The sequence below is a fragment of the Myiozetetes cayanensis genome, unplaced genomic scaffold (genome assembly GCF_022539395.1).
Source record: "Myiozetetes cayanensis isolate MyiCay16 unplaced genomic scaffold, myiCay2020 scf4, whole genome shotgun sequence".
Classification (NCBI taxonomy): domain Eukaryota; kingdom Metazoa; phylum Chordata; class Aves; order Passeriformes; family Tyrannidae; genus Myiozetetes; species Myiozetetes cayanensis.
This window is the reverse complement of record NW_026087631.1, coordinates 59,999,646-60,060,593: the sequence shown is the minus strand read 5'-3', so window position 1 is coordinate 60,060,593 and position 60,948 is coordinate 59,999,646. Positions and strand designations below refer to the sequence as shown.

The following is a 60,948-nucleotide window of genomic DNA, read 5'->3' as shown; positions in this document are numbered from 1 at the left end:
AGTCTTGTGTGCTGTTCTAGTAAATTATGTTGAGTGACCATGAATCTAAACTGACAGAATTAGAAGTGAAATCTTCTAATATGACTAGAAGGACTTCCTGGCTTCTGAAAGACATTGAAAGGACATTGAAAGAGTAACTTGGGTAACTTAAGAAAGTGGAGGTGAAAGGTTATGAGAAGATTTGCAAGTATGAGACAAGAATGATTATTTATTAAAAAAAAGGGATTGAAATAAAATGGGTATAAATAGATTAGAAGTACATTTAAAATGGGAATTTATATTCATTTATGGTCATTCACATTCAGGAATGATCTTTCAAAAAGAATAGAGGAGGAAGTAGATCAGTAAGGCTTCCATATGCTACATGAAAAATTTATAAAAGAGACTTAATCACAGTAGAGGGAGAATTCTGCTGCTAGAAAAAAAAAAAATCTGTTTATCAGATATAGAATACTAACTGTACTGGAAAGATACCTGGTACCATGTCTGTTCACACTGAGTGTTAAGTCTTTGATTGTGTGTGGTAGGTTTCCCTAGACCTATCCTCTGTATTTTATTTAAGCAGTAATGTTTTTGTGTCCAGCTCCTTAGGAATCACTCTCATAGGAATTTCCTGATACCTGATACCTCTGCTCTTGATGAAGATTTCTGCTATTCCCACTATGAGATAGTAACATTGGATCTTCCACCAAAAACAGCTTTATTACAGGTGCACAACGCCATAAAGAGCCTAAGTATTAGGTTTGAGGCTTTCTGAAATGTCCCAGGAAGACTGAAGGATTGCTAGGGGCATGTGTATTGCATCCATTGAAAAAATCCTGTTTGCACTTGGGAACATGAACAAGTGGAACCCTATTAGGGGAAAACTGTTGCCACACCCGTGGTCTGAAGGGAACTGTTAATGGTGGTAGGGAGCAGTGAAAGGCCTTTTTTGTTCTGCCTTTGTAGCACAGGGTATGTATGATTCACTTCCTTTGGCTGTCAGCACACTTCGACTTTTTGAATGCTCTCCTACCATAGGGACCTGGGAAACAGTTCTCTTTCCTGCTTTCTTTCATAATGTTTGATCTTGGATACTCAGACTCTTTAGAGCTACTTGTGGTGGGCAGGAAGCACATAAACAAGGTTCTAGGGGACTTTACCAGACCTGGACTGTCAATATGCAGGGGACCAATCTCATTGATCAGATGACTTTTACTATTCCTATATTTCCAAACCACACAATCCCTCATATACCTTTGTTATTGACTGTTTCCTTATATCTTGCTTCCATGTAGCTTTTCTGAAGTCTAGTACTATAGCTAAGTTAACATGGATATCTTTTGCTCAACAGAGACACTAATTTCCTTTTGTTTTCTCAACTTAGCTGCCCTTTTAAATGAAACCTCTTTGAGAACTATCCTTCCTCCCCACCTCAGACAAATTTTCCAGTAATTGTCTACTAGGTTCAAAAATAATTGAGGGAGACTGACAGGTGGGTGCAATGACAATACAATTGGATTAGCCTTGTTTCCTTTGGAAGTTCTGCTAAAAAAAAAGGATGGTAATATAACAATTCCTCTATCCCTTTCTAATGTGCCTCTGATTTAATATAATAACCTTTAACTCACTGACATACTCAAGATACAAAGTGGGACAATTCAGCATTGGGAGAAGTAATAAGTCTAGCAAAGCTGCATGTCTTCATAAACAGGCTGGTGATTCATGGTGTGAATTAGATGTAAAATGTAGGGCTGGAAATAAATCCACAAGGGTGTTTTGCTGAAGACAAGACTCTCACAGGTTCTTTACTAACATAATGGATATCATATACATTATTCTGATACTCATGTGGGATTTGAATTCTTGAAAATCAGTTTGAAAACATACCACAAAGAATTATGAAAAAACAGCTGTAAAGGGACACCGTTCTGCCATTGACTAACAAAGATGGGGAATAGATGCTCTAATGACAGCCACAGACAAATAAAAGATTGACCATAGCCAGTGGATCATCATATGACTGTTAATACGTTTATTGGTGTATTACTTTGTTTTGATTTATGATCATTTAAGCTGCAGGTACTTTTATCATGCCATTCCACTGCTCTCAGGTATCTGGCTGGACAGCAGAAACTGTGATTGGTGGAATTGGTTTGAAATCCATTATTTTTTTCTAAAAAAGAAGAAAAAATAATGAAGAAGTGATAGAAGGTAGTAGCCACAATATATTATTGGTTAAAATTTAAGAGAAATTGCAGTCTTATGGCTCACCAAGAGCATGACTTCACTGTGCCTCAAATATGACTAATGTAAAACGATTCTAATGAATGCTGGACACGATCTTGTGCCATGTGCTCTGGGATGGACCTGCTTGAGCAGGGAAGTTGGGCCAGAAGATCCAATGTGATCCCTTCCAACCTGACCCACTCTGTGGTTCTATAAAGTATGGATCAAAACACACAGTGTGATTTTCAGAAAATGGCACTATCAGACTTCTGCTTGGAGAGTGAGTACACCACATGGCTGAAGGCATATAAATATCAGAAGCCAAAGATAGGTTATTGCTTTTTCAGAGGTTTTACTATGACATAACACAGGAAACATACATAAATATGCATGTGTCATGAATAATTATAATTCCCTTTTTTTCAGTTCCCTTATGTAGGGCTAGATGGCCTATCAGTGGTGTTAAGCCTTGCTGGCCATGTTTTCTTCAGGTTGCAGTAAAATATTAGATGTAGCTGAACTGTACTGAAGCTGAGAGTGGGAAGACATAGAAGAAGTCTTCAGTTATATATTTTTGGTACAAGTTGAGGTGATATCGCAAGAATTATCATCAAGGACTTTCACTGGGGAAACATTCAACATCTTTTCCCTATCTTGCCACCCCCTTCCTTCTTGTGACTTCCCAGAAGATAAAGAACTTATGCCAATATGTTAAGCAGAAAACCCAAACACTTCCTCCAAGGCATAGGAACTATTACTGTCATATACAACTGTATATGACTGCAATCTTCTTGTTTTCAGCAGGTGAAGAAAATTCTCCAAGCTAAAAGTTCCAAAATTGTTAGAACACTAGCTTTGTTGGATTTAAGTATTCTATTTATCAAGGAAGAGAATTTGGTTTCCTGAACTGTCTTAATATTTTTTTTTCTGGGAAATATGTCTTTTCCCCTCTCTCTAAAATATAAACTGTTTGATGGGAAGTCTAACTGGACGTGAAATCTGGGTTTTTAGGAATTGTATTTTTAGTCTGTTCTTATCCAGAAATCCGTTGTAATCTTGAGTTCTGTAATACAAAATTACTTGGCATTCAAATACAAATCTAACCATTCTCAAATTTGACACAAGGTGGCTGATCAGCTATATCAGAACAGGTTTAAATTATTTAAATGAAAGGTGTAAGTGGACTTGCCCTGCACTTCGTCAACCATGTCTCTGAAATGCTCCAAGTATTTTCTGATCATTTACTATAAACTTCAATTACACATTTAAATAAGCTGCTTACCTGTTTTTGAGGAGCACAGCTATTTATTTTCTTCACAGGGCCGTTTTTCAATGCTTTCTCCCTGGCATGGTTTGCCACCAGGTCCTGGTTCAGGATTATTACACTGGCGAGTTCGAGTGCTTTCTCCATTGACGCAGGGGGACCAGGCACTCCAACAGTTCCAGCCTCCATCAATGATAACTGGTATTAAGACACCATAATACTAGGATTAGTTCACCTACCTCTCTCAAGGAATACATGATTCAACTCTTACATTCTGAGCTATGGTGACTCTGCAGATCATTGCAGCCTCCAGCACGCAACCCAAAGCACAGATTTAGCTTTTGAGAATGCTCTTGTCAGTGGTGTTGTTTAAGAGCAACAGGCTTTCAACAATTTTTTCATCTAGGAATCAAGTTCTAAGGATCATTTTGAGCACCTGTGCTTTAAAAACCTGGCCATAGAGAATGAATTTACTGCACAATAAATTTTTTGCATTGTCAGTTGCTGAACTGCATTCTTCTTCCTCTTCCCTTTTGCAGACCAACCAAATATTAAGCTAGCACAGTAATTCTGAAATGTGATTGTATGTTTGCAAATGTAACACTTTCGCAGAAGGCTGAAGACAAAATAGTTTAGGACATGCTGGGATTGCTTTTTCCCTGAAAGCAGTTTACCACTGCTGCATCATGCTTCAACAATGCTCCTGTGTACTGGAACTTCACATCATTCCAGACACAGTAATGTGTGTGGGACAATGAAGTCTATAATTAGAGTACCTTCTTTATGGAAAGAACCCCGCAACTTACACCTACTTCCACACCATTATATCCACGAGATTTGCCAGCAGTAGGTATAATGGAGTGCTATAAAATACTTTTGTCCTTATGAAGGCTCCTTTTGTCAGGATATTGTTAACAACAAATATTCTCATTTTAGTTTATTCTGAGTACTTACTCACCTTCAATTAATGTAGATTTGGGAATTTGACAAGCAATTCCCTTAAAATAGCTTGAGCACAGGCATGTACAGGCTCCATCTACCAGCACAACGGTGCCTCCATTTTTGCAGGGTTCACATTTGCACACACTGTATTCGGTAATGTAGTCTTCAATTGCTCTTTCCAAATTTTGTTTCTTTAAATATGCATCTCTCATCTTAACTGGAACAAGTGTATGTATTGGAGAAGGCTGCGGAAGAAAAAAGCCCATGCAAAACACATTTTTCCACAGTTCTTTTTATATAACCATCACTAGGGTAAACATCTGATGAAACTGTCAAGATGAAGAAAATACCTTAAAGTTCATGATAAACTTGGCATCTTAGCTCCATCTTAGAACAAAACTTTGAAACTGTAAAAGCTGCAGCTTTGAATAAGCTGTACTTACCCGTTGCTGTATCACTACTGGAGCATCAACCAAAGATTTCGCCCACTCTACGTAATCCTCTACATTAACCATTTTGGATCCTCGTAGTAACATTTCTTCTATTTTAACTGAAAAGTCAATCTTTCCCCCCTCAACTAAGGAAAAGACATCATCAATGACTGCATCATCAGTATATTCAGCTACAGAAAGAAAAAAGAGAGGATGAAGAAGAAGAGTGTTTAATGCCCATGCATCCAGAAGCACAGTTGTCCCTCTAGTTCTACCAGTCCCTCCTTGTAAAATGATTGTAGAGAGAACCCTTCACTAACTGGTCGTAGCAGAATTCAGTCTTTCTTTGCTCATACCTTTTATGTGGGAGGAAATCTATTTTGCAATTAAAGTAGAAAACCCTATATCTGGAAGGAAAAGAAGGCATATGACAAACTGAAAGATATTGTGGAGATCATAGTCATTTGACAACAAGCCGAAGATAATATGAGTAATGCTACTGTGTCACCTGAGCAGAACCAGAAAAGGGCAACAAATACAAGAGTAGCATCTTTTGCTTCATAACTCAAACATGAGAGCAGAGAACTGAAATAAATAGCCTCTTCTGCACTCAGTAGTAAATCTCCTTCCTTTCTGCAATTTTTATGTCATGTGAAACAAAGCCCATCTCCAGACACACAAGGGAGCAGAGAGAAACAGTGACAGGCAAGGGAACACAGCTAGGCTAATCAGAGAAAGGGAGCCCCTGCCTTGACTCCTCCGAGGCCTGTCCCAGCAGAGCCATTAGCACTGCAGGATGAGGCTGGGAATGAGTAAGACCCAGAGGACTCAATGGAATGGCTCTCTGGATGCATAGAATGGTATTTTGGGATTGCACAAACTTAAATAATTGGCATATATTTAGAGGAGTGTCAATGAAGAGGTAAGGGGTGATCATGGTGGCTTTGGGAGGAACAAATATGGGAAGATAGAGGCATAAAAGTAAAAAAATGGGGCTGATTCTGTATGGAAAGGTGACTGATCAGTAAGCTTGTTTGCCATGTACTGCCTTTTATCTTTGCAGTCTGTCCTGACTTACCATTAAACTCCATTTCTAACTATTTTCTACGGCAAGGGGACTCTATTCTGTGTGCTTGCATGTGTATGGAGATCTGTGTGCCAGCATCCAGGGTTGGACAACGATTGACAGGGACCTGGTGTTTGTAGTGCCAACAACTGGAGCAAGTGAGGATAGATACGCCATGGGTGATCACTAGAAGGTATTAAACCAGACTAGCAGGTAAGTGGCTTGGGAGTCAGGTATCAAAGAAAATGTTACTCTGGCCTAGATCTGATGGCTTTCTATCATGGAGTGACTGCAATGGAAAGAAGGGAAAACCAACTGATGTAATCTACCTAGGCTTCTGTAAGGCCTTTGATACAGTCCCACACAACATCCTTATCTCCCAGTTGAAGAGATTTGGATTTTGGAGGATAGACCATTTGGTGGGTGAGGAATTGTACAGATGGACACAGCCAGAGGGTTGTGGTCAATGGGCATATGTCCAAGTGGAAGTCAAGTGATGGGTGGTGTCCCTCAGGAATGTCTTGGGACCAGTGCTATTTAATATCTTTATCAATCTCATAGACAGTGGGATCAAGTGCACTCTCAGCAAGTTTGCAGATTACACAAAGCTGAGTGGTGCAGTTGACACAACAGAAGAATGGGATTTCATCCTGAGGGACCCAGACAAGCTTGACAAGTGGGCCCACCAAAACCTCATGAAATTCAACAAGCCCAAATGCAAGGTGCTGCACCTGAGCTGGAAAATGCTAGACATAAGTACAGACCATAAGAAGAACTCATTGAGAGAAACCCTGCAGAGAAGGACTTGGGGGTGCTGGTGGATAAAAGGCTGGACATGACCCGGCCATGTGCACTCACAGCCCAGAAAGCCAATAGTGTCCTGGGCTGCATCAAAAGCAGCGTGAAGAGGAAGGGGATTCTGCCACTCGGCTCTGCTCATGTGAGACATCACCTGTGTTTGGCTCAGGGTCCTCAGCACAAGGAAGATATGGACCTGTTGAAGCAAGCCCAGAGCAGGGCCACAGAAATGGACAGAGTGCTGCAGCATCTCTCCTCTGAGGACAGGCTGAGAGAGTTGGGGCTGTTCAGCATAGAGAAGAGAAGGCTCTGGGGAGACCTCATTGCAGTCTTCCAGTACTTAGAAGGGGCTTACAAAAAGAGAGGAGGGTGATTATTTTACATGGCTAAATAGTGACAGAACAATGGGAATGGTTTTGAACTAAAAGAGGAGAGATTTAGATTAAATGATAGGAAAAAGTTCTTTCCTCAGAGGGCAGTGAGGCACTGCAACAGGTTGTCCAGAGAAACTGTGGATGCCTAATCTGTGGAAGTGTTCAAGACCAAGTTGGATGGGAGCCTGAGCAACATGATCTAGTGTGTGGAATCCCGTCCCATGGTGGGGTGTTAGAACCAGATAATCTCATTCAAAAACCATTTTGTGATTCTATGATTCTATGTCTCCAGAGTGAGACAAGTGGAAGAGATGGCTACTGGAGTGACCAGGGTTTCTAGGCCAAATACTGGAGAGACCTCAAGGTCCCTGATTTGACTGAGAGACCTGTTTGCATGTGAGGGTATATCTGTCTAAGGCAACTGGAGGTAAGAGGATTCAAGCACCAATTGCTGGGTAGACTGGGTGACTAAGGCCACTTACTGGAGACATCCATAGCATGTATGTGGGTGTGTGTTGGGGTGCATCAGGTGGTCTGTGCCACCTGAGTGGTGGAAGCAAAGCTGTGGGCCTCGTGTTGTATATCTGTGAGTGAGTAATGGGAGACTCTAACAATCCAGTTGCTGGCTCAATTGAATATTTAACGTCAGCTGTTAGAGGGATCTGTCTTAGCTATCCATGTATATTGTGGAGGGCCTGAAGTCTCTGAGGCCTCTGCTGCCTGGGAAGAACATCTGCTCTAGATGAACCTGTGTGAGCTGGCAAGCTGGATAAGATGGCCTCCAAAGGACTGTTCCAACATCCACCATCCTGTGTTTCTGTGATATTACCCACTAAAAGACTTTCACCCCGATCAGATAACAGGATGAAGCTGTTGGTGCCTGAGTGCTATACTATTGTCTGTATTTATTTATGTGGCCAGTGATGTGTGTATGTCTGTATCCATCATGTAGGTGTGTTCGTGTGTGTGTGCTCGGAACACGTTCTCAGGCTGTCTCAAGAGCCTGTGAGTGTGTCAGCCTCACCTATATTGGTCTACTAAAAGCAGTAACTATATTGATTATAAAAGGGGAAACATCTGGTATCATCTTTTCTTAAGGAAAAAGACATAAATTAAATTACAGCCATACTTACATCCTTTGCTCACATTAATCTTTTGACAATTTTTACCATCAATATTAAAATCTCCATCAAAGTTATGATATGCAACACCAGCATCTAAGTGATAGCCAAGGCATTTTTTCACATCTTCTACAGTGACACCTGGAAGTGGAAAAAGGTGATTAGAGAGGTTGAACAACCATAAATAATGTGATATTATTCATAGAGAATAAATTTCGGGGTTATTGAAAATGCTTATGTCTTTCTTCCTCCCATTTATCTTCTGCTTTGTCGTCTTCCATGAAATGAATATGAGGATGATTGTATTTGAAGTGCCTGCGCAGATGCAGGTATGATCTATAGTGATTAGGAAAATATTAAAAATGGATTTCTATTTTTCTTGATCTAGTGGAAAGCAAATGGCCCTCTAGGAACCATTTTTTCCATTTATTAGATTGAGATTTTTTTCTTTCACATCTGCTTAACATTTACACTTTCTATGTGCCAAATTATTCAATTCTCCCAGTCTCTATCTCCTAACCTCAAGCAAGTTTCTCCACTCATTTTCCCCATAAAGTTAATCAAGGTAACTAATCTCTTACAAGTACACTATTCCCATAAATTCTAATCCTCCTCTATCCAGTACTGTCTCCAACATCTCCTTTCTGTTTAATAAACTCAAAACGTATAATCTGCAACTTCACTTTTGTGTTCAGAAAGAATTGTGATTAAAATTTGTACTTAAAAAAAAATAAAATCTATCACCACAGTCTCCAGGTTCTGAACAAACTAACAGTGGGATATGTGACACCTTCACCCAATGCCCCTTAGCATAGCCTGAATATCTGATAGTAATATTGTTGCTGGTGCTGCATGCAGCAGGTACTTATTTTCTGATCTCCAAAATCAGCATGAGAATTGCCTTTTTAAACTTTGTTCAAGAGTGATCACTTTAATCCAGCACAAACCCACATATTTCTGAACTGCACATGAAGGAGGATTAAATTTCTACTTTCCTATCTTAACTAGGACATGGAAAATTCTAGTGTGAGCATTAAAGGCTATGAAATCAGTTTCAACACACTCAAGTACACCATATGATTTCTAAGAAGTACTTTAATTTTATCCTTGTTTTTTGTCACCACCATACTTTTAGAGTGATTGCAACACAAAAAAATATCACCTAGCAAATTGGATTTAAGGTTTAGGCAGATTTTCTAGGCTTTGTGAATCTCTTCTAAATCATGTCACAGCAATTACTATTCCTACTATTTTCAAGAGGTGTTTTTAAGCTGGTTTGTTTTTTGTTTTTTTGGTTTTTTTTGTGGTTTTGTTTGTTTGTTTGTTTGTTTGGTTGGTTGGTTGGTTGTTTTTTTTTTTAGGTTTTTTTAAATCCCTCTAAGTTATAGACTCAAAAGAGAGACTTCAAATAATTCTGTCAGTTAGAAAGGCTGGCTGTAATATCTGTTGAACTCATGTAATTCTGTCGTGTCACCAGTGTGCCACAAGCAGCACACACTTATTCTCAGTATTGCTCCATATAAACGTATAGACAGATTGATTGTCATACATCTCTTTGGATGCCTGGAGACTTGGCCAGAGCATTTTTTACCACAGAAAGGCAAAAAAAATGCATACCTATTTGAGACATAGCGTAATTGTCCAGCACGTACACAAGTTCATACTTTCCTCCTACAGTTCCAGAGACCGCATAGTGAGTTCCATAAATTTCTAGCAACTTGAAATACTCCCCCTTATCATATTCAGCAGGCAGAGACTTTAAATCATTTAGGAAACTATCCGAGAGACGGACATCACGACTCCGAATTTGGAATCTTCCCAGCTGAATCTTTCCTTTTATATGCAGAAAGGTTTGGTTCTGAATGCAGGAAGAAGAAAAGAGATGAGAGTGCCATTCTGGTATGCAGCACAGCAGGAAAATCTGTTCTATTTTATTTGTAAAGAAACTGCAGCACTTTTAAATGTGGCATTCATTCTAGTGTTTTGGAAGAGTGTCAGACTTGTTTGATTAAACATTCTCTGATTTAAACTAAAGAAGTAGCAAGAGACTTACATAATTTCAGTTCTTCCAATTTTGCAGGACTGTTCCCTTACTAATTTCAGCAAGCCCTTTGTGATCTATTTGACAACAGGTTCTTCTCTTTAAGCACAATGTCTACTGAAAGTGGCTTTCTGACTTTCATAACATTGATAAGTAATTCTATATAGATAACAGAAGCTGCCCACTCTGGGTCAGATGGAGTTTTGTCTTTGTAGTCAGAGCAGAACTAAGTTCTCTCTTTTTATTTGGATGACTTCCCTGTTATTCTCAGACTGTCAAAAGGAAGGGCACAGCTCCAATTAAGAACAAAACCCCCTAAAATAACATCATAAAATGAAAATTAATGAGAGAAAATATCCATGAGTCATTTGACCTATACATGCATTTTAAGTCTAGCTACAGTGACTGACACTTTTGTAACATCCACTCCAGGTGGCTTCATTTCATATTCTAAACTAGAAACTAGCTACTGCCCTTAATGTGTGAAATAAAATCTTGTGAAAGAGTTACTTAAGAATCTAAACAAACATATGCCTTCCAAACACCACTGTTATCTGCAGTACCTATGTGACTCCATTAACAGTAGTGCCCAGTAGGAGGTTTGTAAAAGGGTCCAGCACCTGACCATCACACAGCTGGCACCATTTAAAGGATCTTAAACTACTGACTCAGATGCTGCTTGAGACTAGCAGAAGTCTGCAGGCATCTAAATGACTGTGAGGAAATTTTGCAGATGCAATAGTCCTACCAACCAGGATGTACCAAATCCAGGTGCCTCCAGGCTTCTCCTGGCTTCAACTTACAGGTTAGCGCTGGAGAGTTCCCATCCAGAGACTACCACTCCACTACCCTGCGGCCACGAGTTTACAGGGATGGAACTCAGCTGGTAACAGGTTGTGACTCATCCTCTGAACAGATCTCCAAGCAAAAATTTGAGGCCAAAACTCTTATCACAGGCCACTAGACTATAAGCAGTCCACAAAACACCTTGAGCTACAGAACTTGATCTTTTGCATCTGTGGAGATTTATGGTTTGAGTTTTTCCATCCCAAGAAAACTCATACCAATGCAAAGTCAGTGCTGTGTGTCAATTTATCTTTATAGTACAGACCTTTCTCTTTATTTTAATTAACAGGTTGTGAAAGTTATACTAGTTTTCCCTTATATTCATTTGACCTTCAGAGCTCTGAACTGATCCTAGATAACAAGGCTGACAAACCTGAAAAATTTGAATTAGTTGAGGCAGATCTGTTCTTACTTTCATGTGGTGCACATCAGCACTATGGAGTTGATGTGCCTTGTACATGATGGCATGTTGTGATCACAGACCTTATCATACAGGGTGAGAAACTGTATATGACTCAGCACACAGCTGCTAGATTAGATCATAATGTCATGTTGTGCTAGTTTGTGGATAAAGTTAATTTTCTTCACAGTGGCTAGTGTGGAACTCTGTTTTGGATTTGTGCTGAACACAGGGTTGATAATGCAGAGATTTTTTTTTATCTCTGAGCAGTGTTTATACACTGTGTAAATTGTACTGTTTGTAGAATATTTTCATTAAAACCTTTAGGTGAATTAAACTCACCCTTTCAGTGAAGCCATAGAGGATGGAACTTAAGGTTTTATTCTTTCCATAGTAAAACTTGCCATTTACTTTTATACCATCTTTGATTCCATCAGTAGGTGTGTATTTCAGAGACAGGTCAGCACTAAAGTGGTTCTGGCTTTCCACGTAGATCTCTTGAAACATTTTTGCACGGTCATGGTAGTATAGTGATGTGAAGGTTTTGTCTGCTTTTGTCTGAGAAAAGATAATGAAAAGGTTGCATGAGAAAACAAAACAAGGTTTTGTCTACTTTTGTCTGAGAAAAGATAATGGAAAGGTTGTATAAGAAAAAAACAAGGTTTTGTCTGCCTTTGTTTGAGAAAAGGTAATGAAAGGTTGTATAAGAAAACAAAACAGGCAGTAATAGAAAAATCTATGTAACACTTCAAATCTTTTGCATCACTTAGCAATATATTTTCTTACAGCTCTTTTTATCTTTTAAAACAAATCAAATGGAAACAGAAATACCATTCCCTCCACAAACCACCTCATCTCAATCAGTTCAGTTATTCAACGGTGAAGAGAAAACTGCAATGACAATATTTCAGCATGTATTAAATCTCAGGGTTAACACTGCCAAGGTAACTTATGTGAATTAACAGTTCCCTTACATGGTTTGCAGCTTCCTCACACGGGAAGCAGAGGGGCAGGCACTGATCTCTTCTCTCTGATGACCAGTGACAAGACCCGAAGGAATGGTCTGAAGTTTTGTCAGGGGAGGTTCAGGTCAAATAGTAGGAAAAGGTGCTTCATCCAGCATCTTGGGTGGTTGGGCCCTGGAACAGGCTCCCCAAAGAAGTGGCCACAGCACTAAGCCTGACAGAGTTCAAGAAGTATTTGGACAATGCTATCAGGCACATGGTGTGACTCTTGGGGATGGTCCTGTGCAGGGCTGTGAGTTGACTTTGATGATCCCTGTGAGTCCCTTCCAAACTCAGGAGATTTTGTGATTCTGTGTAAGGAATAATAGTCTCCATCTCTTTCCTAGAATGGAGATAAGATCTGCTAATAGGTCCTGACACCTGAAATGAGTCAGAATTATGATTTTTCCTTCCTTTCTTACAGCAGACAATAGCTAATTTTGTAATACCTATTTCAGCGTTGTTTGCTTTAGTATACTTCAGCAGAATATAGAATTTTAATAACTGAAAATGGTTCTACCTCAAAATCAAATATAAGCAATGTTCTTGGGTCAGATTTATTAATTTTGGGCAGGAGCTGGTTTAAATTGTATTTGTTTTATGAAATTCCTTCTAGCAGAAACAGGCAAAACTTTTGGTAAGCAAAATACTGCTTTGATTTCTGAAATGCATCTGACATTTATGTTGCAAAGATCATCAGCATTTTTGGTGTTCAGGCCTCACTGGAAGTCATAGTCTGAAACTCAAAAGCCTATTAATTTTTTTTTTTTCAGCAAGATAGAGGAAAACCAAGTAGGACCAGAGTATCATAATACTATTCCTGCCTTTTTTTTTCAGTCCCTTTGAAAAATTAGCTTAATTGCTTCTCTACCCAGTAAAAGTTAGGTACCATAATCCTTTCTGTACAACTTCTGCTCATCTCATCCACTCATACTGTAAACATTCCAGACAGTTTCATTTGTTGTGCAAAGGTGCAGCAATGAACATGTGGGAGTTTATCTGACACAACTGAGCTTAACTGCCAAAGTAAATGATAACATAACTTGTTTTCCTCTAGACTTCAGCGCAACCTTGATGCTAAAAAGCTGCAGCTGCCTGACTCAAGAGATATGCTGAGTCTTCCAAGAGGATGTCAGGATTCAGCATTCAGCTGAACACATCTTATTTTGCACAGGACTTAAACTTACATCGTAATTGAGAGCAGCCACGTTCCATGGCTTGCGGTAGTATGTCCGTGTGTTTCCATCACGCACTCTTTCACAAAGACCATTAAAAAACTCATTGTTAAATGGGTTGGCCATTGGCAGCATCCCTAAAACATTGCTTCTACAAGAAAAATACAAAAGAGAGGGTATCAGCACCTATAGACAACGGTATGAAGGCTGGAAATGTCATTTTCTGTAAGAGATGGAGACTGGAGATATGAAACTGAATCTTGCTTCATCCAGGCAGCTTGCCTCATTTCTTGTGGTCTTCTGATCTAAGAAATGCAGATAAGGATATATCTTTTTAAAACTCTTTAAGGATCATGTATAAGAAATAAACAAAAGATGTTAAACATCAAACACAGTGAGAACTTTAGGAATAAAAGGAGGTTAAAATCATTTCTGCTTGACCAACAAATTTGTGAGAAAGCATTCCTTATAGATTTAAAAGTACATCTCAAAAGCTGTATTTAACCTGGGTTTGGTTTGGTTTTTTTCTTAACTTTTGTTGGTTCGTTTGCTGGTAGGAGCTCCATTATCAACCGTGTACAACACTCATCAAATCTGTAGAAGGAATATAAAGCTACTCCTAGTATTGTCTCTTCTTGAAGGATGTGACCTGGTGAAATAACAGTATTTCCTGCAGCATAAGAAAGGAAATCTGAATCATTACAAAACAAGGGAGAAAAGCACGTCTGTAAAGCTCTTTGCATCTATATACTGGTGCAAAAGAAATACTTCCAAAAATAATTGCTCCTTGGAGGATTCAGTATGATTTTTTTTGCTCTTCTGTGTCTGGTTCATATATTTGAATCTTTTCAGTATTTGCAACACATACATCTGAGAAATGCCTGTACCTATCTGAATGTAAAAAGTGGTAATCAAATCATTAAAGTCTCCAGCATCAATACTGCATATCTATACAAGGTTTTCTCATGGAATTTCAGTAAAAGATTTTAGTAGAAATAAAAAGAAAAGAAAGAAAAAAAATAAAGAAGATACTTCTAAAATTGCCTAAGTTCTTGGTTTACAAAAATTACATCTAAAATTGCCTAAGTGCTTAAAACAGAAGGATTTTTGCTCTTACACAGTAAGAAATGAAATGAAAAGGATGATGCTTTTCATTTAACACAGGGTGGTGCTGTACTACACTTTTATTTTCATCTGTTCAGTTTGGATAGCTGTCTTCTAACTCTGTAGATAAACAATGTCGTGCTTTCTTTTTGTTTAAAACTAAAGAAATGCAGCAGGGTCTGAGAACAAAAAGATTAATTTTTAACTTAGATTAATGATAAAAACTCCTGAAAACAACAAAAATCCGGAAAATGCTGGAAAAAAGCTGCAGACAGAGTATTATTGCAGTAGGGCATCCCCTTGTATAAATAATGAAGAGAAATTTTCTCCCTTTTAGACATGCTTTTTGGTAAAGTAATTGGGAATTACTGATTTGTTATGAAATGTCACTTGAAACATATCTATATAAACTTTACATTTGAATAATATGCATTTTAAGTTAATTTATGTAATACCTATGTATGACTGTTTATTAATTTTGTAATTGATTTACACTGTCTGCATAAATATTTTATCCTCCACAAGTAAACAAAATGAAATGGTAGTTGAGAGTTCTTGCAAAAGCTACTTAGCATTTCTGAATACAAATGCAAACATGATTCAGATTCCACTTTTGGGAATATCAGTTTGCCCCAGCACTTTCAGCCGGCTGTCGAGACAATCCTAAACTCTTCACCAGGCCCAATACTACTTTTTACTTCACTACATACCCTTGCCCTGCAGTCCTACCAACTTCAGACACATCAATGTCGTCCTTACGGCACGGTGATCGTCGGTTAGAGTCACAGTGATCTTCATCAGAATTGTCTCCACAGTCATCGTCTACATTGCACACAAGTCGTTGCTTTATACACAGACCTAATCAAAGAATAAAACATTGCGTGAATGCGTTTTGTCAAGATGGACTTTAAATGACACCCTCATCTACTCTTTATTGAGATCTTCCTCTAAGTACATTTCTATTATTGTCAGGAGGGATAAAATTCTACACTTTGCCTCTTTCAAATGAAAAAAACCCTGCATACTACTGTATTTACATAGGAATTACTGTAAGTCACAGGAGAACTGCTGTTATCTGAAGAAAGTTGTTACAGACTGAGATTGTTTCTATATTAAACTTTGATTGTTATGTTGATTGTTTTGGGTTTGGGTGTTTTTTTTTTTTAATTAAGAGACTACGGGAAATACAAATTCAACATCAACAAAGAATTATTTCTAAATTATGCAATTTGGACAATATTATTTAAATACTATGGCCACTGTAGGGTCCAAAACTACAGTGACTTGTGTTCTAAAGCAACAGTGAAGTAGTAATTTTCCTGAGGTTGTATATCTCAAGTTTTACAAAGATTAATTTTTTTTCCCCTGTAGCATCTAAAGATTTAGATAAATTAGCCCCAGAATAATAAAGCAACACTTCTTGGTGTCATCTGCCTCAGCTGTAAAGCCTGTGAACTAGTAGCTAAAGGCCTACTTTCCAATTTTTAATTTCTCTCTTTGCACTACTCTGATTTTAAAACAATACCAAAAATGGCTTGGCACTCAAAATTCACTTACCATCTTTCAATTTCTTTTTTGACTAGATTTATTACTATTAACTCTTCCTATTTTGTTCTGATTTTTGATGAATCCTGAGCACTACATTCATTCGTATGCCATGCATGTATTGCTTTACAAATTTATATCTTGCTTTCAATCTAGAAGCATTCTGGTCTCCAGCTAGCATCCATCATAACACTTAGATCAGTAACCTTCCATATCCATTCTGTTAAAATTCTTTCATTCTCAGGGTTTTTTTTTTCCCCAGTGATTTTTCATAAAACATGGTGATTCAGTAGCAGGTGGAGCAGCTAAGCTAGAAGAAAGGATACTCACAGTATGGTCAGCCTCTAATCATGGAGAAGAAATTACAGAAGAATTCAAACTAGATGCAAATTATAATGGAAGATGAAAGGAATGTACCTTGTCTTAAGCATTGTTCATGCTGTGGTTTTGTCATTGTGGCTTTGAACCTACCTACCTACAGACTGTCTTTAAGTGCTGGCATAAGGTCTTGCTTCAGGAAATCGTCTCGATTTGAAAAAGCACTGAAGCATATCCCTCTTTTTGTGTACGTATTTTGTCTTCAGTGGAGATTGATTTAACTTACAGCACTAAGTAAAAGGTAGTTTCTGAGTAAAGGCATTATATGGCACAAAAACAAGACTTACCAGAATTACACTGAAAGTCAGTACCACAGTCTGTTTCTGGTTCTGCAGGACAGGTTTCGCTGGTTTCACAGGTCTGTGTGTCTCCCAGGGCCTCCAGGCACGGTTTTCCACCAAATTGTCCGAATCGTTCAACACGTCTAGATCGAAACTTGAAAGACAAATAACGCTATTAACATTGCCCAGAGAGAAAGAAGAATTTTATCAGAACTGAAGGGTTTCCACATGAACTTGAGAACTTTTCAAAAGGAAGCACCTTCGGTGAAATATCTGCTTGAAATTCCACAGGCATATCTTATGGTTAAAACAATATTGAATTAGTAATTATCAATATTCAGCCACTATGTAGAGATGCTATTTTTTCACTGTTTAGTTTATTTCACTGATTTTTTTTATTTCATGCCATGAAGGAAGTGCATCACTTATATTTTGTATGCTTTCACGTCTTTTATTTTTTGAAGTCTCATAAGAACAACTCCCCTAAGAAAATAAAAATCTGCTTTTTAACAGAAACATCCGCATGGCCAGAAGAGAAAATTTATATGAAGAAAACATTTTGAATGAGAACTCTTGACAGAATTGTACATTATTCTTTTATTCTTATGACTTCAGATCTGAAATGATTATGGGTTTTATCAAATCATGAATGTGCAATAGTAAGAGTTGTAATATGATATTTTCTCATAACCAACAATCAAACAGATAGCATCCCTTTGGTTGTGGTTTTGGAACAAAGACTTCCAACAACAGCTTACCCTTTGATAAGTGCATGGGTCGCAGGACCCCCAAGAGCTCCAGCTGCTCAGTTCACAATCTATTGGAGATGGAGCATTCAGTTCTCTTGTTCCCCGGAGGAAAGCTTTTTCTGAAGAGCTGTCAAACAAAACATTCCAGTACAGTCCTGGGCAGTACACTAAAATCACATGTGAGTTTGCATTTAAACCATGGGCCAATATTTTGGAAGCATCTTCAAGTTGATTTCTGTTTCACTTTCATAGCAGTACTTAGTTGTATAAACAGCTGCCTAGTATTAAATTCTTTGGTGGTTTAAAATTACATTAAAAACACTTTAAAGACTTAATAAGCCAGGTCTTTCTCCCCTTTTTTATATATCTTTGTGCACACAAATACTCTTCTGATGGGTCATGTTATTGAAGAGAATGGAACAATAATACACAGAGAACATCTGCAGTCCCCCACTCAGATAGTGGCTTTGCTTCCTGATATGCAAAGCTTAAGACAAAGGCACAGCAGCACATCTTGAATAGACGCAGCACTTCAATACAAACCTTTGTGATTTTTTTAGCTTATTAACTTTATTGGCATTACTCTTAGGCCTGGATAAAAATATAAATGTTTTCCTGAGTTGAAAGAAAACTCATAAATACTGGTATTACTTGGTAGCAGACTAACTTACATTGCTGGAAAAAAAGCAGACAAGTGTTTATCTTATTGTTGTTCAGCTTTTCAAGTTGAATACTTCTGCAGTTAGGCCTATTTCTTTTAGAGTGACTCTTCCTTTTGTTCATTTCAGTTTTAAACACCATCAAACTTCCAGTTCTCATTAAGCGAAAGGCCATTGTAGAAATAAATCCCCTGGTAGATATTAAAAACCGATGCACTGTAGAATGACTTATTAATTTTAAAAACCAGTGTCAGTAGTTACTGGTGACCTTATCTTCACAGGTAACAATGTTAGCAGAGAAATCAAGGATTAAAGTCTAAATTGCTTGGTTTGCTCTGAGTAATTTATTCCAATTTGGCCTTACATGCTTCTATATTCATTCACCCTCTCTGCATTTCTCCAGGTTAATGTTGTTGTCTCTGCTCTACGCTGAGAGTTTCTTTGCTGAGCCTAGCAGGTTGCAGCTCCTCCAGTGTGATGTACGTATGTATTTTCATTGCAGGCAGGGCCTTACTCTCTGCTCTTTGATCCCCTCAGATTGTACAAACATGTCAGGAGTCTAAACAAATATAACCTGATTCCATAACACTGAGAAATCTGCAGTTTGGACAAGAAAGATACAACAGTTGTTCCAACTTTCTTGTGCCATTTATTCTGTGTTCAGTTTACGTAAGCAGTAAGTTGTTATTGAGATGATAAATCAACCTCTTTCCAGCTATTGAATCTTAAATGGTTCAGGGATCACAGGGTTGCTGTGCAACCTTTTATATAATCAGCTGACCCTGACTGGCTCTGATGCCTCAGACTTTCTGCTGTCACACACACATACAGTAAACACGCACCACAGCTACTGTTGGAAGTGTCTGTATCACACACTCCCAGCTGCCTTGCCTGCTGCTCCTAAACAGCTCCTTCCCAAAAATCCCCTGACCTCAACCCAGGACCTGCAAGAAAAGAATCCTTGGCTAAGGATATTGCTTTTAATAGGTGATATTCTGAAAAAAAGTAAAAAAGGGAAGAGCACAAGAATGCCCAATCTCCATACCCAGGAAAAATGAGATAAAGAATGAAAAATTCTCTCCGTACAATAGGGACCTTCCAAATTCTTATCTGGTAGGGAAGCATGAAGCTTTGCTTTGTCCCTGGCACCAGGAATTGGGGTGATTGATAAAGATATAGAACCAACCTTGTGAGAAGTCCATTTTATACAGAATTCCCTTTCACTAATTCTCTGCTGGATTCTGTGCACCAAAATCCGTAATCCACTGGTTGGCAGCTAAAAGTGCTGATAATGAGGTAGATGGCTTTGAACATCTGCCTTGTTCTTACATTTCTATCTTTGCATCCATTAATGATCACTATTAGATATGGAGTAATCTACTGGAAGGCAGGAGGGCTTTGCAGAGGGACCTGGACAGGCTGGAGACTTGGGCTGATTCCAATGGGATGAGGTTCAACAAGGCCAAGGGCTGGGTCCTGCACTTTGGCCACAACAACCCCTGCAGCGCTACGGGCTGGGCACAGAGTGGCTGGAGAGCAACCAGGCAGAAAGGGACCTGGGAGTTTGGATGGACAGGAGGCTGAACATGAGCCAGCAGTGTGCCCAGGTGGCCAAAAAGGCCAATGGCATCCTGGCCTGCATCAGGAACAGTGTGGCAGCAGGAGCAGGGAAGTGATTCTTGCTCTGTACTCAGCACTGGTGAGGCCACACCTGGAGTGCTGTGTCCAGTTCTGGGCCCCTCAGTTCAGGAAGGATGTGGAGGTGCTGGAGCGGGTCCAGAGAAGAGCAACGAGGCTGGTGAAGGGACTTGAGCACAAGTCCTGTGAGGAGAGGCTGAGGGAGCTGGGGTTGTTTAGCCTGGAGAAGAGGAGGCTCAGGGGAGACCTCATCACTCTCTGCAACTACCTGAAAGGCGTTGTAGCCAGGTGGGGGTTGCTCTCTCTTCCCAGGCAATCAGCAGTAGGACAAGAGGGCATGGGCTTAAGCTCTGCCAGGGGCAGTTTACAGGAGAAGTTTAGGTTGGATATTAGGAAGAAATTTTTTATGGAGAGAGTGATCAGACATTGAAATGGGCTGCCCAGGGAGACAGTGGATTCTCCGTCCCTGGAGGTTTTAAAGATGAGACTGGATGTGGCACTGAGTGCCATGGTCTAGTAACCATGGCGGTGTTGGATCAAGGGTTGGACTTGATGATCTCAGAGATCTTTCCCAACTTGATTCTATGCTTCTATGATTCTATCTCTTTGCCCTGACATAGAAAGACTGTGATTAGATTCAACATGGCACTTTTAATGTGAGTCCTTTCTTCTTCCTTGTCATGATGGGTCAGCTTTTTTTCTTCAGTGCTGTTAAGGTTTACTACAAAGTGTGTGTATGTCAAACATTGACTAAGCGTGCGTGCTTACATAGATCAGAATGATATTTCTGCCTGGGAACTGATAAAGATTTTTGAAATTGTAATTCCACTTCTCGCTTACCCTATGTTATGTAAGGTTTATAACTCAAAAGTAATAAAGAAAAAGAAAAGTGTGTGCAGCATCTCTTAGAAAATTCTCTAGGAAAATCTAAGATTTAGATGGTAGTTACATAGAAGATAGAGGGGCAATGCAGAAGTTGCTTCAGGGGAAATGTCATTTGATTATTAAAATAAATCCAATAGCCATGATTATAACTATTAAACACTGAAATAGATTACCCAGGGAAATGCAGGGAACAGGTTACCCTGGAAGTATTCAACACTCTTTGGCAGGACCCCTGGATAACCTAATCTAAAACCCTGTTTTGAACAGACCATTGTATAAGACCTCCAGGAGTCCCTTTCAACCTAGACTTTTCAATGTATTCTGCAGTTCAGTGAAATTCTGGTGTACTCAAATTTGACATAGCTCTCCAGCCTCTTCAAAAACAACTTGTATCTGTAATTAGCTCATCTTACAGATAGTTCATAATAAGCAAGTAATGCTTGAAAAGTTACTGTACAGTATTTTATGAAATATTTTCCCACCACTTAACAGACAGTAGCATCAACAGTGGAAATAAATTAGAATCTACTGCTCTAGCAAATGATTGAGAATCAGCTTGTTCCTTCCTATATTTGCAAGATATCTGCATATATGACCTTTTCATTTCCTTACTGATGTAGGACTGTAAATCTCTGAGTAACCATGTGTATTCTGACACCTCAGGGTGAAGACTGACAGGTTCCTTAAAGATATATTGAGACGTCTAAGAGGATTTCTAAATAGAGATGTACATCTTGTTCCTGGTGATTATCAAGTATTCAGGTGCTAGAGAAGTTTATAGTGAAGCATATTTCTGAACTTCACTGAAGGTGACAGCTGAAAGCAAGAACTTGGCAGACAAGCAAGGAAATCAAAATACGTTCCCTGTGATCCTTTATTGAGAGGTTTGAGGGACAGGAGGGTACTCTTTGGAAAGCAAAAGCCATTTCACAGTCAGAACACAGAATTGTTTTCACCGTGTCTTGGATTGCACAATACACTCTATACAGCCTCAGGCCACAGAGCTCTGGTGATTTATTGTTGAGCCATACTTCAAAACAGAGGACTGTTGAGTTCATCAGCTACAAAAGTGAAGACTCAAGAACAAGCCTTGGTTTCTTAATTATCACTGGCCAAGAGGGAAGGCATGGCTCTCTTGAATTTGGAGACATGATAGCATCAAGAGAACATAACCTCTGCCCACTGTAGTTTCTAGCACCATCATCAAGCTGCAGAGTTTTTGGTAAACTGGGAAGCCAAGCTGCTGGCCAAAGATGCCTGCTATGGATTCTCTGTAATAATTGCATCTTCTGGCAAGACTGTTTATAAATGAACATTTCAGTCCTGTACTTTAATTGGATTGAATACCAAAATAATAATAATAATAACCATCAAAACATAAGAAGCAAGCGCCTGACCAATGTAGTGGCCTTCTGTGGTGGGGTGACTACATCAGCGGCAAGGCTGTATATGTCATATATCTGGCTTTCTCTAAGGTCTCTGACAGTCCCCCACAATATCCTTCTCTCTACATTGGAGAGAGATGGTTTCAATGGGTGGACTGTTAGATGGATAAGAGAGTAGTTCGGACAGTCACATCCAGAGCGATGTGGGCAATGGCTCAGGGTCCCAGTGGACATCAGTGAGAAGTGGTGTCCTCAGGGGTCCATACATGTTCATATTTAACATGTTCATTGTATATCTTTATTATATTTATATTTATATATATTTAATATATTCATTAAGACACAGTGGGATCAAGTGCACCCTCAGCAAGTTTTCAGATGACACCAGGCTGAGTACTGCTGCTGACACACCTGAAGGATGGGGTGCCATCCAGAGGGACCTGGACAAGCTTGACAAGCAGGTCCATGGAAATCTCATGAGTTCAACAAGACCAAGTACAAGATACTGCACCTGGGTCAAGGTAACCCCCAGTATCAACACAGGCTGCGGGATGAACAGACTGAGAGCAGCCCTGGAGAGAAGGATTTGGAGGTGCTGGTGGATAAGAGGCTGGATGTGAACTGGCAATGTGTACTCACAGCCCAGAAAATCAAATGTCCTGGGCTGCATCCAAAGCAGCATGGGAAGCAGGTGAAGGAGAGGGTTCTACCACTCTATTCTGCTCTGATGAGACCCCACCTGGAGCACTGCATCCAACTCTGGGGTCCCCAGCACAGGAAGGATATGGACCTGTTGGAGCAAGTGCAGAAGCCACCAAGATAATTAGAGGGAAGGAGTACCTCTCCTCTGAGGAAAGGCTGAGAGAATTGGGACAGTTCAATCTAGAAAAAAGACAGTTTAGGGGTGACCTAGCTGTGACCTTCCAGTACCTGAAGGGAGCCTACAAGAAAGATGGAGAGGGACTTTTTACAAGAATGTGAAGTGACAGGACAAGGGGGAATGGATCAAAAGAGGGTAGGTTTATATTAGATGTTCAGAAAAACTTCTCACTGTGGGGGTGGTGAGACACTGCAAAAGGTTGCCCAGGGAGGTTGAGGATGCCCCATCCCTTGAGGTGTTCAAGGCCAGGGTGCACAGAACTCTGAGCAACTTGATCTAGTGGGAGGTGCCTCTGCACATGACAGGGGTGGTTAGGACTAGATGGTCTCTAAGGTCCCTAGCCTAAATTTCCCCTCCTTCAGTGTGTACCCATTACTCCTTGTCTTACCACTACAGTTCCTGCTGAGGAGTCCCTCTCCAGCTTCCCTGTAGGCCCCCTTCAGACACTGGAATGTTACTCTGAAGTCTCTCTGCAACCTTCTCTTCTTCAGGCTGAACAACCCCAACGTTCTTAGTCTGTCTTTGTAGGGCAGGTGCTCCAGTCCTCTTATCAACTTTGTGGCCCTTGGGACTTGCTCCAACATGAGACTTACAGTTTTTTCATCACTAACTATTGGCCATTCTTATAAATGACATATAGATATTTCTGACAGAGTAGCGATTTATTTGTTTCCACGTGATCATTTTGTAGGGATTAAGCATTTGTACTCTTCCTAGTGATACTTGCAGTGAAAAGACAAAGGCTGTATTTCCAAAGATTAGACATAAGCAGACTTTAAATAGTAAGAGAAGTACTGTTAGCATAAAATTGAGGGTCTTCAGAAAGAAATAGATTAAGTACTTTAACATTCAGTGTGCAACAGAAAACAGGTGCCTGAGCTTCACCACCCTGCAAGAATATGGCTTCAATTGCTATCAGTTACCTTTATTGTGTCACACACATCCAAAATAAATGGATATAGTATTGCTATTTGACTCCTTGAAATACAGCAAGAGGGAGTTTGTCTTTCCATAGGATATCTAAGCAAGCTACCATAAGAAATGTCTACATTGGATGTTTATACTCTGTGTTAAGAGAAACAAAACAGTAGAGACAGCTGTAGAAGACAAAGAACACTTACCTTCTGCTTTCCTCCAGAAGCGAGGTAACCATCCCTAAACTGCATAGTATGGATATAAGCTGCAGGATAACGCATGTGATTCTCATTTTGCAGCTGAATAGAGTAAAATAGCCATGATCAAACTTGTAATTTATTTATTTGTTCCTTTTGTTATTTATTACCAAGAGAACAAACAAAAAACAGTGTTTACCGAAGAATGCCAGTAATGGGTCAGAACTGCCTTACAGTAAATGCTCTAAAGTCCACTTTTCAGAAAATTCCACTTTTTCCTCTGAATAGGGACTGGAAAATACTATGGAGTAGTTTCAAGATTAAAAATAAACCAATTTTGTTTAATAGTATCTTTAATAGTATCTTTCTAATATAGGAAAGACATTATGTATTGAATTAGAGTACCATTAACTGCTTAGTAAAAAAGCTATCATTGCAGTGACTCACGTAAGGAACAAACAGTTCCTAAAGCAGAGCTGTTTACAAGAACAAGTTCACTGTCTAACATCTTTGGAATCCTCATTCGGAGTAATGGAGGATTAAAGTCCCAAGGTTCTTTTTTCATTTCCCCCCCAGCCAATATAAAAGAACAACACACCACTTTTTTGTGGTTTTGAAGAAGACTAAAACTCTTCTAGCTTTTACTCTGTCACCAACATCCAAACCACAAGCTAGCTCTTTAGAAGGACATTCCTTATGAGTACTTTGCTGTAATCCAGATTTAAGGCATCATGTGTTGGACACAGTCACATGTCACTCATAAATAACCTGCTATTTAGCTGTTAAGAATTGAGTATCCGGATGCAAGCTTAAAACAATCATCCAGAGTAAGGATATTGCAAATTATCATCGGTAGCTAAAAAAGAAAAAAAAAAGTGTGCTTTTAATATTTTCTGTTCTCTGCATTTTGTGATGGGGAGGAGGAAGTGTGTGAGATAGGGCAGGGCAAGTTTTTTCCCTATTCAAACCTTAATTTAGAACAATTTCACTTAAAGGAACTTAAATCTGCTGCAGTTCCAGTCCAGCTTGATGAGCCCAGTTGCACTTAACTCATTTGTTAGGCAAGAATGCAAGACATAGACACTTGTAATGCTGTATTGCTTCATCATACCTGCTTTCACAGTTTGCAGTTCTTTAAGGCGGAGATTCAGAATAAACAGCTACTCAAAGTAAGCTAGCAGACCAGCAAGTGTCTTCGGCCAGCTTGTCCTGCTAACAAGCTCTGAGTGATCATCCTGGCAGCCATTTCAAAATTCCAGCGTAGTAGGACTGTAAACTTTTCCTTGACCAGCAAACAGTGATTTAGAACTTTAACTCAACTGCTGGTAAACATACTCCTTCACACAGACACCAAGACAGTCAATAATCTTTTTATTTCTAATGGTACTAAGTTACATGATGCCTTGCAGTCAAGGAAAAAAATGATAATAATTAAAAGTCTGATTCTGTGCAAAAAACTGTGCAAAACCCCCTAAGACCTATATTTCAAGCTGGACACCAACTCCTTTGCAATGAGTTGTTTTCAACCCTTAACCATCAAACAGTATTAAAAATAAGCAAGGTAGTCTAAAATGGAGGCTTCCTAGTAGATTTATCTTTCTCGCACCATCTCTATTAAAGGAGTTGTATAATTTGAGCATAAGCTACATGTTCTAATTAAAATTTCCCACCATCAGTTTAGTTCTCCTGCAAAGTTGGGTAACACAAGCTGAATTAATGAAACTTCTGAATGCAATGCAATTTAAGTATCCAGCTTCCACGGTCCTAAAGAAAGGAGCAAGAAAGCATCTTCAGTAGCTGCCTGCTCAGGCTGAGTAGCTAATGGGACAAGATTCTAGTGACAGTTTACTAAATCAGTTGGAGATTTCGTTTTTTAATGTGGCATGACATTGTCAGTCAGGTCCATTGCAGGAAGTAAGAGAAAGACACTGCCATCAGACAGCTATCGAACCTGTGAGGAAAAATTCTTAGCAGGTTCTGAACTCCTAGTGTCAAATACACCACAAAACTGATCTAAAGAGGACAGAATAAACAGCCACACGTTCGTTTGGTATGAAGAGTTGCTTCTGTTTAATGTCATTAAGTAACATCACTTGAGATACTACAGTTTATATAACAGTGTAACATCCATAAGTTTCTACATTTCCAGTTTGAGACGAATATTTAAATTTGTGCCTTTTTTTTTTTTTTTCATTGCAGAAAGTGCAAGAGAGGTTTATATACAAGACTAATTTGAGTAAATGTCTGAATTCGGTACTAACGCATTTGATTTAACAACATCATTTCAAGTTTATACTTACTATTAACAGAAAAACCTCTGACACATCAGTCATCACCACTGGCCAAGAATGTAGCTGTTACAGTCAGTTGTAACTAACTGATTTAAAAATCTGTTAGTAAAGAGGTTCTTGAGGAAAGACATGTTTTTCAAGAGTATTAACTCATATTAATGGCAAGAGGTGGTGCATCCATTCTCAAGGAGTCTGGGCATGGAGTGAAGCCATTATTGTCTTTTTGCTTTCTAACATAATGGAAACATGCTATGCTACACCATGTGACAACTCAAACTGAGCAACATCAGCAACATTCACTGAGACATAAGCAAGAAGCCTACCTGCTTGTTCCATTTGTCTGCCAAGCTATCCTTAATAGTGAAGTAATCTTATTAGGTTTCCCTCCCTGCAAAATGCCATATTAGCACCAAGACAACTGTTAGTGTCCGCAACTACCTCAAAGTTCTGCAAGAAGTTTTTCTGCTTATCTGACTCTACAGTGTAGGCCTCTATACTAAGGGCTTCAGCAGTGCTGTTACAGACCCCGCAGTCCCTTTATTAAACATTTATGGCAGAATGATAATTTTACTTCTAGTGAAATAGACTAGTATTAGACTCTTTTCCTCTACATACAGTTAAATTTTTGTGGCTAAGAGACCAAGTAATGTGTCCAGTCACCAACTAGAACTGAGTAGCATCCACTTAACTTTACAACTGGCTGCTGCTGTGATAATAGGCAACAGACGCAGCTGTTTAAGGTGTGGAGTTTAGCTACTAATTCAACATCCTTAGGTGCAGGTACCACCTCTTCCCCAGGTACATTAAGTTCCTATATTTTGGGACAGTAAGTGCTACATAAAAGAAAAATGATCATATTTACAAGACACATGACTCAGTTCTGCTAAGCTCTTCTACAGAGGTTTGCAAAGAACTAAAGTAAAGTTAACATCCACCAATACGAATTTGGGTTTCCAGCGTGAGTCAATATCCCCATTTGCTTTGCCCTGAATTATCATCTTCACAGCATGTTCTTTGAGTGTTCATGCTTCAATCCCCCTGGATATGCTTTAGATTGCAGACATCATGGAACAGCAGCAAGAGTGACAGACAGCAAAGTGAAACATGTAGAAAAATCATGTTGAAAAGAGGTCCAGTTATTCCATTTGTCCTTTTATGGTTACACCTAGTATGATAGAAAGGAATTAGCGTTAGGATGGCTATAAGCTATAGCTTTATTCCTTAAAGTAGCTTAGAGCCACTGAAAACAAAACTAAAGTAATAAATACCAACACTTGTCTTGTGTCAAAAGCTAGACAGGATTTCGGGGGAAGACAGAGTATGGAAGAGGAATAGATTTGCTGGATCAACAGTTCATGTTCTCTAGTCAATGGTATAAAAGTTAGAATTACATTAGTTTCTACTAACAAAAGCTCTTATAACAGCTTTTGATTAAAATCAGAGTAAGGCTATAAAGACTTATTCTAATTTTACTCCAATTCACCAGGAATCCAAAGCTGCAATTATTTAGGTGACTGAACTTCAGAAAGATTTATGGGGCACTGTATGCTAACATGCTCCTACAGATATCTGAAGGTATTAAGTCAGCCCCTTTGAGTTCTGCAACACATATTTACTCATTAACTTTCCTCAAGGAAACGAAATCTAGATCTACCGTGGCATTGAGATTTATGTCTGTGGAAGAATAAAGTCTTTATTTCTAAGAAAGCAAAGCCGGCTAGGCTTAGACAGAATGCAGCTATGTACAAATCTGAGTAGAGGTACTCTAACAGACTTGTTCTTTTAGGGACTGTTTGCCATCCTTCAGAGAGCATTAGCATTAAAGTACTGTAGTTTTTAGCCAGCTCTTTACCAAAGATTTCCTCAGTCAATTTCAGAGAATGATGTAGGTTGTTTTATCAGTGGAAGACTTACCTGATCTACGCAAATGGGTTGCCAAAATTATCCCCAAAAGGATCAGAATGTAGTTTCTGAGAATCCTTTTAAAGAAAGAGAAATAAGCTGTTAGTGGATTTCCAGGTTTCACCAGATTACTATGCACGGCTTTCTCAGGTAGTTCATATTACAAACACCTGGAAAGAATACCTCAAAGTCCCTGTAAAAAACACATTAACTGTACTGTTTTAACAAGAGAAGAGGGCTGGCTCTAAGCTGTGTTAGCAGTTACCCTAGTACAGGATGAAGTATTTTTCAGAACAGCCATGTGTGGTTACTCAACAGTTCTTTAGAGCTGAGACGGGGGAGTCACATTGAGATCTCTTTCTGTCAAATGCTAAAAGTCTAAAGTCAGTATTCTGGAACTGGTCCAGAATTTCCACCAGGGGCTTCAAGTGCTGTGTCCAAAATGGAATAATGTGGTGAAGCCACTTCCTCACTCAAGGAGTACTGAACATGAAATCTCCCATGCATTCAGCTAGAGAGCTACACAATCCACACTGCTCAGTCTACTCTAAAGAGAGGTAAGTATAACCAAAGTGGAATATGTCTGCAGCTACATTATTTTATATGCTTTTGGAGAAGCTCCCAATACTGAAGAACTTTCTGCTAGTGCTTGCAGCTTGGGGAACTGGTTATTGAGCCAAGCCAAATGGAATATTACTTCGTTAGCTTTCTTGTAACAAATGCACCTTGTCAGATTACATACTAGCCTCAAACATGCAAAATGTTTTTGTTGTACAGCCTCTAAAACCAGAACTAAGCCAGTGTTCAAACATGGGTACCCCTGTAATTAAAGAGAAAGAAAGGTTTTTGGTGTTTTTTTGTGGTGGTGGTGGTGGTGTTGTTTTGGTTTTTTACTACTTACGGATGAGGGACTGAAAAGATCTGTTTTAGCTTGACTTTCAAATAGACCATCAGCTGGCAGTGCACTTTGTCGAGGAACAGGCTTTGGTGGTTCTAAGAAAGAGAGAGATACCTCTATAACCACTTAACAGCTTTAGCCACTATTTAGCTCTGCCTGTATAGCAACAACAAAACTCGTATAATTAGAAACACAAAAAGCTTACATGGAAATTGCTTTGACTGACCTCACAGTTTTAACTCCTGGTTGTCACTCACTAAATCTAAGCTAGATGTAAATTCTAACATTGTACAGACTTAAGTGTACCTTATTCTAATCAAGTAGTTCAGGCACTAGGGGACAGTGTTTAGCCAGTGCAGTTCTTCAATTTATAAGTGGAGACAGTCTTCAGCCCTCTGTTTCAGTAACTATTAACTCAAATTTTTAGTTCTGTCAGAAAAGACTGATCAGCCATCCCAGTCCCTGAGCAGTTACCCAATCAGAGGAAAGGAGAAAAGAAAAAAAAATCAAAATGTTACCAGGCATTTTAGCAGACAGCTCGCTAACTTCCATATCATTATGATCTGTACTATCTTGAGGAATACCTACTTTACAACTAAAGTAATTGCTGAAAGCTCCAGAAGCACCTGAAAGACTTTGCTGCTCTCCTCTCCTTGCTGGTACTGCAGGTGGCTTTGTCAGCTGGAAGTCTTTGAACATTTCCTTGACATCCTTCATCTCTTTATCCCCAAGTGGATCCAGAGCAATGAAAGCATCACTCTCTTTCTTGGATGGCTCCTTCTGTGTTGGAGTTCTGGGTGGTGGCTGAGGTGTTGCTGACAGGGAGGGCAGTACAGGTGGTGATGGAGGAGGTAGTGGTGAAGATGCGAACATGCTGCTCTGGAAGGGATTTGCAGCACTGGATGGCTGTGGCCAAGGACTAGGTGAAATTTGTGTTGGCTGTGGCCAGAGACCAGAAGACTGAGTGGCCGCTGGACCAAAAGATGCAGATTGGTTCCAGCCTGGCACTGCTTGAGTACCAAATGCTAGTGATTGGGTAAATCCTGTAGGCTGAGCACTTATCACAGATCCAGGAAAGACTGATGTAGTTTGAGAGAAGGAATGCGTCTGTGTAGTCCATGGTGATGAAGTTACTGGCAAGCCACCTGGGGGGAGATTGTTGTTACATAACACGTCAGTCACTTGAAGACCTCAAGCAGGAGTATGTCAGTTCTACAGAGGGTACCAGCAAAACCTTTTCATGTACTGTTTGCAAAAATCGCTTGGTTTACACTTACAAATCAAAATATTCAGGGAGTCATAGGGGTAGGAGAAGAGGGTTAATCTCTTTACTTTGCTGCATTTCAATGCTGGAAGAAAAAAACTGAGGCTGACATAAGAGAAGGAGGAGCATAATACTAGCACAGAAGTGACAGATGCATTTGCCATATAATTACTTCTGTGTAAATGATTATCAAGACTCTGCAGCAATTTTACCGTGGCCTTACAAGTATTACTTGGCTCACTTGAACCTTGGGTACCTGAAGCAGTAAACTGCTGTCAAAGTTAAAGCAAAACCTTCCCTGATCCAGTTAAGAATGCAGAATTTAGGCCTCTATTCACAGAATTATAAAGTTTAGGCCAGATTAAAGGATTAAAGGACACAGCACTATGCAAGAAATAAAGTAAAAGCTAGAATCCCTGTTTTGATGTTAGCAGATATCTCAGACTGAAGCTAGACTTTCACTTTGTAAACCAACCTAGACCAGCCACTGAGTGTGCTGTGAAGAGGTCCAGCGTACTAGTTACAGCAGGTCCTGTTTGTGGCACTGAGCTCAAGGTAAAGGTCTCTGTAGTTGGCAGAAAGAAGTCTGAGCTGAATAAGTCATTCACTGCAGTCTAGAAAAAAAAAAAAGTTTTTGTGAGATGCCATTGGCAGAACATATGTGGCATGATCAAGGCTCCCTAGCCCAGAGCTACAAGCTTTAATTTCATCTAAAGCAGAATATGGAGCTTTGATGTATCGTTTAGACACCAAGTATAAGAGTTTCAAACATCACTATTTTGTTCATGCCTATGGCATTAGTTAGGTATAGTATATAGTAGTCACAAGTCAACAACAGAAGAGTAGGACTTGAAATGACTGAATTATATGCTATCATAATAAACTCTCCTCTGCACCCCACCCCTTTAAACACTATTGCTCAGTTTCCAGTGACCCCTGCAGTTGTGGCAAGGCCAGCAGCTGAGTTTTACATCATCTGAGTACAAGACAAACAAAGCTGACCCAGTGCTACCCTGTGTCTAATTGGGCAAGTCATTGAGATTGCCCTCAGTAGGCAAATACTGAGAAAGTACATTGATTTTTGTAAGTTGATACTAATATCTCATTATTATGAAACCATAGGTTAATGGGCACACTGCTATCATAACAGGTTCAGGCATTATATCAAGTGTCAATATGCTTAACAGCATACTTACCAGACCTTTATAGAAGTTTGGCAGCATTAAGGAAGAGAGTATAGAATTTAGTGACCATAGGTACTATGAAACATTCATGAATATAAGAAGGTACTATGGCTGCAGAGAGGTTTGAGGAAACATGGCAGGCAGAAAAGAAACAGATGTGTTGTGAAGTTATTTAGCCAGTTACACAGTATGAAGAAAGAAAAGCTTCCTTCACTCAGCTTCTCCAAGTAAAAGCATGCATATCACCATAAATTACTTGAACATTGTTCACCTTGACAGACCTCCTTCCTCTTCCTGGTTTGGTACTCTGTGGTGGTGGGCTAATTGTTATAGACTCGTGTGTCATGAAATGCATATTGTTTTCAGAATCCAGCTTTACTCCGTTCTGCAGAGATAATCCTTTGGAAGGACCATTCACAAGCCGGTTTGATGGGACTTTAAGAAAGTTGTTCTGTTCTCTGTCTGGTACCCCATTTGGAGCTCTTGCTGCAGGCGACTCATTCTCAAGTGGCCACTGGCTTGTTAGTGCTTCTCGTTTGCCAGTTCTATTAGAAATCTGGTCAAACTGTTTACCAAAGTAGTCAGCATTACCATTTGAAGCACCATTACCCACTGATTTCAAGGGACTCAGATTTTCCTTCTTCTGATCAGATATTAGAGAATCAAATGAAGGCAGTGCAGATTGTTCTGGCTGTGTGAAAGGATCATCACTGAAAGGGTCTGGATTAGGTGTGGGAAAGAAGCTGAGATTGGTAGGGAAAGAACTCTCAGGCAAGAAGGGTGGCTGTGCCTTTGGTTGTGGAAGAGAGGCTGTGATGCCATTCAAGAAGAGATCCTCTTTTGCAAAAGTTTGTTTGGTCTCAATTTCAGAATTAAGGTCCACTAACAGAATCTCTTTAGCTTCCTATTTATTTAGAGAGAAAAATAAGATTAGTTTTATGTACGATTTGCTGCATGGTGCAAAAGCTCAAGGAAAACAGCTGCAAAAGACATTCTAGCATCCAATACATTGTACTAGTAAGTATTCAAAGTCACACAGGCAAGCACTGTAGTCAAATCACAACTACTTGCTTTCTGAAACCCAGTACTGAAAGCACCTTTTTACAGATCCCATAGTTAAATATCAGATACTTGTTCTTCAGTCTAATGACTGTAGAATCATTAAGCACTAATTATACCTAGGCTTTCACTTGAGTCAGGAACCCCTATTCTTATTTCTTAGTTTTGACAAGTTGTGAAATCACATATTCTTGTGATTTCAAGTTGCAGTCTCAACTTCAGAAGCTCAACTGGAGAGCTATTTGCCAGTGAAAGATGTTAATTCTCCACCAAGCACACAACAGAAGGGTAAGACTTGGTCTCTATAGCTGGTTTGATAGCACCAATTGTATCATGGCTGATGGTGGTTTACGGTGCCAGATTAAGAGTGATAGGATTTTTGGGCCATACTGTGGTATGACAAGGTTTATGCACACTTTTGTGCAGTTAGGCCAAATTTTGAGCTAGAGCTACTAGAATGACGTTAGTAAGGTAGTACTTCTATAGCCCTACCCCACTAGTACACTAATGATCACTAGAGAGGTGTCTCAGTAAAACCATTACTTATTACTAGGACTAAGTTTGCTTTCAAAGCAAAAGCCAAGACAGTAAAGCTAGGCTCTACTTACTATGGGACTGCTCATATCAGGAGGTGTTGACATATCCCCAAACAAGTCCATCTGGTCAACTACCTGAGGCCAGAAATATTGAAAGAATTTGTATCTGTTAGAGCTCTTACAAGAGCAAGATCAAGTATTATGCAAATTTACTGTAAATGCATGTATAAATACTGCATTTCCCACAAATATGGAGAAAGTCAGTAATGAACTCCTTAATGGCATCAGCATAAAGTTCTATAATTTAACCTACCAGTTTCATTTTTTCAGCTTGATCAGCTTCACCACCATTCTGTAATAGATGGATATACGTGTCAGCAATAACTGGAATATCGACACTAACCTCAAGCAAGGGACTTGTAGGTTTTAAAAAGCATGGAAAGAGGAAATATGAGGGAGATGACTACTCAGTTCCATACAACCCTTTTAGTCCCATTTCAATGTAATTAGGTGTCTGATATGCTGTCTGTAATGCTAGCAGTGTAAAGAAAGTCAAAGCTAGTTGTGGTGCAGCAGGATACTTATCAAGAGAGGCTGAGTTGGAGTGACTTACCTCGGTATTGCTTGCTTCTTCACTCTAAAGGAAAAAAAGAAGGCTTTTAGTATGAAGATATCATGTAGAATATCACAAGTCTCTCACTTCGGAGGAGGTTACCAGATGCAGGTAATCAGACTGCTGGTAGAACTACCAACCAGTAACTTCAAGTGTTCCTGGGTTTAGACAGACCTCAGTGTCAAATCTTACAAGACCTCAAAACTCAGACAAAACTGAAGAAAATTTTATTTCTATTCAGAGTAATGCAGTTGCTATATTTTTGCTTACCTTTTTATTTTCTTCTTCTTCTTTCTTCTTCATATTATATATTAGTTGGAAGAGATCCTTCAGATCAACAACTAGAGGCTCAGCCTGAAAAAAAATGTAGATTTTAGGCCATGTACTACTTTCCCCTGTACTTCTACTGAAGAAATCTCTGCTGTAAGCCAAACTTTCCTAAATGGTGCAAAGGTTGGGTCGAGATAACAGGAAAAGCAATCATTTAAAGGCCTTTTTAGTCTTCATACAAGAGATCTTATGCAGAACCTAAGGGAATTGAGTCCAATCAGTTTAGAATAGTTATTAACTCCACAAGAAAAATGGCTGTATTTGTGCTAAGCCTGCTATGTTTTTGCTAAAAAGGTTGGAGTGCAGTACTTCAGAAGTGCCCAGAAGTGCTTGACAAATCCTAGAAGTACAAAAATTTATCCAAGTCTTCTGGCAGTCTCCTCAGAGGAAAAACATTTTGCATTTGTCTCTTTTTTAACAAACTCTAATACTGAACCTAGAGAAAGCTTCTATAGGTAACACTACATTTATTCTAAAAGGTATACAAATAGCAAATGAGCAAGGCCAGCACAAGGTAAGATTATTGTCACCTCAAATGTTTAAAGCAGAGACCAGCTTTAAATCATGATGACAGTTAGAAATCATGATGCTTTAAATGATGATGACAGTTAGAAAGCATGGATTTCCCTGCATGCCCATTGACAAGAATGTTGTTGCTGAGAGGGTGGCAGGTTCAGCTGTACTGCTTTGGAACTTTTGTTTTAGACATACAGGAGCTGTGTCAATGTCTAGAGTAGGACAGGTTCCCCTTTCAGCCACTACTGTTCGCTCAAGCAAATAATCCATTGAACAGATCTCACTGTTACATCTGCTCACCATCCTCTTCTAATCAAGGGTTTTAGACATGCAACTGCGAGAAGAGTAATTTTAAAAGTTATCAGCTTTAACAGAGAGTACAGCTGCAGCAGACTAGAGCTACAGAAGTCCTCACTTTTCAGCTAGAAAAGTCTGTGTTGAAAACAACTAGCAGCAAGTCAAGAGCTGTCTACAGGTGGGCTGAGCTTAGAGGCTGGCAAGCAGCACCCCATGGTGAAATGAGGGAATAGACTCCAGAGTACATACAAAAGGCTTTTGTACCTTATTGACAATTCCAGTGAAATCAGTACTACACAGAACATTTATAAAGTAGTGAAACAGACTTAGGAGAGGGTCCTCTATAGCTACTAATGAAATAATAAAATGCTACAACAAGGAGCCCCTCAGTCCCACCTGTAGTGGGTCTGAAGCTGCCAACAGGTTCTCCCAGAGGGCAGGCAGGGACATGTAAAAGAAATTTCTAGCTTTGAAGTCTTAATTGATCATTATAGTGACTGTTACAGAATGACAAGCTAATAAATAATAAATACCTAACTTCAGGTTGTTTATGATGCTGCATAATTCTCATGAGTATTTTTAAGTAGCTTGTCTCCACTACTGTTTATGTACAGACTCTCCTCTCTTTCAAGAGAAACCTTGCACACAGGATTTTTACATAGGAGGAACCTATCACAGAAGGATCAGAATCCCTCACAGAATCAACTCTAGGAGGACAAGGCCTACCATTCACTGGCCATGGAATCACTGTTGCAACTGAGTAAATGATTTCTCTGCTGCACGAGACAAAGCATTACAAGAGCTAGACCAATGGAATTCTCTATTCCTGTTAGTTCTAAATGAAGCTCTGGCTATTTTACTCAAGAATTAGCGTTCTCACTGAGAGAAGCAAATGATAGTGGCTCTGTTCATCTCACTAATGACTTGCATGGTGCATGGACAAATTAAGCATTGTTAGTCAGAGTAAGCAAGACTACTTGAGTGTTTTCATTTTGGACTACAAAGAAGCTGTACAAGACAGAAGCCAGTGATGATACAGTCAATTCTTATGGTCCTCCTCTCAAGAAAAAAATTATCCATCTCTGCTGCTATTCCCCAGAGGAATCTTGTAGGATTACCAGCAAAACACTGCACCCTTATCACATACTAAGTGTCTACACAACAGCACTGTTCGTAGCAAGTGGAAGAGGGTGTCTGATCCATACCTGTTGTGCTGTTTTTATGGCAAAAAATTGGTGCTGGCCTTCTCCTCCACATATATAACCAAAAGCACGGTTGTCTGTTACATCTCGAGCAATAAAGGAGATTTTGTTTACTGGATGTTCGTGCTCTATAACCTAGAATAGGGAAAAAATAGCTATTGGTTTAAATTGCAGGAGACACAACAGCTGCTATTCTCTGCAGTTAAAATGATTGAGACTTTTAAAAAACTTCAGCTCAAGACTCAGATTTACCACCCTTTGACTAACCACAATAGGATATAGCTGTCTTTCTGGCAGGAGGCTTTAGCATTACAACTCACTTCACTAGCCAATTTTTATATGTGGAAGTGGGGCATAGTGCCACTAAGGAATCTAGTTTGGGTTGGTTTAACTTCCAAATGTCTCACTTGCTTTAAGAATCACATTAAGAAAATGTGTTATATCTTACCCCAGTTTTCTCATCTATTATCTTGATACCAGAGAGGGAGATGTTTACCCAGATCTTCTGTTTGTGTTGACCCTGGGAACGGGCTGCCACTGCCATTCCCTAAAGAGAAGGAGCATCAAAATATCGATGAGAATTCTCTAGATGGAGCTTTAACTCGTTCCCCTGTATTCCTCATGGGCCTGTGGCTGTGACCGTATTAGTGCTAATCCAGTTATTCTTATGCAACTGTAGAATTAGAGCAGCATTCCTCATGCAACATATGCCTGCATAGGTTTGAAGTGATACTCAGAACTAGTCTCCTTTGTAAACATTTAAGAGCTTTAAAACTTATTTTAGTTCACAAAACTGCTGCAGTGGCAGCATCTTTACCTGATTTTCTGGCCTGATTTGAAGGTATGTGAATGTTCTACACTCCAGAAGTAATAGTTTTTATTGCTGCAGGGCTTCATTCATTTTTTGTTTTCTCTATATCTCTTGTTGTCACCATTTACACAGAAAGCCAATTTGTGCTTTGAGATCAGTATTAAATTGCACAGTATTCCCCCCCCTCCCCATCCAAAACCCAAGCTCACCATTTGCAATCAAATCCATATTACTAGCATTCACACTGGATGCCTATAGACCCAAAGGAGTGTTCCCAAGCTATTAGAGAAATACTGTCCTTTGAGACAGGGTTTCCAGCCTTAGAAATAACACCCATCTAGGATTGTGCTGTTATTACTATGTTACCATTAAACTGTATTTGAAATTGTGCTGAAGTGACCTTAGCTTTTTGAAAGGTAACTGGAGATGGTTCCTTACATGACAGCTCAAGCCCTTACCTTCAGCTTCATCATTGAATCCTGGCTCATTTTGTCTCCTCTTGCCTCTGGGACATCATCAATGCCAATCAGTTTTGCTTTGTATCTTACACCATCACCTTTGAATCTAGCCAAGAGAGATTCATCTGTCTTTTCTGGCCCTGGAATCAGAGAAGAGGTCTAGTGGGTCTGTTTGTTTGTTTTAAAGTTGTATTTTCTCTTTGTTAAGAAAGACGTGTCTATGTTGTGGATTGGAGATCTTTAAAAAATATATACCATATATGTACATATTAAAACATTCCCTTGAGTACAGCTGACTAAAATCCTTACCCTTTTCAGTCCTGTGTGCACTGCAAGATAGTTATTCCATTAAGGTCACAGTGCTCTTGCAGAATATGGCTCAGTTCAAAGAGCCCAGTGCTTAATATCTCAGAGCTTCAGAACAACTGTTCACCACTTAAAAGACTAAAATGTTTTGTTGGCAACAGCCAAGTAGATACAGGTGTTAGGAAAAAACCACAAGCAGAAATGAAGGCCTTCAGGCGTTATCCCCTTGTTCTGGTGTAGGCAGATTTCTCCTTGGTGTGCAAGAATAATCTCCTAGCTTCCACACTAGAACCTTCTATCAGCACCATAATTTCTCTAAAACAAGTCTTGGTACTCCTGTCGGTCTAATCACTTGAGATTTTAGCTAATTTGTTATTTCTACCATTCCTGCGAATAGGAACTGCTTGCTTTTCTTCTCTATATGCCCAATCTACTTCAGGAGTGTACCTAGGTATGTATTTTTATATGAGGTCATTACCTTTACATGATCTAATTTATCAAAAATATATTATCTAATCTACAATAATGTTCAGGGAATAAGTTTTCTAGCTTCTCTGGACTAGAATATGTGTCCAGCACAAACCCCTCTCTCTGGATGGAGTGGAGGAGTCAAATTCAGGTTCAAACTGATAACCACCTTGATGGTCCAGAGTCTGGTCATCTCCCCAGGAGACTTTCATGACTCTGGGCTTTTGCTAACTCCTCAGGTTCAGCAAATTTAAGAAATGGAACTGAGAGCTTTAGAATTTAAGGCTAGAAAAAAAAACTTTTAAAACTAAAAGCCTACCTTCTGGTTAGGTTTATTTTACTAGATTATTTACTCACTCTTCTGGTCAGCTTGAAACCTCTGAGTGGATTTAGCTATAGTGATAGAGTGATCTTAGTTTAGGCACATGTAAAAGATTAAGAACACTAAATAGAGGAGGCTTTCAAGAGGTAAGCATTACTTACCTTTCTTTTTTTCTTTCTTTGAAGACTGTGCTTTAGGTGGAGCCTGTTGTTCAGGCTGGCTGTTGGTGGTGGTGGTAGTCGTTTCAGCTTCGGTAGACATGATGGAACGGTGGCCAGTTATGTTTGCTGTAGTTTTAAACAAATGCAAATAACTATTAGTAGGTAGACATTACATTTTACTTTGAAGAATAAATATTCTTATTAGACTCATTAGTTTAGCTTAGTTTGTCTGCTAAGGCCTGAAAACATTATATTCATCATACAGGAAGTATTGACGTGTCAGGCTGCGGAGACTGTGAAGTTATGGCCAATAGGTGATGAACCCTCACCTAGACAGTGGATCAACTGACCTACATCAACAGGCAGTACTTGCATCAACCTGTTTAATCTGTCAACCTTTAGATTTTTCACCCTTTAAACATTTTTATAGAACCTCAGATATTTTGCTCTATTCTTCTCCAGCACTGCTCTGTTCTTCTTCAGCTACATCTCTGAAGTAGGAGGGTTGAGAATGCAAGAAACATTTGCTAGGATCTGTTCCAAACACCCATGAAGATGAGACCAAAACACTCAAAAGAAGCCAGCACATATTATTAATTTTTCCATAAAAAGAAGAAGTCTGAGGTTATACCTCCCAACAGGTAAACCAAATAATTTCCTTAGGTTGCAGTCAGACTCTTCCAGGAAAAACACAACAAAACTGCAAACCACCCCCACCCCCCCCACATACTTGTTTTAATAGTAATCATTTAACCTTCAGGTTTTAAAAAAAACATGTAAGAAACTGTGGACTTTTAAAACTCCACTCTATGCCATGCAACCCTTTTGCCTCTGAGACACAAATTTAGAAAATAATCTACAGTCACCATGTTTTGTTCCTACACAGCTGAAGCACTGATTCCCACTTACAAACAGATTTGACTTACCACCCAGAGTGGCTTTGCAGAGTTATGAAGATCATCTATACCAGCCAGAAAGAACTAGACATTCAGACCTGCTACAAAAACCATTCTATCAATCTTCTGTCCAGGATATTGCAATGGCTTCAGTTAGTTCCTTGAATTTTAGAATAACGAATGAAGTCAAGAAATTTTTTAGATGATTAAGTAGTTGGGCTACCCTCTAATTCCCCTTATATCCAGCCAAGGGGCCACAGATCAAACCACTACTTTTATCCAGCATTTGAGACACGCTGTGTTTGCAGATACAAGTGCTTGAGCACTGTATATCCTTTTGCATTAGAAGTTTGTTATTCTCAACAGCCTATTCCTCATTTGCCTTAGTTACAGTTGATGTTTCATCCATTACTTGAAATTCACTTTCAGGGTTTTACTCTCACTCTTGCCTTCCACTCTTCCTCAATTCACTGCTAAGTCAAAAGCTACAGTCTGACTCACCCAGCTTGACACTAAAAGAGTAAGGGATATCAATGCTTAACTGATTTTTAAACTAGGAAGAACACAAATTCTGATTCGGTAAACAGAGAATTTCATTCTGAAAGCCTCCATTTCCATTTAACCAGGAGAGAGGCCTTAAGGGAACGAGCTGTTAATAAAAGAAAAATTAGATCTAGCTGCTTAACAGATGGTTTGTGAATTGCAATTAGCATTGCTCAAGTAAATCAACAGAGATAAAAGCACTCATATGGCCAAGACCTGTCACCTATACCTCTTCTTCTCTGTAGGCAACTTATCTGGTCACACCTAGGGTACATTTGATGCAAGGGAACAAAGGTGTTGCTGTGAAAGTTTCAAGTGGTTCTGAGTAGTAATAGGTGTCAGAGGAAGAGTTTATATAGCAAGCCATGGTCATTTAAGAAATGTTGTCACTGAAAGACTGGCTTGAGTGACCAGTCTGACAAAGGATCAAGGGGCTTAATAGACCTGACAGAGATTTTGCAGGATACTTGCAACAGTGCTAAAACGGATTGGGCCTGTTGAAAACTGCATTTTAATCAGGTAAAATCAGGTAAAATGAAGACTACTCTAAAACTAGACTAGCCTGCCTGGTAGTATAGTTTTGGGTGGAAATGTCCATTAGACACAAGCATAAGGAGCCTCTCCCTAGGTTTATCTAGTCCCACCTAGAAACAGAGATAAAGGAAAGAGAGTTAAGGTTGGAGTAGTAGTTAACCACTCACCCCATTTGGAAGATTACTGTTTAGAGAATAGAAGAAAAGGTCCCAGAAGAAACAGAGCTAGGACGTACTGTCAAGAGGCTGAGTTACAGCTCTAGGATATTCTGCTCAGCTCTATGCTGTAAAAGAAGAAACAACAATCTCAAGGCAATGAGTCCTGCCTGCAAGTGATCCTGCTTCCTCAATTTAATTAGTAGAGCTACACCCAGCTCTGGTGTTCCACAACTACAGTATCTCATGTTGAAGTAAAGTTAAGAGGTATTAACAAGTAAATAACTTAGGAAGCAGCAAATATGCACAAGTAAGACCTTACTTTGGTACCTGTAAGGTGGTAGATATCCATATGGGCAGCTGCCATCTTTAAGCTCTAGGCATCTCTAGTCATCATTGCCATCTACCTCCTTCCTAGGGAAGCCAGACCACTTACTTAGAACCACACAACAAAATACCCTAAGGTGGAAGAAGATGAGCAGGATTACACACAAGTCTGGCTGAAACCTTGCAAATACCTTGTCTGACTATGAAGGTTATTTTCAGTGTTAGCAATTCAATTTTAGATTAGTGAGGGCCTTCTGACCAGTTTACAGTTTAAAAATACTCTCATATTTGAGTTCTGGCACAGCTCATCTCCCCTGGTGAGAGTTCACAGTAGATGACAGTTATTTGTTGTACCTCTGGAGAACTCAATGCCTTTGAGAATCATCTCAGGAGCAAGAGAATTAGTGAAACTAAAGAATAGCAAAAGGTGACCTTAATATCTATTCGTATTTTAAATAACTACTTCTTGACACGTGAGTTAAGTCACAAGACTAGCACAAAACTTCCTCAGGCTTTACTTTAAAGTTTTACTGGATTAGGGAGGGCAACATTACATAGTTTAAGCTAGCAGTATTCTAGTCTGCTGACCATAAAGGAGTCTCAACCACAACTAAATATGGATTCTGTGCTTCAGACCTAAAGTTAAAGCTTAGTGAGGTCTGAAGCACACTTCAGTTTGTCTTGTCTCAATGGAAGGTTCTGGTGTACTCTACATACAAGTAACTAAAATGAAGTTAAAATCTTCTGTTTGTAGATATTGCTGTTGCTTGGAGACTTCCTTTCAAAGTACTCAGTCTCTTAGTATTTCCTTGCTCCAGCTGCAGGTATAAAGCAACAAGACTAGAATTATTCTATTACACTTCAATTTTGAATTCATCTCAAGAGTCAGCCAGCAAATATGAGAGGATTAGAGAGGCATGTGCTTTTAAGCAAGGATACAAGGACCATCGTGCCTTCAGACATATTGCCACAGTAAAGAACAAGATCATTCCCACAGCAATTATGTCAGCACTGTTGAATTAAAGCACTTTGAATCTGCTCCATTGCTCCATTGTGCATCACCACACCTGAATTACTCACCATGCAACTGTATGATCCATCTTAACTGCTATGCTAAATGCACTGTTTAGTCCAAAGACTACAAGTTTACAAATGCTGCCACCTTGTGAGAATTGCCCCAAACTCATGGCTGTATCAGTGGGTATAGACCATATACATTTTTCTTACCCACTTTTCAGTTTACTTCATAAAGGGCTTGTTAAGAGACCACTATTAGAATCTTCCTGCTTTCCTACGGGGACTCCTCTTTGAAGAGTGAGGGGATCACTCCTTAGGAAAGACCATGTTAGGCCCTTAACACATGGTCCTTGAAGCATGACTGTTACACACTGCCTCAAGCCAGGTTAATCTCAGTTCAAGCACTGCACTTTATTTCCATGCCTACCCTAGGAAAGCCAGTCTTAGGACTTTTTGCATACTATGCTTTTGGTGTCTTCTCTGAACTCTCCATAAGGAGAGCTGTCAGTAATGATAAGTCATCCTTGCAATACCTGTTTCTTAGCAAGACTCGGAAGAACATGACATACAATTTTGTTGAGCAACATTTAGTTTCCCTTAACGATGCTTTTACAGATATCCTCTATTTGAGCAAGGGGTGGCAACACAGTAGATACCCTTAATGATTACTTTTTTGTCCTGTGCACAAGGGAATTGAGAATCTTAATTATGGCTGTAGTCTGTCATGGGATTAAGGACTGAACAGTAACCTCAACAGACAGGCTTTTTTCCCCTCAGCAGACAAAGATAAAAGTCTCAATGTTGATGAGAAATTATCTGAGAAGAGGTTAGGGACACCCAAAAAGTCAGAGGCAGATAAGCTAAACATCTGCTCAGAAGTGTAATACTTTGTCCTTTTCACAGCTTGCACTCCTTCTTTGTCCCTGCAAGTACATGATTCAGCTTAAAGAGTTATTGCATGTAAATATTAACCTCAAATCAGAATCTGCAAGGCCAGGAGAGGACAAGAGAAGCTTTTACTGCCAAGTGCAATATAGCCTGTTAGGATGAAGAAGTAACAGGAAGCACAGTCACAGTTCAAGAGCTGAACATGTTTGAGGCAGGTTCTTCCCTCCTCCATGCACTCTTGGTGTGTTAGTCAAGTTCTTCTTGTTATAAGGTTGTACCAGGACCTGCACAAGGTATTCTTGGAAATATCTCTAGCCAGCGAGTAAATCCGTTTTCAATAAATGGTAAACCTGTTTCAGTAAACCTGTTTGCAGAAGGCTGGTAGAAAAGCTTTCCACTTGAGCAAATCCAAAACTTTAGTTTTCAGGCTAAGAAAACAAACTAAAGGCTATAGAGCAGTACATAAAATGACTAGCAAGAGTCAAAGATGTAAAGATAATTTACTAATAATGGACCATTTTGACTAGCAGAGTTCTACCCATGTTAGAAGTATAATACTGAATTTACGTAGAGCCCCAGAATGAGAGATTGACATTTTCATTCAGCAACTTTCCAAGTATTATATTTTCTGCCTAGTTCCTGCTGTAATGATAGTACCCCAACTAGCCTTGAGAGCCACTAGGCATGCATTATTAAATCAAAACCATTCATATGCTAATCCGACTTTTGCCTTCTAAACAGGGTCATTCGTCCTGAGGAGTCAAAATATTGTCTTAAATGTTTTGTTTCATTACTAGAACACTCATTCCTCTAGTATCTGACAGTGTCTAAAGAATTCAAGTTAAATAAATGTTCTGTAACGTGACAACAGACTACAGTGATTTCTATGGAAAATTCCAGATGCTTCTTCTGATGCAAGCACTACCACTACTTTGTTTCCTCTACTACAACAATCAAATGTAGGAACTTAGGAACCAGCATATCCACCAACTAATATACAGTAGAAGTAATAGGCTTATCTACAGGTAGGTTATACCTGACATTTTCACACTTATACATAACAACTATCTTCTTGAAGGCAAGTGGTAGAAGAAAGTTCACAGGCAGCTTGGGAACTGTTCCCCTCCATTTTTTTTCCATGTCTGGAATGCAAGAGCAGCATTACTTGCCAGAAAGGTAACTGAACACAGGCTCTTACACTGCAAAAGGCTCACCCAAGGTCCTGTGGTTAGTCTGGTAAGAGAGACAATGAAAAGTGTATTGAACTACACTACCTGGCAAGTAAAGCTATATGCCATTATCACAATTCAGTAAGGTCTAGATTAACAATGCACCCGTCACTCAGATCAAAAAGCCTGTTTAACTGTCTTGTTTAGGCTATAGATAGGTAGAAACATGATTTATGGCTGAGATTATTTGCTTTATATAAGTTAACCAGGCACTCACCTGCTGGACAAATATAGTAGAGTAACAGGATTTTACATTAGGGAACATCTTTTGTGCAACTTGCTTTAAGCCCTGTCTTCTTACCTAATGGAGTGGATTGATATTTTGCTGAGGTATAAAGGCAGACTTTTGCCAAGGATTTCCTCTGTCAACAGGAATACCTGTTTGGAATAAGCTACAACAGTACTTACATATTCCAGGATACAGAACATAGTCCAGCTGCCTTCATCATATACACCCAGTAATGAGAAACAGGGAAGGGTGACATTCATCTGCTTGGTAAGACAAAGCATGGTATTGGACACATTAGGGAATACCTCTTTCATTCTGCTCCCTTCCCTATTACCAAGTGCAAAGTTAATAAAGACCTTAGTACTCTAATTGGCCATGTCAGCTACAGATGTTGGCATGTACCGTTGCTGGTGCAGAATCATGTCTGTGAAGCTACGCAGACATTTTACCATTCAGCCAATTTGCCAACTGCTATTTCATCAGTTGAACAGAACAATCTGTTCTCATCACATCAGTGCTTAGGTCTATTCTGAGCTCTTAGGTCCTTAGCAAGAACACAGAAATTTAAACTTAGTTCCCGAAAGTGTCTTCACACTTGAATCACAGCCAAGAGAATATCACTAAGTTAGCAGCTGGAACTAAACAGGTTGCTCAGTTCAAGTGGTTCAATTGGACTGGTACTTTCTGTCATTCTACTATGCTTTTAAGCACAGGATTTCTGATAAGATAATCAGTTACTTCTTAACCCAGTTAGCACAGTAGCTCTGTTTTGGATTTTAATTCCACTTGTCATGGGAATAAATACAATTGTTGCAGGAATATTAAAACAGGGGGCTCAGGAGAAGTAGTGACCAGTTTAAATGAGTTGTAGCTGATGAAAAATTTAGAACAATATAAATTAGCGCTTGAAAAGCATTTAATGAGCTAGTGCTACCTAACTCCCTGAAGACTTGATATCAAGATGAAGGAAACTAGCACTGTCGTAATCTGTTTGAGTTATTTTTCAGCCAGAAAGTTCAGTGTCCAAAGGTAGTGTCTAGTCGTCTAGATAGACCATCTCAAATTATGAGTTGTTACAGGAATAAGACAGCATCTTGCAATGAGTCTGGATACCAACCTTTCCAATCTCTGTTCACTATCTAGCATTCCAACCTATTCATTTTTTGGATTAAGAACCCCCTTCACTTTTAGTATGAGCAATAACAGCATCTCAACTCCAGATTCTTCCTTTTAAAAGAAATCAATAGGTATCCCAGTATGCCTTTTCTTGATAGAGAGCTATTAATTTGGTAACACAGACTTATTATTAAATTATATACTAGTATTTTCCACAAGAATTTTCTTCCTATAAGCCTTCCAGAAAGGCAGAATGTTTTGCAATATGCTAAGGGGCCACTCCTCTATACCACTCTCTCCAGTTCCCTGTTCTGAAGCCTCATAGATCAGTTGCACCTGAGCCAGAGCCCAGCAGTCTGTTCTAGCCATGGCTAAGGAGAGTATCTGACTATTCACAGACGGAGGAGTCTCAAGCGATGTGGCTGCAGTACCTACAGCTCAATCTTCTATCAATACCCCTTGTTGAGACTCACTGGAGATACCAAACAACCTGGAAGCAAAGAAGTTGTTATTCAAGGCAGCTAGTGTTTACTCAGATGCAACCGAGTTTGAACTGGACAACAAATCAAACACTTCATTTCCAACTACACTCCTAAGGCCCTCCTGCCTGGAAGGCCTGTTTCTGATCTTCTTTCTAGTTAGTATAGTAAAGCACTCCTGCCAACAACCATGCTTTTCACTCCTCCTTCTCAGAGCAGGAACTTGACACATATTGAAGCTGTTATCATGGGTTATTTCAGCTGCATGCTGTTAACTGTCCACTGCTGGCACAGTTATTACCCTTCACAGTTTGGGTGTGTGCAAGCTGTACTGAGAGAGATTGCGTATGTTCTGCATAGTTTACACTCAACTGTGTTTTATTACCTGTTAACAAATGTTTCTGTATGAGAAACAGGGTTTTCCTGTATTATTCTTATATTCATGCAACCTAAAACCAGGTAGCCATGGCCACACTGTCGAGTACTGCAGTTTGTTTACCCAGCCTGATTCTCCCATAAGAAGCCCATCATTAAACATTCATTTCAGCAGTATTTGAAGAACACTCCACCTAGCTCTCAGACAGTGCACCTCTCATTACATAAATTGTTGTAGCCGTGACTGTCACAAAAGTCGCTCCGTTCTGCCTCTTGTAAGAGACGCAAATTATGTTCATTACGTATTATGAGAAGACTGATGAAAATTCCACTTGCACCTAATGAGGCTAGGCTCTTCTACAGCAGTTTCAATCCTGTTAGGTATTATGAAGCATACTGATTAGTATAAGGGTTACTCTTGCCTTCAAGATTAGTCATTACAAAGGCCTCCAGTTCTCCTTCGTATATGCAGCAAGAAAGGCAATGAATAACTAAACAAGACTCTTAATCTAAAAGGGTAGTACAGAAGGATCTATGTCAGACATTAGAAAGGATTAACAGGATTTTCAGAGCTCCACTGTAGCTTCTTCAGTAGATGTCCTCCTAAAAAGCTAGTTCTGCAGTAAGTTTCCCTATTGGTAATTGTGGTTACACATATGTACGATATGTATTAGAAGAAGTAGTTCATTGGAAGAAATGACATTACTGCTCCTAAATCCAGACTATAAAGTAATCCTGACTAGGCTCTCTCTAATTTCACATCTCTATGATGATCCTGAAAGGATATGGCAGGAATGCCCCATCCACGAGATGCACGGAAGGACAAGTGTCAGATCTAGAGTTTACCTTCCATTAACCAGGTTAGATGTTGTTTGCAGACAGATCTATGACTTAAGCTACTAGAAAACTAGTCCTTACTCCTAGAGTGACCTTTGTGCCTTCCCTCAAAGCACAAACAACAGTGTTCTGAGAAAGCACAGAAGAGATCTATAAGGTAGAAATATAAGTTGCAATACTAACACTACATCCTTAGTGCTCCCAACTACTCTCATCCCTTTCCAGGAAGAAAGTCTCACCCATAGGCATACTTGCTCTGTTGAAGAGATAATCCTCATCAACTATTTAACCTCTCATTTTATTGCTTCAGGATGCAACATGAACCGACAGGGCAGCAGGAAATTCAGCTTCAAGGCCAATAATCTGTCCTTAACTGGCCCTGTAATATCTGAACTTTGAGATTTAAGGGGACATGCACTAGCTATGAAGCTGTATTAAAAACTTTCAAAACCAATTAAGAATTCCTGCAGATATTTGGGATTAAAGATCTAAAGGTGTTTTGGCTGAGACACTTCATCCTCAAGCACTCCAGAGCATATGCAAGGCCCAGTCTTTCAGGTGAGGGAGACTAGTATGGTCTGTGTCCCCATCAATCAGAGCTGAGAAGCACTTGTTGGGAGAAGATGCTTTGTTCAGCACTCAGCTGCCCAGCTTGTATAAACAAGGTAATCCTGTTGAAACTGGTACCTCTTGTTTATTGACTAGACCTTCCACTGTGCTTCATCCAGCTTCTTTATAGCCCTGAGACCCTTGAACCCAAATGCTCAAAATCAGGTTTCTAAAGTCAGTTTGTCTTGTCGCTTATGATACTTAGATACCTTATCCTATTTGATCTTTCTAACACAACACCAAGTTCTACATCTGTGGAGTCCATGCTGAGGTTGAGGAGTAGTTGCTTATGCTTGGTTGTGTTTCACAGCAGCTCACTAAGACCCCATTAGCACTACCCACCGATGCCCCTCCACCCTCACCCCCCCCTCCTGTGGCAGCATCGCGATTCTACCAACAATCCATTAGTCTACATGCAAGATCTAAGATTTTTCTCCAAAATCTTTGCAGATTACAGGTTACATCCATGCTATCTCTTCATAATTTATTTTGTCAGAATCTATCCAGTCAGCGGGATTTGCACCATCAGCACTGTTTCTAGAACAAGCTGGCTTTCTCTGGATGTGGAATTTATTGCCTCATTGTACAAGCGAATTCATCCTTCTGTAGTGCTCACATATTGCTAGCCTTGCTGAATAAAGTCCACAAGCATTCCCAAGGACTGGGTTAACCCAGCAGGTCACATAATGTCCTAGCAGAACAAAGTTTACCAGGAAAGGAAAGCATCAATGGGAGAGAAAAATCTATATGTTTGGCAACAATACTAAATTATGCACTTTCATTACTTCATATCTCGAGGTATGGCTTTTATTCTGAACATCTTTTAATTCTTTAAGCACCAGACCTTGAGTCACCCTTACTTGACACTAAATGCATCTATTTGCTTTCCTGCAGAGACAAAAATCTACCTTTTGCATATATTATGCTTAGAGTGTTTCTTTTCATATCTTTTTGTGAAATAAAAGCCATAAGTAAGAATTGTAAGAAGTATATCCACAACAGCTACTGGTCTGCAGTGTGCAATAACAGGGTTATGCAGGTACTTTGACAAGCAATACTCTACTCGATGAGAACAAGTGAATTGTGTACTGCAGTTGTATAGAAATTCTTAGCAACATAGCAGAGGGCCTACTGTCCAAGAAGATTGGACCGTCATCTCTACCTTCACGAAAAGAAACTGATGCCGGATTTTTCAGCATTTGGCCCATCCTTCCAAACAATATTTCTGAGCACAACCTCTGGTGCTCAGCCAATAGCTTTGTTTAACGTAAGAGCACAAGAGATGAGAAGTACCATAAGTCACAGGACTATCATTAGCATTATAGCTGCAGAGCAGGTCACTACCAGACACAACGGCATATTTTCAATTTAACATTGCCTGGCAAGACTTCACAGCCAAACAGAATACACAGCTTCATAATTCTTTTTCTGTAATTGAATCTGCATCTCTATTTTGTCAATTTACACAGGTGTTGCCATCTCCAAGCATAATTATGACCTTTCTTTAGGATACAGTGGGTAAATCTAAGCCTGTATGCTCTCGGATTTGGTTCGTTTTGGGCAGCCTTTTAGAAGACTTCTGAAGCAAAAATAGAGCCTTTTAAGGCAAACTAGTTTCATTAAGAGAATATTAAAACAATTTCCCATTTACCAAAAAAAAACCCCAAAATAAAGTGATCAGATTAATCCTACCTTACCAGTGGATTTGCATGCTTTCCTACTTCGTGTTCAGGTAATCAGACTCACCTTTTCTAAGGGATAAAAACTCTGCTACAGAGAAGCCCAGCTGAAGAAGATGAGCTGTACTGGCAACACCTGCATTAATCTTATGACCCAGTGCACAGACACTATCCCGATTTAAGTGCCACCATATGATTAACTTCATGACACACCACCTGAAAAGTCAGTTTCTCAGTCCAGGTAGAAGACTCATTCTAGATAATCCTCTACACCTGTAGCTATACCCATTTACCACAGGCAGAGTAGCATCCTGAGATTCATCGGCAGACAGAGGGTGCGCAGCAAAGATACTACATCCAAAACCAAAACAAAACCTTACCCTGGCTTCACAGCACTCCGTGCTAATCTGTGCTACTAGAGAGATTCTTTCATAAAACTTGTTTATGTGAAATGTAGTGTTTATACATTTCCTTTTTACTATATTTAATGATTTGAACCCTCCTCCTTCTCCACACACAAAACTGAAACCGCACGTTTATTTTGCTTTGCGCTCCTGCTTCCCCCAGGCCGCCAGTCGCCGGAGCCGGGGGCAGGATGCGGGCGGCTTCCAGCCCGCCTCGGCCGGGACAAGTTCTTCCGCAGCCCAGGACCTTCCGTGGGGCTGAGACCGGGGCAGCCCACTGCCGCCGCCTCTCCGGCAGCGGAGCCCACCCGGCACCTCTTCTTGTGGGAGATGCGGGATGCGGGCAGCGAGCGGGGATGAGCCGAGTCCCGGCCTGGCCGCACACAGCCCCTCCGGCACCCCATCCGTGTTAGCGCCCACCCCACAGGGGTATCATCCCCGCCTCACCACAGGCACCAGCTGTCACGTCCTCCTGGGAAAAGCTGTATCCCCCTCTTCCCCCGGTGACAGCTCCTTCACTCTCTCATCACCCACCCCACTCCCCCCCTCCCGCCGCCTCCCCCGGCTGTGCGAGAGCCGAGCCCTGCTCGCAAAGCTCCTTACGGGTTAGATCCGTGCAGCTCCGAGCATGATCCAGTGACCGTAGCTGGTAGCCTGACTGGGACCGCGGGCCCGGTTAAATATTCTGTTGCACTATCGCCTGCAGATTAGTTAGCCACTCACAGCGAGCGATATGGTTTTAATCAGATGCTGGCAGCTGAGGACTACCCAGGAATGCGCTATGATGTTTTTGCTGTTTGGTCTTGGCTACTCCCCCTCAACGTGTCGGTTCTCAAAACATTAACCCTTTGCGAGCTGCTGGCTCCGGACCCTGCTGCGGGGTTGGGAGGCAGCTGGGCCCGCACAGCCCTGGCACGGAGGGGCCGGAGCCCCAGGGAGGACACGCGGGGAGGGAAGTGGGGTGCAGTGGGAAACCGGTGGACCCTGCACGGTCAGGAAATCGTGTGGCATCCGCAGTTTGCAGGGCACAGGTACTGATCCTTCTCAGGCAGCAATGGGCCCAGCACGCTTTTGTAGAAAGCGGGTCCCCTTCATGGACGGGGGTGCGGTGATGGTGTTAAAAATTCCAAGCCCAAACCAACAGCGCTTTTTTTTTTTTTCTCTGAAACCACCAAAACGAAAATACCATCCTCTCCCTTCTCGATCATCCCCAAATCTGTGGCTAGCCAAACCGAAATATTGGGTCAGTGCAATTCAGTTTGTGGGTCACATCCAGCCATGACCTTTGTACTTCCCACTCATTTTTATTCCAACATCTATCATGTTTTGTTTCCCAGAGCAGTACAGCTGCTTTCCAACTTGTATGAAAGAGGCTCTGATTAAAAAAAAAAAAAAATCACATTTTTGTCCTTGTAGCAGAACTTTCTCTTTTTTGTTCTCAAAACTGTAAATTTAGCTTAACCTTTTTTTTCTCAGAACTGTGCAAATTATTTTTGTTCAAAACTATGACATTTCCCTATACTGCAATACCCAATTTTCTACAGGTTGAATACATTTGATAGGTATTTTGAAGTTTTTCAAAAGAGGACATATTCAACAAAAAATTATTTTACCACCGCGTAGTTTGGGGTTCAAAACTGGTGGATATATTCGGCAATCATCCTCATCTAAAGCTCCTAAATGATACCCCAATTTCCTAGATAAGGCAAGGTATTTATTCTCTTTTTATGAATAGCAGAAGTGTGCTATTCATCCCTGTGCCTGAGGTGACGAAAAGCTGTTAGTTGTGACTCACTTGCCTGTATCTGTCTTTCATTTAAGAAGTGCTTATTTTAACCAAAAAGGACACGGGGGATGTGTTTTTATATACTAGCCTAGTGTTCACAGTAGGAAGTGCATGCCGCGTAAGTAAGGAGGCATTTGCTACAATTAACAGGTTGCTGGCTACACACACATCGGTATTTGCAGGATTAGATCTGAATTCCTTGGGACACAGTCATATTCATGTTTAACAATGTTGGTTTTGTACAGCTCGCGCTCCACTGTACATTGTTTTGAACAACTTGTGCTAAACACCCACAACAGGACTGGAGCTTCGTGGTCCTGGGGCAATATGTATTTTAAAGATGAATGCTTTGCTCAGCATGCTTTATGGGAGTCACACAGACTGCCTAACATGAAGGATGACATTGTGCCTATTTTAAACATGGTGCAGTAACAAAGCAACTTCTATAAAACAGGCCAGCTTGGTACTGGCATAAGCAGGATTATCATTTGTGCTTTGCCCAACACAAGCCCTAGGCACATTTCACTGGAATAACCTTCACTGGTTGCACTAATGATTACAAATATGATTTGTACTATTTTTTGTTGAATTTAGAAGATACAAAAATGCTTTTCAAGAACCCTTTTAAGGTGCAATGAAATTACAGCTACTACAGAAATAACAAGAGGTCCTTCACTATGTACCCACAGTTGGGACATCACTAAGAATCTCACAGGAAAACTTTTTTTTACTGAAAAGTATTTAATAACTAACTTGAAAATTAAAATTTTCTTGGGAAATAAAAAATCTCAAGGCTTGAGGGAATGCACTATCTATTTATTAAATCAACTTAGAACAGCTACCATGATGTCCTTAATTGTTGAGTTAGATGCTAAAATTCAGAACTGTTACATTAAAGGTCTGTAATAGGATTGCCTACCAAATGCAGGAGGAATCCAGGCAGAAACCCCCACAGGAATTCAGTTATTTCATCTATACTGCACTGCGGTACTTAGAGGACATGCTTTGCATTGTCCTCTACTTCATTTCTACTTCTCTACAGTAAAATCAGAATCAAGTGGACAATGGCTGTTATGACTCTAAAATTGACTACTAAAGCATTACAGTAGAGAGGCAGTGCTGTGGTTCCCAGAGTGATGACTTTTTTCTTGTATTTTTTGTGTCTGATTTTACTATTGCTGCCACAGGCTCAGTCTCTACCCAAGGATTTTTTTGTTCAAGTTAACTACTTTTTGTACCGAACAGTATCAGTATCAGCACTTCCCAAACACAAGCCTTTTTTCAGCAGGTCTAAAATTATCTTGAAGTTGCAGCTGGAAACCTTCACCTCAGTGAGTTTTTCTATAGCTTTTCCGGACGTTAACTCTGCCCAAACCACAGCCTGTCATTAGGATCACTGGGATTCCAGTCTGGGTAGGAGCAGGGGTAGCAACACGAAAAAAAACCCCACTGAAGTGCAGAGACCTTTGGAAGACATCAACTCTCATGAATGCCTCGAAAGCGGTATCAATAACAGTTTGTGAAAAATCTGCTTGCAGCAAAGCAATCTGGTAGCTAATCTTGCGATGGCTTGCTCAGGAATGCATGGTTTATTATTAAAGTAGTCTTTTAAGATTTTATTGGAATGTGCTTCCACAGTGGTGTTTCTGCCTTTGTGGACTTTACTTACGTGTGTGTCATCTTGCCCATAATTAAACTTTTCACTGACAGACCTGGGATTTTTTTTTTTTTTCCCTTAAACCTCCCACTTCGAATGCTGGAATTTCATTTGAACTTTAAATACTGCCTTGGAATTTGCCATAAGGTAAACTGTCTGCTCCTATACACTTTCCTGCACTGCTACAGATGTTGCAGACACAGAATAAGTGAGTGAATGTAAGAGGACTTGCAAACTTCTGTCCCACAGTTAAAAAAAGGCTGACAGGAATGAAATAGTTGTTCAGACTGTCACATTGTCTTTAGAGTATTCTCACTTTGGAACATGTGGGAATAAAAATTAATGGAAAACTGCCCTAGAAAGTACATTTTCAGTGAAGCTTCACTGCTGACAGCTGGAAAAGGCGAAGTACAACAAAGGAAACACGAAGGAAGAATTTGTACTTCAGCCTTTGGACTTCTCAGCCAAGTTTCTCATGTGACTTGGACTTGCTGACCACTTCTTTTTATAAATTCAGTTGAAGTCCACAGAATATCTGAAGCAAAAAGCATCCTTGCTGTTTTAAAATCTTAAATTACAATCTATAGTTTATTTCAGTATGACTCTAAGCATATATCTAGGAAAAGCACATTGATAGCCTCAGTACCCAAATGCTCATTCATCAACAGACCTCAAACTTGTCTTGAAAATATTTTATCCTGGAATGAAGAATAGACTCGAATAATTATTTAATCAAAGGTTTGTTTGTTGAGGCCCAAATTTGGATGTCTCAGACTTCCACAGGGATTTAAACTGGTTATATATTCAGCCACTTAGAAGTGATTGAGTAGAAGTGTGAGAGCTGTTGAGCCTCACAAGAACTACAACAACACTCTCAGTCTGTGCTTTAACCAGGAGGTAAGCCCAGTTATTTTAGGTTGCCTTCAGTGGTATTTGCTAACAGATAAAGCTAACCTCTCTCTCAGCTGAGGGCTACTAATATGTGGCTGAGAATGGATGCTTTCCAATAGCACTTTAACTGTCTGCCATGCTTCACGCAGGGATACTTCAGGAGGAGATGGTGAATTTCAGGACCAGAAGCATATGCCTTGCCATTATAGCGTTGCAGCTCTCCAACTCTTCCAAAAGAAGACACATATGGAGTTACTCAGCAGTTTTTCATATATCCTCTCATCTGCAGCCATGGTTTTCATCAGACCTGTTTGTGGGTGTGTACCAACGTGGAGGGTAGGCATCCTTTTATGTGCACAACATGGACATGGTGGGCAGCAACTTAGTACCTCTGTTCCTAGCATGGCTATGCCGTGTTCAATGACCAGCAGATTTTAGTTGAAGCAGAAATGACAGTTCCATTACTGAAACCCAGGACTTAATCACTGGTATGGTCAACTAGGGCCATGAATTAGTCTGGACAAAAAAATATGCTAGTAGGCAATATCATCTCTTCTGAAAGAGTGCACTACTTCTACCCATGTTAGACAAATTAACACAGTATTTTGCTTGGCAGCCATCAAGATCAAGAAAGGCCATATCTAAGCCATGCTCACTGCTGTGAGCCTACTCTGTGAATAGTGAGAGGTGACTGCTTTCTGTCTTGAAAAAAAAGTGGCCAGACTCTGTGACCTGGACAACAGTACATGTGCACATACATTCCTGGATTCAGGAAGGGATTTTAGCCACAGTGTGCTTCTTCCCTGGAGAGGTGTTATGTCCAGAAAAGAGGGAGAATTTCAGACCCATCCCTTTTGGCAGTGTTTCACGTTGGCTTGCTGTAGCTCCTTCTGTTTGTGTATATTATATATTCTGGCTCTGTTTTTTGAGTCCACAGCTGGTACCTGACTTTTGGGCTTCATAATATTTAGCCTCCAAACATGTGAGCCTCTTCTGGGGTCTGGCCCATCATTCCAAACCTGTTAAATGGAGTCTGACAGTTGACTTGTTTAGTTGTGTTTGCAAATTCTGGTTAAAATGCTTTGATTTTTATTTGTCTAAATAATTTAACAAACTCCTGACAGTCTGAAACCTGTCTGGTGCACTTCACCATTCCCTGCCTATATGTGTCATTGTGAAAGCTTGTCCTTAACCCTTGTGATATTCAAAGTGAAGTTGCATAAATTAGGCATTGTACACAATTTAGACCTAAGGAAATCCAGAAAAATGTATTAAAACCCACAGAATCTTATTTGGTGTAACATAATGAGATGTAGACATCCTTGCCAATAAGGTTTCTATTGCATTTTTCAAAGATTGTCTCTGTAGTTCTAAAGTAGATAGATTGAGCAAAAGGGAACCTGAGATAAAATAAATTTATCTAAAGTTCCAGGAACTAAGCCTCATCTTTCATTTTGTCCAAGTAAATAAGTATGTAACTAAGGAGCCCAAACAAGTACAAACTAGTGCCTGAAAGGTGTCAGCTACATCTGTGTGAGACTGTGACAGTATTTTTGTGTTTCTCTCATAAACAGTAAAAGCCAGGAAACAACACTGTTGGGATCAGTCATCCAAAAGAAGAAACACATATGGTTCCTTCTTCTGTTGTTTGTTACAGCCTTTCTGTGATCATGTACTGTCCAAAATCTTCCTCAAATGGTGTTTACTATATAGGTTAAGTCATCCTGATTCAATGCATTCTAGAGTAACATACAGCTCTGGAAGACCAGCTCTGGAATATTTCTGTAACAATACTCAAAAGGTGGCATAGATACTCAAAAAAAACATTTTTCGTAAAAATATACAATGCAGACACATAGGAAGTTTTAATTTAAACAATTTTTTTTACCTGTGCATCTTTCTCTTAGTCCATGTAACATGTTCATCTAAGTTAGAAACATATAATGTTGTGAAATATATTATGGGTGATTTTTGTGAACCTCCAATTCCATCTGAACATAGAACATAATTTTTGTATTTTGTATTCCCAGAGCCCTCTGTGAGTGGTTGTTTTTATTGCCTGGGTTTAGATAGAGTGGTGTAATTTATACTGCAGAGTAACTTCACGTTCAAAATGGACTTGGAGCTCAGGTCTCCTGTGCAAATACTAAAAATAATATGCTTGAGCAAAGGCTTTCACTTGTTTGCTAACAGTGCCTGGGATAAATTTTGTGTTTCCATACTCTTAATTCCATTTAACATCCTCGAGGTAACAGAGGTGACAACGTCTAGAAAATTAACAATACATTTATGGTATTTAGAGGTCCGTCATGTGATATGTTCTCGATGGAGAAGAATCAATCATCTTTGTGTCCTTTATTATTCATTAAGCTTTTCTTCTCACTTTGTTTGTCTCTCAGCATTTCTTAGAACTACTCCTACACTTTTCACATGAGACAGTGCATAATACCTTAGCTTGCTTCCTGGTTCTTGTTTCCCTCATTCTCTGGAACTACATTTTCAACTAGGATTGTCTTACATCCAGATTTTCTAGGATAGCTTATTCTTGGTAGCCTTGTAGTCTAATTGTCACTCCCTATTTTTGCATCTTCCTTTTCTACCTTGTAAATAGCACATCATGAGGAAACTGAAACTGTTGCCCCTTCCTTTTTGTTCTTTTTAAATTTGTCAGTCTCTGGCATTAGCTCATCAAATGTGAGCTTTGTATCAGCCTTTGTGAGCTGACAAATCTCCAGTTCAGTGACAGGTGCACATTTGGAGACCATTTACACTGGCCTATCTTTTCCCATCTCTGTGTCTTTTCATCTATTCTAAAGTTTACAAAGTTTGGCTAATAATGTTTTGTTCAAGTTGACCCATCCTTACTATCATCTAAAGATTTTTGTATTTCACCCAGGGTTATTATTTGTGTATTTAGTTTACAGAAAAGGACACAGAGGATGATTATGCAAACTGCTATTACATGTTCCTAACCTGTATGAGAATAGGGAGGCTCAGCTTTGTGATGCTTTGCCTATGAAGAAAAAATGGTGATCTGAGCTGCTCATAATCTGAACACATCTTTTGTTACTTTTCCTTGGGCTACTGAGCTTTAACAGACTAAGATGATTCTTGTTTAATCTGAAATATTTTCATCTTAGGCAATCAAGGCCTTGGAGCTTTGGCACTCAATTTGTGGCTCTGACGACATCAGTTTTTCTTTGTTTTACTCAGACTAGTAGGAAAGCTAGGACAAAGCCATTTTGTGAGTTCAAACTAAATAAAGTTTGTAGAGTACTTGTAAGATCAGCATTAGGATATGACTCTTACTTCTCAGACTTTGCTCATTCCTCTAAACTTCCTGTTTGCAAAAGTTTTTTCCTAAAAAGCTTTCTCTTGCTGCTTTTCAGAGTTTGATATTTTTACAGGTCAAATTAGACTTTGTGCTTCCCTTTTTCACAACTGATGTAAAACACTTTGAAAAACATTTACAATGTCATAAAATGCTTATGATTTGACAAATCTGAGAACATTCAAGTCTGACTGCCTCTCCCCAGCTGTTGCATTCCAAGCAGTCTGGAAGATAAGAATGCACGGTCATTATTAGAAGACAAATGCTCTGCAAAAAGGTTCAGGGTCTTCCTAATAAATGTAAATTACTAGGTTACTGCTTTATGAAAGAAATTTGAATTCCTAATAGTGTAAAATATCAGAGAAACATGGCACAGATTCATCTGCATAAATACAACTATACAAATGTATGGAGTTGAACACAATTGGCTTCTGCTTGGGAAAATGATTACTGCATATACCGTAGCTCACTCTCAGGAAGTAATGTTATAGGCTATAAACCAGTATATCAATGATTCCTCTACAGTGTATGGCAATAATTACTCAGAAGACAGCTTAGAAGACAGCTTTGTTTTCTGTAAGCTGGCCTAGAGGTAAATAGAAAAATCATGGTAGATTTTTTTTTTTTGTATTAATAAGCACAGAATTCCTCACAATAAATTTTGCTGGCAAGAAGCCTTAATTTCCTTAACCCCTTTCTCATACTTGCTTCAGTCAGAGCTGACAGAGGTTATATTTTTTAAGAGAGGGAGTCTATCCAAGTTCTGTCGCATCCCATCATTTGGTAGTATATAAAAATTATTTGCTAATATGAGAGGCCTTCTTTTTTTTTAGGTCACATTTGTTTAAAATATAAGTTACTGAAATGTCCCAGGAACAATCCCCATGTTCTAAGCATTTGGTAAAAATTTAGCTTCCTTTTTTTTTAATTTCTGTAAGGAATGCTCCTTTAAGGGTTGCTATAGCAATGCAAGCTGCTATTGAGACTGTAAACATTAACGATGACTTGGAAGTTGACACCCTGCAAAAACATTACAGTCATTCTAAGTAAGACTTCCAACAGCACTGCCATAATATGCAACTCCTACTGAGAACAGCAGGATTCTGAGTTTTTGAAGAAAATAGTCTATATACTAGACAGCAAAACTGCAATGAAGGGAAAATAATACACTCTAATTTTGCAACAAACCAAAATTCCCACTTCAGCATATTCTGATGCCATATTCATTATGTTTTGGGAGGTCTGTCAAGCCACGTTTAAAGCAACATTTGCCTGCCAAATCCAAATTGGCTCTACGTTTCTCTGGAATCAAACTTTTGTTGCTATTGTTGTTGCCTCTCTTTTGCAAATGCAATAAAAATACATGTGACCTTGAATATAACTTACCATGTAGGAGGCACAGAAAGAAACCAACCACCAACTCAGCCAGATGCTTGTAGGATACTTTGAGGGAGTAAAATCCAAATTTCGGCTTCACTCCAAATCTGAGAGCTTTAAAATAGAAAAAGGAAAATCACAGGTTTGTGTCTTGAATACATTTTCTGATTGGTTTTCACAAGTACTGTTGGTAAAGAAGGCTGAGGAATGCTGGGAAGGACAGGGGAGGACAAGGAAGGACACTTCAGTATAACCTGTTCTGTATTTAGTGTTCACTAATGCACAGTTCCTGTGGGAAGCAACAGAACAGCAGTTAACAAAACTAAGTTGGAAGGCAAATAGTTTTAGGGAGTCATGACTGTTTAGTTTTGTCTTCCTAACTGAATATTATTTGTGCTTGTTTTACAGTACAGTTGGAAATGTATTTGACTAACAATCTTCAGATCAAAAAGACACTACTCAAGACAAGTTCACAAAATATTCCTCCCCAAGGAGCATTGTTTTTGTTAAGGCCAAAGGTGGTGGTGGTGAGCTGGAGCTTTCCTTCCCTCTTCCTGTGCCACACTGGAGTCTTTGTGGGTTTTGGTCTTTTGCACCGTAGGTCATAGGCTTGTTACAGGGTGTTGGGAAGTATTTTGTGGTTTGTGGGGATGCTTCTGGACTAAAAAGCTTTTTGACATTGTTGCCTGTGACTGTAGGAGCCTGACCTTATGGTCCTCTCCAGCACTGTGATTTTCATTTGCAACAGAGTTGATCTCAAGGATGAATTGTGTTCTCCTGCAGAGGTTGCTATGTGTGGACTCTTGTAAACACAGGTGGCCATTAGTTTTTCTGGTCTTGCACTGGCATTTCACAAGACTCCAGGTAGAGGCTGTGCCACTTCAGCCTCCAAGACTTGCCAAATCTGGAAGGTAAAACCTGGGCACATGGTGTGACTCTCTGGGAGGATCCTGTGCAGGGCCAATGATCCTTGTGGTACCTTCCAATTCAGCATATTCTGTCATTCTGTTCAGCCTTGGTTTTGGGCTAAAAAATGCATTTTCTGATTTAAAATAACTATTTTTTTGATCCCTTTTAAAAGGGAAAGATCCATAATATTTAAAAACTCAAATTCCACAAAATTCAAATACATTTATAAATTTTTAAACAAGGACTTCCAATGATTTACACTGAGCCATCATCTTACATTAAACCATGTGAACCAGGTAGAAATACCCCAAGTCCCTGTTCTCAAGATTTTGCAGTCAATAAGCTTGTGAATCAGAGCACAGGAAGTGATGAAGGGCACAAACAGTTTGCTGAAGCAGTGTCCTGCAGAGAAGACATCTTTTTTTAGTGACAGGGACAAACGCTTGTAAGCATGTCCATTTTCTACAAGGATGGAATTTCTCACAGGAGTGATAATGATTGATACAAACGACATCTTCAAGTGAACTTGTTAGCCCCCATTTTGAAACTTTTTATCCTGTGCTGGAGGGAGATATTTGGCCAGGGCCCATACACACTTCATTGTGCACTGCTCCAAAAGAGGCAGCAGTTATGTACCATAATACCCTGTCTTCACCTATCTCGTGCTTTTCCTTTCTCTTTCTAAGTACATCCTTAAGTTTCACAGTACATTCAAAGAATCTGGATGCAGGATAGCACTAGCTCTTATAATTTATTTAGCTACTTGTCACTTAAAT

At 39.7% G+C, this 60,948-nt stretch overlaps 2 protein-coding genes across 2 annotated transcripts; both read right to left on the bottom strand.

Moving 5' to 3' along the window:
- Positions 1-3,490: 3,490 nt before the first annotated feature.
- C9 (complement C9) lies at positions 3,491-24,444 on the bottom strand. Its single transcript, XM_050328836.1, has 11 exons — positions 24,296-24,444; positions 17,737-17,854; positions 16,985-17,132; positions 15,485-15,632; positions 13,683-13,821; positions 11,834-12,049; positions 9,822-10,062; positions 8,217-8,345; positions 4,858-5,036; positions 4,431-4,659; positions 3,491-3,670 (listed from the first exon to the last, which is right to left on the bottom strand). Exons 1-11 carry the CDS (start codon positions 24,379-24,381, stop codon positions 3,510-3,512), a joined length of 1,794 nt encoding a protein of 597 aa, XP_050184793.1. The 5' UTR covers positions 24,382-24,444; the 3' UTR covers positions 3,491-3,509.
- Positions 24,445-26,332: 1,888 nt separating this feature from the next.
- DAB2 (DAB adaptor protein 2) lies at positions 26,333-51,002 on the bottom strand. Its single transcript, XM_050329461.1, has 15 exons — positions 50,825-51,002; positions 38,905-39,030; positions 37,648-37,787; positions 36,827-36,925; positions 36,382-36,513; positions 34,304-34,387; positions 34,034-34,057; positions 33,734-33,772; positions 33,493-33,555; positions 32,097-32,729; positions 31,117-31,255; positions 30,004-30,522; positions 29,381-29,472; positions 28,492-28,556; positions 26,333-27,742 (listed from the first exon to the last, which is right to left on the bottom strand). Exons 2-14 carry the CDS (start codon positions 39,002-39,004, stop codon positions 28,497-28,499), a joined length of 2,124 nt encoding a protein of 707 aa, XP_050185418.1. The 5' UTR covers positions 39,005-39,030; positions 50,825-51,002; the 3' UTR covers positions 26,333-27,742; positions 28,492-28,496.
- Positions 51,003-60,948: the final 9,946 nt, after the last annotated feature.

Coding starts and splice junctions, on each gene's coding strand:
- C9 (XM_050328836.1), bottom strand. CDS start 24,381: ATGAGAATCACATGCGTTATCCTGCAGCTTATATCCATACTATGCAGT. Junction 17,855..24,295: donor CTTCTGGAGGAAAGCAGAAG/GTAAGTGTTCTT, acceptor TTTGTTTGACAG/CTCTTCAGAAAAAGCTTTCC. Junction 15,633..16,984: donor TGACTTTCAGTGTAATTCTG/GTAAGTCTTGTT, acceptor TTCTTTGATTAG/GTCTGTGTATAAAGCAACGA.
- DAB2 (XM_050329461.1), bottom strand. CDS start 39,004: ATGTCTACCGAAGCTGAAACGACTACCACCACCACCAACAGCCAGCCT. Junction 36,514..36,826: donor TAATAGATGAGAAAACTGGG/GTAAGATATAAC, acceptor TCCCTATTCTAG/GTTATAGAGCACGAACATCC. Junction 31,256..32,096: donor GAGGAAGGAGGTCTGTCAAG/GTGAACAATGTT, acceptor TTTTTTTTCTAG/ACTGCAGTGAATGACTTATT.